Source organism: Primulina eburnea, chromosome 11, assembly GCF_022965805.1.
Source record: "Primulina eburnea isolate SZY01 chromosome 11, ASM2296580v1, whole genome shotgun sequence".
Lineage (NCBI taxonomy): Eukaryota > Viridiplantae > Streptophyta > Magnoliopsida > Lamiales > Gesneriaceae > Primulina > Primulina eburnea.
In genome coordinates, this window is record NC_133111.1 from 4588203 (window position 1) to 4660291 (window position 72089).

Genomic DNA, 72089 nt, shown 5'->3' on the forward strand with positions numbered 1-72089 from the left:
GATTGGTGTTGTCTCAATCTTTGCTTTTTGCATATTAAACCTTGTAAGGACTTTACCTATATGTGCTTGGTGTGTGATGTGTAAATGAGCCAGAGATCTATCTCTTCTTATATCCACACCTAATATTCTTGATGCTTGGCCCATATGTTTCATTTCAAACTTCGTACCCAGTAGCTGATTTAGTCTCTTGATTTCATTGCTTGCAATGAGTATATCATTCACGTATAATATGAATATCAAGTACAAGCTGTTGTCATTCTCCAGTTTCCCAGCATGGTTGCTCCTCTGATATCCATTGTTGACCATGTATCCATCAAACCTTAAGTATAACTGAGGGATGACTGTTTCAAACCATATAATGATCTCGTTAAAAGACAAACTTTGTGTTCCTCGCCGGCTGAGACACACTCTTCTGGTTAAGCCATATAAATGGTCTCCTCCAACTCTCCACGTAAGAAGGTCGTCTTGACATCCATTTGCTCTAATTACATATCATAATGTGTCACCAATGAAAATAGTATTCTAATGGATGAGTGTTTTACTACTGGTGAAAAAACCACTATATAATATATTCCCTTGTGTTGAGAGACCCTTTGCCACTAGCCTTGCTTAATATTTTGCTTCCATAACCCCCGGGACTCCATCCTTGAACTTATATATCCATTTTAAGCCTATAATCCTTTGTTTTCCAGGATTATCTACTAGTATCCATGTGTGGTTCTTGTTTACTCCTCTTCACCGCGTTGGGGGTGCATGTCTTACATGAAATACCGGGAGCACTACCCACCTCGATAGCTTATCAAAGATTTTTACTGGGGGCCCTCACCTCCTTCGTTTAAGCATCAAATGATTCCACCCACATGACTCGATCTAGACGACGACTCTGATACCACTTGTTGATCCGTGATGAGTTCTCGAGGTGGGTGATGCTCTTGGTATTTTATGTAAAGCGTGCGTCACAATGCATTGAAGAGAAGGAACCTCAATTGGAGGACAAATTGAATTCAGAGAAGGCCTGAACTATGAGAATAATGGTGAAACTTTGTTTGAGGGGAGGATTGATGGAAATGCAACCAAAGTCCTATATTGGAATATCAAGAGAAAGATCATGATTTAATAAGATGAAATGATTTCTCCATTGGTATGACGCATTTTGGATAAAGTCTGAAAACAAATCAATGAGGGTTTACACCCAAAGTGGACGATATCGTATCATTGTGGATATAAGTAACTTCCATTGTACAACATGTAATGCTGAAAGCTTCTATTATTATTTAAGGGTGTCGAATTGCATTCTGAGCTCAAAGTGAAAAGGCTAATGGTTTTTGTTTTAATAGTCTTGTTTTTCTGATTTTATTCCTATTGAATCTGCAGATTTTTGGGCACTAACTGACGCATGTCTGAAGGACTTCAGATCTTTTATGGGTTTGCGAGCTTGGTAGAGTTTTTTAACTGTGTTATTTTAGTACCTTTCTGCACTTCAGTTCTTGAATTTGTCATGCTGTGAAGTGTCAGAATGGTTCTAAGGATTTAGTCTTAGGTTTTTAGCACACTGTTTCCATGCTTCTTTGAGAGCATAATCTCTTTCGCTCGGTGTAGTGTCAGAATAGTTCTAAGGATTTCATCTTAGGAATGCCATTTCCATGCTGCTCTCAGAGCATCATTGCTGTGTGTATCACTTGGATATTTTATTATGCTGGGCAGAAGCAGCATTTCAAGTTCTCCTATAAACAATGAAATGTGACGTTAATCCTCTAGAACATGAAGATCGTGGTATAGATTCTGCAAGGAGGTAAATGTTGAAAAGATAGAAATTCTACCAGGTCAGCCTTTGCTACAATTCTTTTTAGAGTATTCAGATTCATAAAAAATGGGATGTGTTGCATCAAGAATGGATCGGGAAGAGCGGGTGAGGATTTGTAGGGAGAGGAAGAGGCTTATGAAACAGTTGTTGGGATGCAGAAAAGAATTTGCTGATGCTCTGTTGGTGTACTTAAGATCACTAAAAAATACTGGAGCGACCCTTAGACAGTTTACCGAATCTGAATCACTGGAACTTGAGGAAAACACTTCTGATTTTGCATTTCCTCCTTCGCCTCCAGTCCCCCCTCCTCCTCCTCCTCCTTTGCCGCCTTCATCCCCCCACCAACTTCATTCAGCCCTGATTCAAGGAAGCTTAAGAATAAACACGCTCATTCTGCTGTGGAAGAAGAAATAGAAATTGATGAGGATAACAATCGCACTCCACCACCTCCACCTACCGGTTTTTCTTGGGATTATTGGGACCCTTTTGGTTCTTCATCACCCCAGTGTGATAGACAAAGTGAAACAATGGAACAAGAGGAGGAGAATTGGGCTGAGACAAATACTGAATTTATAGATGAAGATGAGGAAGCAGCCATTGATGCTACTAAAGAAATTGATCAGATTCCCATGAATCAGCAGAGGCTTGAACTCGCTGATGACAATTCCTCAGTGATGAGCTGGCATGCTAAAGACATAGCTGATATGGGTATGGTGGTTTGGAGGAATAACAAGACCTTGAGCAGTATTGTTAAGGATTTGGATGAATATTTCCTCAAAGCATCTGGCACTGTGAAGAATATAGCTGTTGTTATAGATGTCAATACGGGCGATTCTTTCCATTATAATGGCATAAAAGAGAACAAGAGTAACTACTTTTTCCCTCTATATCGAAGCAAACTGTTTGGTTTTTCCCTTCATGGTTTATGATATCTCTTAAACTAGACATACAGAGCAAATTTGTTTGTCATGGTGTTATTTCCTCTATGCTTTTGTCGAATTCCATCTTATATGTTTTTATGTCCATCCAACTTTCCGAGGAATTCATTTTTTCAAATGCACGAATTCCTTTTTTTGGTGTATTGTGTTCAGCCTGATGATATTGAAATTCCCTGGGTTATGTGAAGGAAAGCATTTCTGATGCTAATTTGTAATGGAACATCATTCTTCTAATCTAAGTTTTAACTAATTATGGCAAGCTGTTTATTCTCTTGGAACCAAATAGGCAAGACATTTTTGGGGCTTACACCATCTATATTTGCAGGGAAGAGGAGCAACTCAACAAAAGTTTTTCGTGCTCTGACTTGGAGTTGGTCCCTTAAATCACTTCACTCCTCGAGAGAAGCTGAACTTTTCTCTGAATCTAGTGAACCCTGTAAACCTGGAACTCATGGTATCACTCTCCAAAAGCTCTATTCTGAGGAGAAGAAGCTCCATAAGGATGTTAAGGTAATGGGTTGAAAATAAAGTATAAGTACATTACCAAAGAATAGCATTGTACTCTTTGTTGTAAGGATATACGATTTAGAAACAAAATCATAGAGATTCAGCTGATAAAATGGATTCCCGTGTTTGTCTAAACCTTGATAAAGTGGCAAGTGTATTATTATGTCTATAAGCAAATTTAATGGCAAGCTTGCTTTTATATATTTTGAAGGAGGAGGTGAATGCGAAGGTGGAGTATGGGAGAAAATCTTTGCTGCTGCAGAGACAAGAGGAAGACCATGATTGGACCAAGGCAGAGAAAACTCGGCTAACTGTTGAAAGTTTGGAATCGTATATTTTATCTATACAAGAATCGATAAATGGGTCTTATTCAACTATATCAAAACTTATAAACGAGGAGCTACACCCTCAGATTGTTGTGCTGGCTTCAGGGTAAACTCGCAAGTTATTGAACTTTAGTGTGTTGGATGTATTTAGTTGCTAGCTGGGACGACAACCTTTGAAAGTGCGTAGGCCTAAATAAATATTGGAAGAATTTGTTTATACCGAGTGTCAAATTGTTTTCTTGTATGGTCAGAAAGATCAAATGAAGGGGAAAGAGCTTATATCAGCTGACTGATTTAAATAAAATTGAAGCCTCTTTTGTTTTCCCCTTAGTCGATCTCTTATGATATAGTCTAATTTTCATACTTCATTGCGCATGGGGGGGATGTATTGAAGTATAAAAATTATTGTTGTGTCATCTTCCATGTGGTTGAGTTTTTCAAATTAATCTCCAATTCAGATGTCCCAGGATAGCCAATTTTCAGATTTTGAATCTCACTAGATACTTGCTTCCGGTCTTTTGACTTATACCCCACTAAGTTCAAACCATCACTGTGTTTCTTATGCAGATTGATGCATATGTGGCAGACAATGCACAAGTGTCATCAAGTCCAGAGCCATCTATCTCAGCAGCTGATCCATCTAGCAGATCAGCAACACATCGAACCTACTTCTGAATACCATCTACAGGCTGCAGCTCAGCTCCATTACAGAGGTCACTTCTTGGTACAGTAGCTTCTGCAAACTCATAAAATTTCAGCGAGAATATGTAGGTACCCTCAGAAAATGGACCGAACTTACCTGTTGCCTTGCAACTATCGGTGGCACTCAACAGAGTGATAACTCTTTAAAATTGGATGCCCTTCTCGGAGAATGGCTCCACCAACTCAATAATTTACAGGATAAGGTAACTTGTTTGATTAAATCTTGAAGCACCGGTTAAGTTTCTAACTTGGTTCAATTTTTTCCCATTATTCATCTGCAGATGGTGTCTGAAGCTATCAAGGGCCTGGTATCTGCTGTTGAAACCATAGTCTTACAGCAGCAAGAAGAATACAACATGCGCAAGAGATCTGAAAAACTGGGGCGGAAACTGGAAAGAGAACTCAATTCCCTTTCAGAAGTCGAGTTTAAGTTTGAGGGAAGTTTTACTCTTGAAGAAGCAAACTCTGTGACCACGTCCAAGCATCCTTTGTTGATTAGGCGTGCCAAAGTTGAGGCTCTCAGAACATTAGTGGATGATGAGAAAGCCAAGTATATAAATTGTGTCAAAGCCACTCAAGTCATGATTCTGAACCATCTACAGACGAGGCTACCAAATGTATTTGGTGCACTAATGGACTATTCAAAAGCTTGTGTTCATAGCTTTGAGGCAATTCTTGATGGCCTCATTGCATCAGAGCAGTAAGGGTGAATTGAACATGATGTTCTGTGGATGTGCACAACTTATGGAAAACAGGCATTTGTTGATTGATGTTTTAACCGATGTTCAAGACTAGTTGAGTTGTAGATTAACTGCTTAAGTTCAGGTCCATATACGTTATCCTATCAAAGCATGTCAGCTTTTAACGATCATGTTGAATGTTTGATTAAATCTTGAATAGCCCAGTGAACTGTCTTTTTTATTCCACGGTAAAAATCCAATTATATAAAAGAAAATGAAATAACGATATCCTATTAACCTATTCTCCACCATTAACGATGACTGGTATTGCAACATCATACAAATTACATCAATAATCTAACGAGCCGAGTGGATCAATATGCACATAACATTAAACATAACGAGATAAAGCATCTCTGCGAAGCAAACACAATTTAGATGGCACCGATGTTTTTGAGACCAAGTACAACCCCAACTCCGATAATGTGGCCTACTGTTCCACACGCCAATGTATCAGCCAACGTGAACCCCGCAGGATCGCCAGTCTGCAGACCGGATTCCCTCACCTCCAGCTTCAACCCCGCAGTCGCCTTACGGTTCGCTGATGGAGCCAACCCAAACCGACCCGCAAACAACATTAAACTAGTTGCTGTCACCATTATCTGCATTTTGATTAGAAACAAAAAAATATCTCAGCTAATACAAGGACAACAAAGTTATCGACTTTCTTGAATTCCCAGAAAGATTAAATAGTATGTTAACAAGTTTTACCAAGTTAGTAGGTGATCCAATGAAGTCACAGCGAGCTCCTAAAGCTCCCTGCCCTCTGCGCTTAATGGGTTGAAGTGCTACCTGGAAAACCAACAAAAACATATGTTTCAACTCTTGGAATACAATCCCAGATCAAATTTCCGAATCTTGAGGGATATTTGACTTACCAAGCTCTTCACATGAGAAACTACAGGTGCTGTTTGAGGCCTGAGCCCATTGAATTGTGGCAGAGAAGTCATCATCACTGTAGAAGCCATTTCCCTGCTGAAGAGATCGGTCAGATTATCTGATTAAATGCAATAATCTTAAACTCAAATAATCAAGATCTCGTGAAGCTCATTGTTATATGTTTGTGAATGGAATGAAACAAAGCCACAGAAATAGCTCGTGGCCTTAGTGTGGCAGAAATGGATACACTGAAATATTTGCCGCTGAGATGGCAATGATGTATTGGTCGATCCTAGTTGGATAAGATAGCTTGTTATAGGTGAGGGCTTACTGGATCAAGTTGCTTTACAGTAGATATTTGCACTTGGGCCAGATTTTCCCATGCGATCGCCCAAGTTAACCTATTAAGGTTACCCAGTTGAGCTTTCGGACCCTGTTTTTTCTTCCGTAGGAGGACCCAAAGCATCCTAGTAAGTGTCGAGTAGTGACGATAAATCCATGCTGCTCGAGCGTCTCTGTGGTTCGTGTTCCGTTATCATGGAGGAGTTGGGAGGTCGGGGTTCGAACTTATCCTACTCGGCTTGCCTCGAGAACTTTGAGATCGGGTACGAGTACTACTGTTCGGGTCGTATGTACGCTATAAGTACTCAGGTTCTTGAAGATGTTGAAACTATTTTGTGAACTCACATAATTTAATTAATTATATATGAACAATATATACAATAAAAGATCAGATAAAGTGATATAATTAATCATATATTTCCAAAGTATCAAATAAATTGTTATGATTCACCTTATTAAGTCTTTTATGATGTGTCGAATACTGCTAAAGTTACATAAAATTATGGCCCAGATACACATAGAATAACACACAATATATATATGATATATATATTTTAAATATCTCTCTATCATATGAGACAATAATAAAATGGTCGATTCTTTTTTGTCTCAGTTAGCTATTTGAGTTGTTCTTAGAATTTAATATCATGCCGACTCGATTCATAATAGAGCAAGTTTTTTCCCTACCTATTTTGGTGACTCATCCAAATTTATTTTTAAAAATATTATTAAAGGTTCCTCTTTTATTAAATTCTATTTTGGGACGACTTAGATTCATATTTACAAGACTGATTCAAACTACTTCTCTAACCAAACAAATCAAGAGTGAGTCTCATGTGAGACCGTCTCACGGATCATAATCTGTGAGACGGGTCAACCCTACCCATATTCACAATAAAAAGTAATACTCTTAGGATAAAAAGTGATACTTTTTCATGGGTGACCCAAATAAGAGATCCGTCTCACAAATAAGATCCGTGAGACCGTCTCACACAAGTTTTTGCCACAAATCAATTAATAATTTGGCAGATTATTTAATCACTTGACTAAACATTGTAATAATAATGTCATCTTTCCTTGTCATTGGGAACTGCTGATCTCCTTTTCAATTGGACCAAAATATTAAAGAATCATACTTGAATAAAATGCTAGGTTTTTTTTTTTTTACTACGAATAACAAAATTAAAAATTAAGAAGAAACACAGAAAGACTTGCAGAAATCATCGACCAAATCTAACGAATTGGATAAACAAACATATTACAATTTTGTGCCATCTTTCGAGGAAACATTGAAACAATGCAAATTGTTTTGGAGTTGTTTTTTTTTGTTAATAAATAATAGTATCCAGAATTATTAATTCATTCTATTCTTGAGTTCCTTCTCGTTTGGTGATTATGTTGCCAATCATAATTAAATACAAAACTTAACAATTTGGTTATTTATTTTTTTTAACCTTGGGAACTCTAAAACACAAACGTCATCCCAAAATATCAATGTAATAACCTGTAAATCACGGCGATCAAATAAACTATATTGAACGAATCAAATATGTCATTAGGGGTGATATATTGTATCAATACCGTATCGAAAATTATTTACCGTATAACTTACCGAAAATTGTTGTATAAGCAAATGTATATCGATGTCGTACTGAAAATTTCGATACGTATACTTAACATATCGATTATATCGAAATTGTACGGTGCACCGAGATTTCGATACAATATCGATATATACAATTTTTATAATGAAAAAACCTTGCATTTTTTAATATTTTATAATTTTTTTAAAAAAAATATTATATATTTTTAATTTTTTTATATAATTTTCGGTATTCCAATATATATCGAAATTTTCAAATTTCATATTATTCTCGTACCAAAAAAATTTAATCTTATTGTCATATCGTATCGAAATCTTCGATATACTAAAAATAGATAAATTCGATATTTTTCAATAAAATGGTCTCGATATATTTTTATTTTGCATGTGCTATAGTGTTTGTGTGTTGTCGATGTGACAACATATTTTGTCCTCTTGTCTCCTTGTCAAAACAGAGGGAATATTGGTATTGTGTTTTCTCTCTTAATTTATAAAATAATATAATATAATTGATATAAATAAATGTGAAAAAGACTACGTAATAAAGTCAACAAACATCTCATCAATGACGTATTAAAATCTTAATCACGTTGATTTAATTACTCCTAAATCGATCTTATGAAATGATAAAGAGAAACATTAAAAGATGGTAAATCTTGAAAAGAGAAGACCGATCCCGCAAAAATCTCCATCCCAAGATTACCAAACAATAACCTCAATTATCCACATTTGTACCTATTTTGTTCTTCATTGACAATATTAATTAATGTACATTTTAGTAATCCCACGTCGTATGTTTGGCCAATTTGGTGTTAGTTCATTGAACATGAAATTAGTTACCGACTAAAGGCTTTTTAACCGTTTATAGCACATTTTTTAATACTTTAATAAAATAAAGTAGAAAAAAAAAATTTTTGACAAACTAATGTGTCACGTCTCTTGACAGTTTAGAATTCATATAAATGATAAAAATTTGTGTGATATGGTCTCATACGTGTCGTTTTTTGTGAGACAGATATATTATTTTGGTCATCCATGAAAAAAATATTATTTTTTATGCTAAGAGTATTACTTTTATTGTGAATATCGGTAGGATTGACTCGTCTCACAGATAAAGACTCGTGAAACCGTCTCACAAGAAACAGCTACTCTTCGTAAATCTGTTGGTCACTGTATCGTCCCAATTATATAAATTTGTTTTCCATACAGATCAAAAATTCGTAGAAAATATCAATTATACAAACAAATTTTCTATTTTACCATTTATTTGTATGATACGTGTTTATATGTTTGGGATTTTTTAAAAAAACAAAAACAAAAACAAACGTGATCTATGACGAAAAAATTTTATTTTCCGTTTTCGAAATAGAGTAATTGAATAATTATAAACGTTATTTATTTATTTATGATTATGATTGAATATGCGTTAATTATTTTTGTTATTATTACATTTGTGAGCACTGGGTCCATTTTGGTTCACGAAATTACAAAAATGTACGACCAAATCTGACCAAATCAAACGGCAACGACGCCATAGCCGAGATGGGCAATCTCGACATTCTAAGTCTTCCTGGTCTCCGCGTGTCACTCCAAAAACCCGTACGTGCGAAGATGCATGCATCTGTCATTCTGTCGCACCTAAGCATAGCTCTTGCCGGGAAATTATTATATTATATAATAATTATAGATGACATGGTCACATAAATATATATGAGTAACGATACCCGAAGATGAGTTCGACTCACTTTCGATATCTTAGGTGGATTTGGGTTGAGTATTTAGAAAATTTCGAAAGGTCATCTTCATAACAAATTTCGTCAAAAGATCATCTCATTCACACGAAACTTGATAGAAGGTTTTTCGAGAGATCATCTCGACCGACCTCTCATACGTCCATAATCTCGTCAATCATGAGGTGGCCGACCTCCCCTCATATGGTATAGTGTTGATTGGGAGTGTTTCAGCCGAGCTCCCACAATATCGAGATTGTAGACGAGCTCCTGCTTATGAGAGCTCATAATCAGACATTAACGAGTAGCCACATAAATAAAGCCCAAGAAGGTAAAGTCCGCAAAGATTTAATATAATATCGTCCAAGATTCTGATAATCTAGACCTACCAAATCAGGACTTTACTCTTCTATTATAAATATCAGCAGGGACGTAGCCAGGAAATAATTTGAGGCTGGGCTGAATGCTAGTTGCGACGGAGACTAAGCGTCCCTACTAGCGACGGCTTTTCCAAATACCGTCGCCGATTTCGATAGGCGACGGTTTTGATTAAACCGTCGTTAATCGGCGACGTTTTATACTCAACCGTCGTAATTTTAGCGACGGATTTAGTAAAACCGTCGCGAATCCATCCGTTTTTTTTTTGTAGTATGGACTATGGGCTAAATTTTTTAATAAATTCAAAAATTTTAGCGACGGATGTAGTAAACCGTCGCTAATCTATCTATATTTTTTACTAGGCCCAAAAATCTAGCCTGGGCTGGAGCCCACCCCAGCCTTTGGGGTGGCTCCGTCCCTGAATATCAGGTTCAATTCATTGTTTATATATTTATATACATTCACTCACTCTATACACATAATATACTCTCGGTTTTCTATTCTTTGACTTCGTCCTTGTAATAGCCATGCAAATAGTAACATGTACTTGAAAAAAGAGGAAACAATCTTGGTGTGTTTTGTTGATAAAAAAATATATTTATTTTAATGTAGCAAACTTAAATCTAAGTTATTATGAGTCATCTTAGTAATCAATCAATATTATTGATGAGAATAAAATAACGAGTTTATTAATGAACAATTATTGTCGCATCCAGTTCATTAATATTTTTTTTGAAAACATAAAATAAAATAATATATAATATAATACATACAAATTATAACTGCTTGTGAATTGAAACTAGGTAGCTAGTACTGTCCATTATTTATGGTTGCAGTTCAAAATTTTAAATATTTTAAACGAGAGGTGCTGTACTTTAATATTATATTATATTAAATAAATGCACAAAGAAACATGACAAAAAGGAAGACAGACTTGAATTATTCCATTTCAATTTTACCACAGTTATTAGAAATAGTAGTTTTTTTTTTTTTTAAACAGTCTGAATATATTTTGTAAGAATAGTTAATTCGATTCATATTTAAAATAAATAATAATAATAATATGTTTTTATATATAGAATTGGACTGGAGATTTAGTGAACCTTAAATAACCCTCAACGGCCGATTTTTTTTTTTTTTAAATATCAGAATTGAAGCTTTCTTATTAATGTCTTCTGTACGGAAACCCTACTTTGCTGTTTAAGGCTGCTGCTCTTATTTAATACCCATCTATACTTTCTTTAAATTAAAGGGCTCTCCGTATTTGGATTGAGGATTTGGCTCTAGCGTGAATTGTTGACTTTGCGATCTCTTCCTGTGGTGGTGTTGATTGATTTTTTCTGATTTTTTTATATATAAATTAGCGTCTAGCTCTGATATTTCTTGGTATATGATTTCGAATCGGAGAGGAAAATTAAATCAACACTCCTAATTCCTAAAGCATTCGTCACATTAAATGATCCATCGTTCCTTTTTTAAAAAAAACTTTTGACTGGATGATGATTGTTCGACTTTCTTGGTGAAAAAATTTCCTTTACCGTGCATGCAAACGCGCGCAGAATGGTAGACTCACGGAGGAATTTGGATGAGATGATTTTTGCACGAGGATTTTACTCCAGCAAAAGCTCCAGGAGCAGTGACACTACGATAAGCCATCGCACCAGCTTCAGCCGGCTTTCTTTCGAGCTTCCGACTAGCTCGCCGGAGAATCAGGCGGCGATGACGCCGCACCGTTCGTCGGGCTCGTCATTCCAAGCAATTGGTTCGAAAACGGGGTTGAGTTTCCGGGACTTCAGCCTTGTCCGGCAAATCGGCAGTGGAGACATCGGTAGAGTTTATCTCTGCCGCCTCCGCGGCGGGGATGAGCGGCGGCTCTACGCCATGAAAGTGGTGGACAATGAAGTGCTGGTCATGAAGAAGAAAACCCAAAGAGCTGAGACTGAAAGGAAGATCATGAGATTATTAGACCACCCTTTTTTGCCCACTCTGAAGGCCGAATTCGAGGCCTCCAATTTTTCTTGCGTGGTGATGGAGTATTGTTCCGGCGGGGATTTGCATTCTTTGAGGCACAAACAGCCGCAGAAACGTTTCTCTATCAGCTCGGCGAGGTAAATTAATAATAAATTATTATTTCTAATTCTCTTCTATTTTGTCAGCTTGTATACATCCAAATATATTTCAAAATTCAAAGGGTGATCATCTATTTGAGAAAAGCTGAGGCTTGTGTCATCATAATGTAGAATATAACTCTGTTATACATCTGTGTTTTTGTTTGATTATGCTATATAAGACCGTTCATTCAAGTTCTTTTCTTAAACATGTACTGTGCCTGTCTCATTTCTTGCAAAAAATAAAGAACTCCGCAGTTAGCTGTATTGAAATTTGTTCAAGAAACCTGAAAAAAAAAGGAAAACAAGAAAATTTTAATTCTCATGCATTAACTTTATCCCGGATAAGGATCCCTGTTCTTTAATATTTTCCAAATCCGGGTTTTCTTGTTTAGTCACTTCCTTTAAATCTGAAACCAGAATTTACCACATCGGATTCTTCACTTTATCGTCTCCACCAAGCAATCAGAAACAGTTGTTTTTAATTTTTTTCACCCACCCCTTAAAAAATGTAATTCTTTTCACTAAACAATTCAATATTTTTTTTCCCAGGTTTTATGCAGCTGAAGTTTTGGTAGCACTAGAGTATCTTCATATGTTGGGTATAATATACAGAGATCTGAAGCCCGAAAATGTGCTCGTCAGATCCGACGGTCACATTATGCTCACCGACTTTGATCTTTCCCTATGCGCCGACGCAATCCCCGCCGTCGAATACCCTGACTCCTCACCCGAATCAGCATCTTCATCTGCAGCAGAACAGAGCTCCCGCTACCTCACTCTATTCTCATGCATCTCGAACCGGCTCTTCCGGTCTAAAAAGATCCAGACTTTAGCCACGAACCGGATATTCGTGGCCGAGCCAGTCAACGCACGGTCAAGCTCCTTCGTGGGGACCCATGAGTACGTGGCGCCAGAGGTGGCATCCGGTAGGGCCCACGGTAACGCCGTTGATTGGTGGGCTTTTGGTGTTTTCATGTACGAAATGATTTATGGGCGGACCCCATTTGGTGGCGCAAATAACGAAGCAACGCTGCGTAACATAACTAAACAACCGCTGGCGTTCCCCAACGAGTGGCGCTGCGGCTCGAGCGAAGCCCACGCCAGAGGACTGATAACCGGGTTGCTGAACAAGGATCCAGGTCGGAGGCTCGGGTCGAAGCGGGGGGCAGCGGAGGTGAAGACCCACCCGTTTTTCAAGGGGTTGAATTTTGCCCTGATACGGTCCGTGATGCCACCCAGTGTACCGGGAATCAGGAGACAGAAGACGGTTACGTCGCGTTGCCAAACGGCGCCGTTCAGTCTGTTCTGAATCATTTTTTTATTGTTAATGATGACTGGCGGTGTCGGAGATTTTGGTTAGGAGGAAGCCACAGTTTATTTAATTAAAACATATTTATTATTATATGAAGATGGTTTTCTTTTAAAAAATTGTACAGGGAAATACATAGGTAAATTTTGAGATATATATATTCATGAGATTGGATCAATTTGTTTTATATTTTAAATCAAAAATAATATTTTTTAAATAAGAAAATAAAGCAAAAATTTGTATAAGACGGTCTCACAAGGTCGTATTTTATGAAACAGATATTTTATTTGAGTCATCCATGAAAAAATATTACTTTTTATGCTAAGAGTATTACTTTTTATTGTGAATATCGATAGGGTTGACCCGTCTCACAGATAAAAATTCGTGAGACCGTCTCACAAAAGACCTACTCAAAAAATAATTCATATTCATAGATCATGTCGGATAAGATATTCATGGAACAAAATTATTTCATGAAATAATCTCATATAAATTTTTGTATTACTGAATAATCCACCTGAGAGTGAAAAATTGTTAGTCATATATTTTATTATAGAAAAAGATTTGTAATGTTGAGTTATTGCACTTATCCAACCATGAAAGTAACGCATTGTTTTCACTTAAAAAAAACTCTTTATAACAACAATATTCCCAAGTCGTCTTTTGTTTTGTTAGAAAAGAACTCCAAAAGGTGTATCATGAAACCATTACAACGTAGAAAACGAGAAATTTCAAGACCTAAAGAAAGTATTCAGACGAGAAGTTACCGAGTTGTCTTAATTTGTTGTTGATTAATCATTAAAGTTATAATTTCATAATTATTTTAAAGCAGAGATATTTATATAGAATTACCAATTAATATACACACACCAAAAAGTGTAGAGGGGAGATTCCTCTTGTCTTAAGTAGTACATAAATCTTGCCGAAATCAAGTACCCTTTTGTTCAAACTAATGGTAATTATGTCATTCTTGTAGAGAGCTGCCTAGTACCCCACATAGCCTCAACTTTGGGGTCCAATTTCCAAATAAAATATTTTTTAAATAATTTTTTTTTAAAAAAATGAAAAATATGGGCACAAATCATTCCAAAATGTTGTTGCCAAGAGTTTGGTAGATCAAAATTCTTGCTTGGATGCATGGTAACAACACATATGGGGAACCAGTGGGCATCCGAATCACGTGGAGCGTTTTTAATCATGTTGGGATTATTGTTTGTATAGCGGGACATACATCGTCTTTACCGTTTATTTGGATTGAGTAATTTGAAATCGAACTCTTTGTTATTTTGATCGAGGAAGATTTTAAGTTCAGTATCTTTCAATTCACGATATACATGTATTAACTATCATGTGTTTCGAAAGCATTATAATCATGGATGCCTTATTTAGACGCACACTTGTACATAAAAAAAATGTGTACTTTAGAATCGGAATATTATAAGAAGCGATTGCGAGAAAAAAAGACTTGAAGATTAATTTTGTGGAGAAGATCTGGAACATGCCGGCGGCATCGAAGTATCTAAGCGAGTGATGCCTCGTTTTAATGTGATGCCATTAGCTAGTACGAAATAAAGACGTTTGCATATCATGTATGATAGTATTTGGCTTCACAGATTTCAAATTATTATTTAAGATAAATAATATCATTAGCTTCAAATACATCTCCTGTAAAATGTTTGTTTCATATTTTCAGACTATTGCAGTCGGATGGTCATAAAAAACATTAAAATTTGTGTAAGAGAGTTTCATGGTGTAAGAGCAACATTGCAGTATTTTTTTACATGTTATATTTTCTTCTACGTAGACTCAAATATAGACCTCAAATGAAAATTTAATTTTTTTTTTCATTTCTTCGTATAATTAAAAATAGGAAAAGGCAAATACCCGTGTGGTTGCATTTAAGACATTAACTTTTTCAATTAATTTAATAATATTCACAAAATCAAGAAGATCAAAATCACATTTGACATATTCTTTTAGCTTCTCAAACATTTGTTAGAACTCTTGTTGTGTAACTAAAAAAAATGCACATTTTATATATTATTATTATTATTATTATTATTATTATTATTATTATTATTATTATATTTTCGCTTGAAATATATGGCCACGTGACGCATTAATCATTGAAAATCAATAAAAGTATTTGATAATTTAATTATTCATGGTGGCCGTTGATGTTTGACTACACATGGAATGTCTATGGTCCCACCCTGTCCACCGATCATCAGCCCACCCTTTCGTGTCCAGTTATAAGCCCAGTTCAATCCAGCAATTACTGGCCCATTGGGCCCAAGTTCCTACCAATATGGGACCCATGTTATGTTGCTAATTTCAGGCTTGGACACCTTTTAAAAAATTGTAAATCTTTAATTATTCTATATTATTGTAATAATATTATAATAAGAAAGTGCTATAATAAATTAATAACTTTTTTTAATTAATTTGATGAAGCTTTGAGCACATTAAAATCATAACCTTTTTTATTTATTTATTTTCACCCTGAATTGAAGAGCTTTTTTCCGACTTTAATCACAATATCTAAATACTCTTTCAAAGTATGCAAGTGAGTCAAACTACTCGTAAGTAAGTCGTGAGCGATTCTGTCAAAACTTGACTTAAGCTTGATTTGATTAAGCTCAATCCGAGTTCGAGCAGCTTGATTCTTTAATCGAGTTAAGTTTGAGTTTTATTTGTTTCTATTCGAATAAGTTGTGTAAATATATATTAGTTATTATTATTATTTATAAAAGATAATCAATTTAAGGGTATTTTTATGCATATACGTATATATTTAAATCTTAAAATTATGGTACTAACATTTTGTTAGCTTTTTTAACTCAAATAACTCAATATTTTTATGAATCGAACGGAGATTGTATTTAATACTCGATAGTTGGAGTCAAGCTCAAAGTTGATAAAATTAAAAGCAAGTACCAGACTGGATTTGTGTGCATTTCTAAGATGGAGACGAGAAAAGGGTATTTTAATTTTTAATATCGGTCAACTATTTTTTTAAGAAAATGATATCCTGAAAATTATTTAAATAATCTTGAGGAGGTCGTTTTCTTAAAAAAAAATAATTGATCGAGATTATTTAACCAATTTTTCCGAGGAAGAATGATCCAAATTCTTATTAATTAATAAATGATTGAATTTATCAGACTACCCAAAAGATCAAAACTGAAAGATAAATTCAAAAATTTCAATTAATAGTTGATTAAAAAGATATAAAAACCAATGTTACAAGATAGAATATTTATTATTATTTAACCTTAAACAGTAAAAGGCGACATAAGTATGCATTGGTACTTGTGCCTAGATAATAGCACACTAGTCTCTCCAAGACTTCAGAATTCACTATAAAAAATGATCGAATAAAAAAATTAATCGTGTTTTTTTTTATGGTAAATTTTCAAACTCGTCTCAAATTAGAATTTTTTAATTGTCTAGTACTTGGATTATAATTTGTAACTTTAGATATATTTATTTATTTACAAATCTCCAAAGAAAATATGATATGTAAAAAAAATGGCCATGATTTAATAAAAATAATAAAATTGAATAATTGTGGGTGAGAAGTTATATTTAAATGAAAAAAATTATTTGTGAAAGTTAATAAAGTGTATGACCATGAAACCACGATAGTTTTTTTTATTAACATTCAAGTTTAAATAAATACTTTTTATAAGAACTCGAGTTTAATTAAATAGTTTTTCGGCATGTGAAACATTGCATAAGAGTAAGTTTTTTGTGAGACGGTATCACAAATTTTTATCTGTGAGACGGGTCAACCCTATCGATATTCACAATAAAAAGTAATACAATTAGCATAAAAAATAATATTTTTTCATAGATGACCCAAATAAGAGGTTCGACCTACGAAATTGATCCGTGAGATCGCCTCACAATAGTTTTGTGATTGCATAGTTATTATCAACCAACTGAAGGACACACAAAACACATGGCACAACTTGCACATCATACAAAATATTAAATTTCTAGATTCATGTATTTTCACCTTTTTAGCATATTTCCATGAATTTTACTTATTTTTCACTCCAGATTTCAGAAAGTTTTATTGAAAAATTCATAATTATGGATTTCTAGTGATCTATGAAATTAAAATCATGTTGAGAGTTTGTTTTCGTCAATTTCTATTGTCGTTTTCATCAATTGTTTTATGTTGATAGATATTAACTTAGATATAATAACTAACTCTCGAATAAAAAATTCACAATAGTTTTTTTTTTTTAAATTTCATTTTCATTATTTTCACTCACTCGGGTAACCGTAATATTTGCACCTCATATTCCATTCGTTATAAGGTACACAAGCATTAAGGAGTTTTAACTTGACCAGTGGATTACTTCGATCGGTTTGTTTCATCATGCCCGTGCGGTTTGTTTCATTCTGTCCGTACAGGCACTGCCTCCACGGACAATGAACGGCCCGGATCACTCCACATGAGTGATCCGGGCCCACTTCTCTGTAAAAAAAAATTGACTCGAAAAAATCTGAGCCGTTGGATCGACCCCTGCGGGCACTGCTCGCAGAGATAGGGTCGACCGAACCTGCTTCGCTCATGTTTTAGTACGAGGAGTTGGTTCACTGTAGCTAAATTTTTTTATATTACTTGGCTCGTGTGTGTGTATATATAATTTTTAAATGATTATATAATTTCTTATATAAAAAAGTTATCATAAGAAAACATTAAATTAAAAATAAATAAAAAAATTAATACAAAAAGTCGCATGAATTTTCAACTTCGGAATTTTATTCCAACCATGTACTTAAAATATCTATGTAGAACCCATTAAAAAGAAAAAAAAAATCTGTGTAGAACAAGTTCTAAGATACTGCACTAAAAAAATATAAAGTAATAATTAAAAAAAACAATGAAATACTACCGAATTCCTAATGCATGAAAATTTTCACTCATTATTAATACTTGTACCCAATATTCGTTATTTTTTATATATATAGAAACCACTCCACAATTTTATGCCTTACGAGTGACGATTGTAGCCGTAGGCAACAAAATTTTGACTCTCATTTTCACTAATAAAATTTGAGTTTTTAAAAGTACTTAAAAATATTAATGAGATGTTGCATTTACTTGGATTGATGAAATTTAATATGATAACTAATACTGTGATTATTAAAATATTTAAATTGAATGTGGAATAATGATTGATAAATAATAATATTTACTTTTTGATTGATTTAATTACGGATAAAGCAATAAACTATGATTTTACATTTATTAATAATTAATGAAAATTAATAAGAATATATAAAAGATAATATTGTAATTTTCTTTACATTGAAGTAGAATAAAAACTAATATATAGATTAATAATGATTTCGAGTAAACATTTGATGGGATTACATGGGAAAGTAAACAACACACCTTGTCATATTAAATAGCAACCAACATTGTTTTTCTTTAAGAAACATCCATGCATGTTTCGACTAGTGCTATGCTATGTTTACTCATAATAACAGTATTTGACGTTTATGTAGATTCGAGCCAAGGAAAAATACAATTCAATGTTCCGGTGTTTTCTGAAATAAACGAAGCAAGGTAATGAATCCAACCTGATAATTATCCAAGATTTTGCAACTTATGACCGGCAATGGAATTAAGAATCCATGAATTGCTTGCCGCCGTTGCTCCAGTTGAACTGGCTAAAGCTTCTGCATCGCTAAGTCTACGCTTCAAGATCAAGTTATGTTCAGATGATTTGCAGTTCTCAGGAAGTTCTTGGTTGTAAACAATGTACGTATTTGCAGAGCATTTCCAAGGTGGGATGGAATGGTCTTCCACAACAGGCTTTCTGTGGAGTACTTTCCCTCCAGCTGAGATAGCAAGGTCGTGAAGATATCCTTTGTACGAAGGTGCGAAATCACCGGTGAAATAAAATTTGAATCCATTAAATAGCTTTGGTTGCTGCAAGGCGTAGAAAACTTGTAATTGAACTTTCCTTTAGTTTTGTAAATGGACTTCAGAATGGAAGAAAATGTCTGATCGTACTGGTTAATGTGAAGAAAATATGTGATAACCTACAAACATTAGGGTGTTGATGCAAATGCTACAAAATACAGTGTAATTTACAGGGAAGTGCAATCCCTTTTGTGCATTATATCACCCAAAAATTGTATAAGAAAGTTCCCTACTTTCATGGACAAAAAAACAACCTTGTTCAGAAGTCTTAATCTTCCAAGTCTGGGGCCATCCCTGATTCCATGAATGTCACATGTAATCTCGTACTGCTGCTCTTGGACAAATTCTTTGGCTTTCAAGCAAGCTTTAATCCCTGATTGAGAAAAATAATAACGACATTAAGAAATGAAACATAATAGATTACCAACCGCATTGAAGATATGAGTGTGCCACAGTAGTGGTTGATTTATTACTAATCTCTACAAAGATCATATAAATACTTGAGCTAAAGTAGAACTCATCAACATTCAGGGATCAACACAGTAAGCTTAAAATCCACTTTCCTTAAATTCAGGGATCAACATTTTTTCCAGCTTGGTTTCTGAATAACCATTAAAAGAAGGGATACCGATGATAATTAGTACTTACACTCTAAGCTTAAAATCCACTTTCCTTCTAACATGCCCATCAAAACTTTGAGGGTTCTTCTGCACGCCCCATTCTCATCTGTAGATGCAATGACATGGGTGACACTTAGGTCCCAGTTCTTTAGGACTGTCACTCCAGACAACTTTTGAAATTCAAAAATTATTCCCTGCATTCACAATGTAGCGTATCGCATCAGATGAATAAAGATATTTCGAGTTTATGCATAATGAGCTACGAGTTTGTTTACCTTCTCTACGTTGGTTATTGCTGAACAGCATAGAACAAGGTTTTTGAGCCTTTTCTCAAACTTCCATTGTATAATCGTGCTACTTTCACATTTAGAAGTGATGTTTGGTTGATGGACATTAGATAGACTGTAAAAAAATATTAAAAACAAGTTCAAGTGTATAGTGATTTTAAAATGATCTGGAGAGTATAAAAGTTTAAAACCTAACCAAAGCAAAGGTCTGAAATCTGAATACCACTGCTGGAAACAATTACTGACCTGTTGTTATAAATTTTTCTTCTCGGCTTAGTTTGAGATTCAAGTTCCTCATTTGGCAGCTGATGGGACGCATGAAGAGGGCACAACATGACGAAGTTTTCCTAGGATAAGTAGAAGACAATAGAAGGTTGTAAATTGTTTTGCATTGTTTTGAGACTAAGTTTTAGTTAAGCCACACTTACATTATCCCATCTACTTAAGCCACACTTACATTATCCCATCTACACTCCGGAGTTAGTCTCGCACAAGGAATATGAAAGCTCCTCCGGCAAATCTTATCATAGCATCCAAGGGCAGCACCCTTAATTCCACAGCAACAGCATCTAATTCTATGACTTCTAGATAATTCAGCTTCAAGGTTGATGACATTGTCTCCTTCAAAGTACACATTAGGTGCCCTGTATAAACACATTTGATTGATAAATATTAGTTGCTTACCAAAAAAATAGTACTTAAATTTTGTGTAACACAAAAAAACCATCAGCCTAAATGACCTACACCTTAATTGATGCATCCCTAGAATTGATGCAATTTAGATTCAACACACAAAGATTTCACGAAGTTCTCTAAAAATCAAAATTACAATAATTTAACATTGTTTTTAAGCCCATTCCTCATAAAAAAAAAGAAGTATCTCAAGGCAAATTAAAGCAGGAAATGACAATCACAGAGTTCTGCTATATGCCAAACTTATTCTAGTGACATGCAAAACAAACCATATACAAAAAATTTCGAAGGAAAATACATAAAAATGTTACCAAAAGAAATTGTACCATTCTGTGCAGTTTTTGTGCACATGTATGATTTTCGAACTTGCAGTCTGACTGTCTGTAACTAGTTTCCCATTGTAGTATTTAACCATGGCCCCTGAAGCCTAAATTTTTATTTTGCATTCAAGAAATTGAAAATTTAGTTAGATAACCAATTATAATTATCAGAACGATAGAGGAAATATCGCAATTTCTTATTTTTGACAAAAAAAATATGTACCTCAGAATCTTCAGATGATTGACAGAACGAACAATGAATTATAGCAGAGAGCATCTTGCATTTTTTCAATGGTGTCCTATTTGGAGTGGGCAGTGTTTTAGAGATTTCTGGAACGACTTCCATTCCTCGTTGATAGGAATTACAATTATTTTCTTGGAAATATCGACCTCTCATTGCAGACATTTCATGAAGACTTTCAGAGGTGATGCTACTACTGCTATTGGATTTGCCTTCCAAAAATTTCACCATCTTTGAAGATTTCAAAGTTTCGTTACAACTTTCTTCACAATTCATGTTTGGCATTCCCTGGCCTGCAAATTCCTTTTTGTCGCAAAATCGTGAGAAATTAACATCTGTATTAGAAATCAACACCTCATTGCATGGACCTTCCTCTTTGACATTGTTGCCAGTTTCAACCTTCTGAGTACTAATTCTACCACCTAATTTTTGCAGCTGACCAGATGTCTTGCTAATTTTATTACCTTTGACGCTTTTCAACTTACTGTTTCGTTGGTGATATTTTGAAACTAAAGAATCATCAAATGCAGTTTTACGTTTCTTTTGCAGAGGTCCCGTCTCGTTTAGGAGGGTTGAAACTTTGTCTGCCACCTCTTGTACAATGACATCAGAGCAGACAACTTTTTTATTTTTACGTGATATTCCCCTAGTATTCAGGGAGTAGTCCATTTCGCCAGATTTCAGCATGCTTTCATAATTCACTTTGTTTGACTCGAAACAAGTTGCCTCTACTTCATGCACAGTTTTCTTCTTTCTCCTGCTTCCTTCGGTCCCAGTTAACTTATTAACTGTCATATTAGCCGTTCCACTTTTATTCTGAACTACTTTTCCACTTTTCTTTGTTTTGTCCAAACCTTTTCTTCTCTTCGTACGTATCTTAGAACCTGAAGTTGTTGTATCAGTATAGGAAGCCTCGATCTCTTCTTGGCATCTAGGGTTCTCCATATTATCTTCAATCTACATAAACATGTTTGGTTAAAAGTTAGCGTTGAGTGAAAACTAAAATCTTCATGTGAAAATATCAAATATTAAGTACCTTCATAATGGCAGGGCTTGAGCAAAGTTCAGGAGAGCAAGGCCTCTGTGTCCAATCAAACATCTCACTGTCAATTAAATCTCCCCTATTACAGTTGCCTCTCTGTACAAATTGCAAAGGAATATCACATAAATTTTCAAAGCAACAAAAATGTTTTTCGCCAAAGAGATTATGCAAATGAAATCAGCCGATGGCATCACTTTCAGAAAACCAAAACTAGCTTGTGGACTTCTTTAACAAATTACCTCATCATCTGAGTCCTTGATGTCACTGAAGCAAGGAGCATCTAGGGGTGTTCCAATGAGTTCATCCTCATAAGACTGCTGGGTTGGTTTCTCAATATCCTCTTCCTCTCTTAGCCAGAAGAATGGAGTAAATACAGGTTGACCCTTTTCGCAGACAACGGGAGTGTTTCTTCCTGTGAGAGGGTATCCTTCAGGATTATTTTTGACAGTTTCCCCAATTCTTTCTTCCAGGATTCCAGGCTGTCTATGCATATCTGTAGTAGATGGAACCTGAACCCTTTTCTTGGTAGGAAATGAAGGTTTTCCAAAAGCTGTGGCAAAATCTCCTTGATTACTCGTTGCTGGCCATTTTGATCTTTTATTTAGACGTAGTTCCTGATTTTTGCAATATAAAGGTTCCAAATGTGATTCGCCTTTATCTTGGATCACACGGGTGTTAGCACCAGTTTGGTTGTTTTCGGCTGCGCCTAAGAGAACAAAGACAAAAGCAGTAAATTAGCATATTCAATTGCTAAACTGCAGGATAAAATTCATTAAAAGAGAGAATTTTGCTAAAGATGACCTTTTAATAAAATTCATGTGTCGAGAATTAGAATAGGAAGTAGATGTTCGTAAGACATAATTGCCTGAGATTCAACCAGAGTAGCAGAAATCCATCAAATCTTTTTATCATCAGGCAAGAAATTGTTCATTGTCATAGTGCAAACTTTGCTATTTACTCGCTAAGTGAAAGATGTCTAAACATGCATTTCACATATTCTTCAATTTACAAAACTTAAGGTTGTGCTTTCATGATGGATTTGATTTGGATATTGAGATTTGATTTGAAAGATATAATGGGTGATTTGAAAAATCCATCACAATTACTACAATTAATAAATTTGACATAGAGTGAATTTGAAATTCACTTGAATTTTGGCAATCGAAACAGGTCAAGGAATTTGAAATTCCATGAGTCCAATCACAATCTATTAGCTCTCTGGTTTGTTCATTATTGATGATAAGTTCAAAACAAGCTCTTCAGTTGTTTTTGTTCTTTCTTCTTTCGAAGTAGTGTTGCCGGAATTGCTTGAGGTAATTGAGGCTGCTTAACATGTAGTAGCAGCGATCTGTAGTTGAGGTAGATCAGTATTAAGCAATCTAGTAACATTATAACTGCACGTGACACTTGCTCCAGCAAGAGAATATAATGATATTTATTCGGTGTGGCAATGAAATATAATTGCTCAATCCTTGTTCATCTTTACTAAGAACTAATTCTTCAGATTGAGAACATAGTCAACAGACAGCACTGACAATGACAAATCATTACCAGATAATTTTGTTGAAGCAGCAGTTTGAGTGACGAAAATGTTGACCCCCATTGCAACTTCCATATTCCTATAAACACTGACCAAGTTATCCATGTGAGGTGCAGGTCGAATTTCTGTCGCAAGAACAGGCAACAAATTAGTCGAGCTATTAAAATGCCCAAAATAAACAAGATTGAAGGCATATCAAACCAAAAGAATGGCAGAAATTTAGGAAGAAGCAGCAAGCTTGCTCTGTAATTTCAATAATGAAGTGCGCGACGCCATTGCGGTTTAGGCAGACTCACCACTTCTATCGTTCAGAAAATAATTATCCAAGTTCTGTGTTGAACATCACCGACAATGATGCATTTTCATATATTGAAAGATCTAATATATGCACAAAAGTTGAAGCAAGGATGGTTCATGATTTCTGTATAAATGGTTCATCGACTCTTTTAAAACCTTTTTCTCCATGATTTCCAGCTCCTTCAGAATGTTCACAGGATTTAGTAACAATTCCAGATTGAGGAGTGAGCATGCTTTCATCAAGCATATCCAACTAAACTCGTTTTCTTTGGTCCAATCATGCAATAATCGTGACAACAAATATATACAGAAGCACATCCTATCGTAGACAACCATACAGTTTCAGAAGCTAAAAAAAAGCGCAAATACCTCTACGCCTATATGGAACCTTACAGACTGGACAATTGGATGCCGATTTCATGGATTTCTCGATACATGAACTGCATCACACAATCAACAGAGCTCATCAAAGTAATCCCGAGGTACAGAATTAAGTAGAGACCAAAATAGAAAACACAAGTACAAGAGATCTCACTTGCAAAATACATGATTACAGTAGAGCGAAACCGCAGAACTCAGGAGACTCAAGCTGTGGAGAACATAAAGCATAACAACTTGGGCTACGAATAAAATAGCCCCAATTTATGTTTCACAAACGGAGAGATGAAGAAACAGGCAAAAATGTTTACCAGATGGGGCAGTTGAGCTCCCTTCCCATTCTTTCTAGATGCGATGCGTCTGCCATTTTTGGGGAATTGAACGGCGCCTCTCCAGTACATATATACTTCATTTAAAATTTTCGTTTCGTACGATTTCCCTCGGAAATTCTTGTCGTGTTTCACAAGTTTTGCGTTTTAATTCTCGCATTCCATGTAACGCGATTTTCATTTCTTTTCTTTTTTTACCATTGAAAAGTAATAATAAGCGCTTAAAAAACGTGGACAAAGTGGCGTAAATATTGTTCAGGTCGTTCTCTCGTGTAAGCAGGGTTGTGCAAATTCTCATTTAAGTCGAGAAAACCGATCAAAATCAGAATTTCTGTTCGTTCAATCATTTTTTTAAAATAAAAATCGGTTTAATCGATCAATAGTATTCGAACAATATGATATTTTACATCAGGTGAATCCTTAACCCGTTCCCCCCTTACTAAGACTGAAGAATGTTCTTGTATATTAAGATACCGGATATATAAGCAGTGATTTCAAATCCACATGTTAATCGTACTCGGACAACTTTACGTAGAACAGAGTTTGGTTTCAAAGAGTGCAACCGAAGAAAAAACATCAATAACATAAAACCCACAAGACAAGTAAAGACACACCACTACATACAAATTTTCTAGCAATTACAATAAACTATTTATATATATATAATAATAATTATAAAAACAGTATCACTCAAAAAAAAAAATTTCACAAAATATGAATCAGAATTCACAGGGTAGAACCCGATCTTGAGACATGAGATAGAGCATCTTCAAACTGATCTTCATCAGCTTTATCAGAGCTTAAACTTGCTGGAATGAATGACCTGAAAACAAGTTCCATGTTTAATGTTTCTTTCACCTCGTGGCAGGCGACTTCGAGTGCCGGATGCTGGAAAGATCCGTAGTATTTTTTCCCACAAATGTACGCAAAGATGAGAGAGAGAATCAGGAGAGGGATTAGGAGGGGTGCATAGTAGAATTTCTTTACTCCAAAATAACCAAACATCGTGAGTTGGAACAAACACAAGGCTGCTACGATTCGATTGTGAATGTGTGGCCACATTCTTCCGTAGCTCTCGTACGAAGGGACGTAAACTTTGAGTACCTGTTGACAACAAGAGACGAGAGAAGAATATGGTTTAATATCGAGAGGATGCAACTTGTAGTTGTACAAATATTATGCGTAAAACTTCGATTTTTCCCCCCTGATCATTGCGATTGCTTCTTAATATGACGAGAAATCGAGAGATAACCTGTATAGAATCCCCATATGTTTTTTACTAGGTGTGTGTTTTAATAGGTCAGGAATTCGAGTGATCGCGTGTATGTATTCAACCATATGATGTCTCTAAATAGGCCAAGAATTCGATAGATAGATGATTCAAGTAAATTGTGTAGAGTAAGAGAATGTCACCTGATTACGAAAAACGAGCCATGATAAGCCAAAGTACACCACACCAAATGGAATTATAATAGGTGCTATGACGGAATAGCAGAGAACGATAGTAGCGATCAGCAGGTCACCCGGAACTCTAGTGATGTATCCAAGATCTCCGGGAGCCCAAGCTTCTCTCACCTCTGCTTCAGTTTTACAGAGATACTTCCGCTTTAGGTGGAATATTATCAAGGGAACAATTCGTGATAACTCGAGCCCATATCCAACAAAGAACCTGAATGAGAAGGCAAACACAATAAAAATTTGCACTGTCTGAACATAAAAGGGGATGAACAGGGATAAAAATCTTACCTCAAGGCCACAAAGGTCAAGAAGAACGTAGCACTGCCAGGGAGGTTGGTTGCTAGTATATCAATGATAGAACGTGGCTTCTTCTCAATGGTCTTAAGTTCGGTGAAAAGAGACGAACTGATAGTAAAACCGATGAATACATTTAGAACAGAAAAGTAGAAATATTTTCCTGAAGCAGCCCTTTGGGCGTGACTCTCTGAAGGGATACCCTCGGCCTTGGATAGAAACAACAGAAATTTCGGCAGCAAAGCCAGAAATATTATCAGTGCGAGCTGAGGCAAGAACGCCTCAAGTACTGTATTTAGTGCGGGCTGATCAACTATTACTTTTAGAAATGGGAGAACCTTCCTCAAGTTAGGAAGAGTAGTTAATGCGGAAACGAACCCAATCGGGATCATGTAAAAGAATATGGTCAAAAACACGAGGAAGTAGATGAGGTATTGTCGAAGCTGCCTGCCATAAAATTTTTTGGGAAGATTAGTCCATATTAGCTGCCGGGGTTCTGGAGCATCAAGTACCATCCAAGTGTTGACCATAGTGGCGTGTAGACTTTGTGAGGCAGCAGCTGCAGTTTTGCGGTCGTTAAAGAAGATGAGAGCTGAACGTAGCTGTTTGTCTTTCAGCGTGAGCTTTTGCTCTGCTTCTAGTTTCGGGATCAATTCTTGAATCTTTTCATCGTAGTATTCTAATGCATCAACCTTTTTACCAAAAAGACCAAGGAAGCCAGTTTTAGTAGTTGGTCTAGTTCCTTCTGGATTACCCGTTTGCTTCGACTCTGCATATATGACTTCTGCTCGTGCGAACTTCTTTCTATATCCTTCCAACTCTCCATAAATTTTATTCACCTGGTAATGTAAAAAAATGTCAAGATGCAAAGAATTCCTAGCTTCACCGAATAAGTATTATTAAAATAAAAAGCTGTTCATCTTGAGTCTAGTGTTTTCAGAAGGACGTCCTAAGTTCAAAACCCCTGGTACGCAATCAATCACCCTTATATTTGATGAAGTGGAACTTGTGTTTCTAGTAATTTACTTTCACTTGGTAATCTCGATAGTTAGCTTAATCACATGTTGATCGGGCTTGCTGCCGATAACTTTTTAGGAAAAGTGAATCCCAATTAGTGTTATCAAACATTGCAGACAAACACACACTGCGATCAGGAGCACGAAAGATGCATAACTAACAGATGAAAACACTAGAATTCGATGCAACGAATTCGAAGTACCTTCTTATTATCTGTGACCACCATTGACCTATAAAACGTCTCTGGATAGATGGTCTTAAAATATGAGTCGACTTGTTCCTTCCTAGTTTGACCCACCGGAACGGGAGGTATGTCTCGGACAAGTATAGCGAACTGCTCGTTCTTCACCTCAGGCGACAAAAGAGCCGTTGCTCTCATATCGGATACGTGCCTATACGCCTTCCACAGGAGGTAGTATGCAACAAACGAGATCCAATAGGTAGCGGCCAAAAACGCCCACAACCGCGGGCTCTTTTCCTGTAATCAACACGAAAATGAACCAAAGTGAGCCAATATGCTGAGCGAACAACTATTCTCGCAAAGATTATTGATGACGTCCTAATATATATGCATTGTGGCAGAAAAAAAGAAGAGAGAAGATGGAATTATAACTGGAATATGCCCCATAGCTAACTTGTCAAGGTCATTAAAAGATCCTTTACTGGTCGAATTGTTGACCTTAACAGCGCCGCGAGCAGTTGCCGCGATTGGCAACAGTACAGGCAGAAGCACGATTCCGCCCAAAACGAAAATTCCTAACACTGCGTGAAAGATCGCCATTGTTAAGTTGTGAGAAAAATAAACAAAATGGGAGTTTTACATTGTCGTGTAGCACAAAGCAAACAATTCGCAGCTTCGCAGTGTTAAGATTTTCACATTGATTTTCATGTTAATTTCATCATTCAAAAAAACCTCCAGTGAAATGCATGACGCTTCTTTCTTGAAAGGAGAACCCCCAAAAAAAAAAAAAAAAAAACTGACCATGGGTAAGTTGTCGTGATATTTCTATAGGCAACAATGATGTTTCCATAAGAGAATACTGATTTCCAGGCTGGGTTCGACAATCTTTGGAGGTGACCGAACAATATTTTTTGGTTTCACATATACGTGGCAAACACACAACCATACACAAAAAACATCAAACCAATCTACGAATTTTTCAAGAAAAAATTGGATATCAAAATTGATTTTTCTTCGAAGCTTACACGGATTTGAAACAAAAAAAAAAAACATAAATTTTGTATAAACCAAAATCAAAAGAAGAATCACTTTCCAAGAAACCAGAAGATAGAACTAAAAACCACGCACATATCACTTCTGTATAAACATGAAAGTAAATACCGGTTGTTAGGAAAACGAAGTAAACAGCAGAATCAACCCCCGACATTCTGATGACATCAGATTCAGTGGAGGAGAAGGCCTCCCTGATCCAATCAAATGGGTTGCGTGTGACCCGAATGCTCTCGTACGGATCCAAGCCCTTGAGTATCCGATTCGGGTAGTATATCACATTGTTTCCAGGTCGGCGAGACAGCAAAGTGAACAAACACATCAACACCAAGAATATCACAAAAGACGTCCCCAAAGACGTCAAGAACGCACTGAAATCCATCTCTGATCCTCAGTCTTGAAATCCTCTCCCCTCTTCTTTTCTCTTCCTCCGTTAAATATCTGGATATTAGCCTAAGATATATATAGACAGTAAGACTCGTTAAGAAGCCAACGGCATTTGAAGAAAAGGTCAAGTAACCGTTGAGAGGAGACGGAAGGTACAGAAGAGAGAATAGGCAGTTAAAGATTTTGATTTGATTTCAGAGTTTGATTGATTGTTTGGGTTGGGTTGTAGGGTTACAGATTTTGGGTTTTTATACACAGATCTTGGTGGGTTGTAGGATTAGAGGAAGTGTGTCGAAGGAGTGTGTGCGCCGTGTTCTTTTTCGGATTTGTAATAATGCATGACAGAGTGACACTGAAGCAGAGTGGATTAGGATGGGAGAGAATGATGGGGCCTTCCTTCTCTTGATTTTTACCAAAATAAATGACTCGTGTAATTTATTACGAGGCTAACCGAGATAGAGACATCTTTTGTGAAAGAGTGAGTCTCATGTGAGACCGTCTCACGCAGGGCCGTGCCTATGTAGAGGCATAAGAGTCCATTGACTCATGCCCATTTATTTTATGGGGCCTATAATTTTTTGAAAATTTTATTATATATTAGTATATGTTTTTCCAACATAAATATATTATTTTGGGTTTTTTCATAACAAAGTCATCGTCTTCCTGTCAAATATTCAATATTTCTTGCAATTATATTATTAAAAATATGAATATTATAATAACTACTTTTGGTAGGTTGATATCTCCATATTTTTATTATAAAAATAACAATTATTCTTTTTGTTAATTTCAATTTAATATTTCATGTATCTATTCTATTTTATTAAAGTTGAGGACATGACAGTCACTTAGGAAGGACACCAACTTTTTCTTCCAACTTTGTTTTTATATGATAATAATATTACATTTTAGTTTTTTTAAAAAAAAAAATTTCAACACACACTTTTATTTTTATTTTTTTTTATTTCAACAATTCGAATATCAATTTAATCCCTGCATAATTTGTCAAATTTCACTTTAGTACATCGATAATGATAAAAAAGACTGTACACACACATCGCGTGTGCAGAGTAACTAGTATTTCTTAACTCTTAACCCGCATAAAAGAAAAAAATTGCTCTGCCTACTCAATGTTTAATTAGTGGACAAAAATATTTTTGACTCTATCTTTTAGCTCGCGCAATTCTTATGCCCAAACACTACTAGTTCGTATGAAATATTTGACTATAGAGAACCTATTTTTTATTCGTTTATTTTTTTTATTAATTTAATATATTGATTTAATTCAAAAAATTTGTTATGGAACTAAAAAATATGAACACATGATGAGAGAATTTTTAAAAAAAGTTAGACTCGGGCCCAAAAATTGCTAGGATCGGCCTTGGTCTCACGGATCTTAATCTGTGAGACGGGTCAACCCTACCCATATTCACAATAAAAAGTAATATTCTTAGCATAAAAAATAATACTTTTTCGTGGATGACCCAAATAAGAGATCCGTCTCACAACTACGACCCGTGAGACCGTCTCACGCAAGTTTTTGTCTTTGTGAAATGGTCTCACGAATTTTTATTTATGAGATAGATCAACTATATCGATATTCACAATAAAAAATAATATTCTTAGCACAAAAAATATTATTTTTTCATGGATGACCCAAATAAAATATTTGTCTCACAAAATACGACTTGTAAGAGACCGTCTTATACAAGTTTTTGACACGGAGAAATTTAGAAAAAATGAACATGATGAATCATTTTTAAAAAAATAAAATTAAGTGTATTTGAAATATGAGTAGGTCTATGAGACGGTCTCACGAGTCTTTATGTGTGATACGAGTCAACCCTGATATTCACAATAAAAATTAATATTTTTAACATAAAAAGTAATATTTTTTCATGGATGGCCCAAAAATAGATCCGTCTCACAAAATACGATCCGTGACATCGTCTCACAAGTTTTTTGTCTTGAAACATATAGCATGATGTTATTTTTTAAAAATAACTATTGATTAAGATTAGATAACAAATACCTCTTGACTCATGTCTCGTGAATGTTCACCGTTTGGATTTGGTGCAACATCTTCGCTTCCTTGCTTTTGGTTGTTCTTCGTCGGAGTAGTATGGATGTTACAAAGATAAATATTGATATAATATCGGAAAATGCTTACGTGTCCGACACTCCGCCCATTATTAGACTCAAATAATCAGATATTAAGATCTAGCGTATCAAGATCAAAGTTTAAGAAATTAATTGACTAAAATTCAAACGTTAGCATACCCAAAAAATTATTTTCACTTGTTTGGAATTATAATCCACTGTTATTAGCATAAAAAATAATATTTTTTCATGAATAACTCAAATAAGAGATCCGTCTCATAAATACAATCAATGAGACCATCTTACACACGTTTTTGTCATAGTGATATTATATATGTGCTTGAACAAATGCGTTAAAAAGAAAGTAGGAGACGAATTGGTTAATATTAAGTGATTTTTAATTTCTTTTAACTTTCTCGTTGACTGGGGAAATGAATTGGTTTATGGAATTCATTAAAATTGCATTTATTGAAGTTTTGGCCAGTGAAATTTGATATTTAAGAGACTGCAAAAGATAATAAAAACATTTATATTTAATAAATGCACTTTTTCTCAGATTTATTTAACAAAATAATTAATATAAATTTGAAGAAATTTTTTGAATATATTTAAAGTGAGAGCTGAGAAATGAGAGCCGTTGGTCAGTGATATATCTCACCTTTTACTTTAAGATAATTATTATCAAAAGTGATGTCCACTTTTACTTTTACATAATTATTATGATTATGAAATTAAATCCTTGTTTTAAGATATTGTAAAATAAAGAAATCCTTCTCCATTCCACGAATACTTTCTTAGTGAGTTTTAAAAAAGTACTAAATATCTCGACCGATCAAATTTATTTCTAAACTTGTCTCTAACAATTTATTCATGACAACAAAATAATGTGATATCGTATTACAAATCAATTTTCGAAACAGATCTATAATTCAATCTGATTTATGAAAAATATTATTTTTTTTTACATATATGAATCATATTAACTTATTTTATTGATAAAGATATGTCAAAAAATTTTATTTAAAAAAAACATACTTTTTATTTATTTGCTTTAACCTGTCGGCCCGAGTAGTTTGCTCATTCCTTTTCTTTCTCGAAATTAAGATTATGCCTAAAGCAGGTGCGCACCAACCCGTGTGCGATGCGTTGGAATTTTACTTTCCAATAAACTTCTTTATATATATATATATTCTTTTAACTCAGATTTAGAATAATTAATTATAAATAATAATTTATAATATAAAAAAAATGAAATCTACGACCAAAACTGAAGATGAAATCATAAATTCCTTAGTAGTTATGGTATCGAGTATCGACAGATTGATAGTTTAATTGTTTAATATAATCTAACTTGATAAATTTAAATAAATTAAGATTTAAATTTTATTGCTATTTACGTTCTATGGCAGAGAAGGAAAAGTGATATATTTTGTAGTATAATTAATTTATGAGATATAAGATATAATTGATATTGGCAAAAACTTGTGTGAAAAGGTATCATGGGTAGTAATTTGTGAAACGGATTTCCTACTTGGGTCATCCATGAAAAAATATTATTTTTTATGCTAAGAGTTACTTTTTATTGTGATTATCGGTAGAGTTGACACGTCTAACAGATAAAGATTCGTGAGACCATATCACAAAAGACCTATTCTTTGATATTTTGAGATATATATGACTAGCACAACCACTATTTTTCTCTTATTATCCTTTAAATCTTTTTATTTATCGAAATCGTGGTCCACTGAACCAAAAATATCTGTTTTTGAAATTTATGTTGTCAATTGTTCATGATAAAAACCAATAATACCATAAACAAAAAATTATATTTAATAAAAAAAAAGATTCGTTTGATTTTCTTTAGAATTTATTTATTTTTAAAAAAATCGATATTGGATTTTCTGATCATAGAGTTTTTGAATATAGTAAATAATCAGGTTGAAATTCATGTACTAATATAATAATGACAACTAGTGGATGTTGCACATATTAAAGTAGCTAATTATGTGTATAAGTTATAGCATGATGTTTAAGCATCCCAATGTAAAAAGAAAATATTATTTAATAAAATAATGTTTTTATAATAATAATAAAATGTAAAGAGACTGAGAATATAATCCGATTTGAGTTAAATAATTGACAACATAATCTTAAGCGACCTTGTCAAAAAATATTTATCTAACAATTTAGCTGAATAACGTGTTGCAGACTATGCCTTAGTCATCAGAGTGTTTACCCATTGCATAATGTAGAATGAGAGAGTCATATGGGAGATCGTTTCACAGATCTTAATTTGTGAGACGGGTCAACCTTATCGATATTTACAATAAAAAATAGTACTCTTAACATAAAAATTAATATTTTTTTATGGATGACCCAAATAAAAGATCTGTCTCACAAATACGACCCGTGAGACTGTCTCACACAAGTTTTTGCCACGTGGACTAACAACCACAAATTTTCAGCTCATAAAAAAGTAAAATCAACCTTGTGATCATAATCAATATTTATATATAATTTTCAGCTCGAGGTTATTGAACATTCTGTTTTATAGTTTTAGTATGATATTTATTAGAAATAAAAAAAACAAACTTATTTTTCTTGATAAAAAGATTTTTTTATATCCTTATATTTTAAAAAATCAAAGACAATTGTCCATTTGAAAGAGATGTTGTGTCTTATTATTGTTAGAAACAATGTCCTAAAATATCACCAATCTAATGTAATAACTTACTTTATAATTCTGAATATATAAATTTGTTTATTTTTTCACACAAATTTAAAAAATTATTAAAAAACAAAATTTATAAATAAATTTTTTATATTTTTTTCTTTTAATTTATCAAAAAAGGGTTATATTTCTAAAGGGTTAGATGTAAAAGTGAGATTATATATTTATGACAATCGGAAACAAAAAATCAGCGATATTTATTTATATTTATTTATTACTATTGTCCATATTTATGTTTTCAGACAAAAATAAATTTGTCCAGCTCTGTATAAAGGACAGGTGTCGGTAATGGCGACACGCACATCGGATTGGAAGCTTGTGATTGATTAGATAAAGGGATAAGGGGCCCAATTGTCATTTCACTCTCTTAGAAAAGTAAACGTTAAACTGTCGGCAGTTATTATTTTATTTAAAAAATAAATAGTATCTCTTCCCCATTTCCTGGCCAAACCACGTGTGATCTTCGTCCCCACCATCTCCACCTTTTTCCTCCTCCGTTTTTCTCGAAGCCTAAAAAAGACGGTTGTCGCTGCTCATACAACGGATTAGCAATCCGACGCTTGAAGCCTACCTCAATACAATTTTGTTTTTTGTTTTATTCAACGTTTCCCGATACACATTTTAGCCACGTACACTCGTTTATGTTTTGCGATTTCTTCGTCTCACGAACATATATCAATGAGACGTATTTAAATAAATAATACTAAAAAACGTGTTCTTTTGCAAATTTACAAGAAAATTGTAAGAAATTATTTTTTTTGTCAGAATATGTATCTTGTGAAACCGTCTCGTGAACTTATTATATCCATGATACGAGTTGACTCGATTCAAATCTAAAATGAAAAATTGATATTTTTAGTATTAAAAACTAATAATTTTTCGTGAGTTGTGATGGGTTGGGTTGAATATTTATATCGCAAAATTGACACGTAAAAAATTCTTATAATTTTTTTAGTTGAAAGTTGAAATTTGGCTTCAATTTCCTCGATGGCTATTGGCTATTAGATGTGTGGGCCCATTAATCATGTATTGGGACAAGGTAACAATTAGGCCCATATATCATGAAAGACTTCAGATAGGGTGAATATGAGAAAATATCATATATTTATTTGGAAATAATGAGAGACGTATAAAAAGATCTATTAAAATAATGAGAGATTTTGAATAGTTGTACACTGATTTTAGAATTTTCATTTTGAAATAGACAAAAATTTGTATAAGACGGTTTCCCCGGTCGTATTTTGTGAGATACATATCTTATTTGAGTCATCTATGAAAAAATATCGTTTTTTATCCTAAGAGTATTACTTTTTACTATGAAAATCGCTATGATTGACCCGTCTCACAAATAAAGATTCGTAAGACCGTCTCACAAGAGACATACTCTTTGAAATATTAGAAATGAAGATATAATAGATATTTTGAATGAGTCTATCTATATGTGGAAGAAGTTTATCAATAAGAAAATACTATATTTTTAAGATATACGTGATAGTTTGATCGTTATATTTGAAATAATTATACCAATGAATTGGTATACGAAAATACTATTAAAATATTAAGATGTAGACTAGGAAACTAAACATTTTTTTTTATAAACTTGGAGAGCATGTTTTTGATTTAGAACATATTATGTTATAATATATAAAAATATATTGGACAAGATTATCATAACGGAGGCGACCACAACTAGGGGCGGATCTAGGATTTTGACACTGGGGGGCCGCTTACAAAAGACAAACAAAAATTTAGAAGGGAAAAGACAAAAATTCTACGGGTTATATTGAACAAAACATCAACCGTACGCTTCTTAACAAGAGTATAACAACTACCTGATATGGACGAAATCGTTTAAGGAAATGTTCGACAAAGGCGGTATATATTGAAAAATAGCGACGGTTTTCTTAAGAACCGTCTCTATATAGCGACAGTCAAGCATGTTACCGTCGCTATATAGCGACGGTAAAGTATAATACCGTCGCTATATAGCGACAGTGATGAGAAGCCCGTCGCAATATAGCGACGGTTTTTGCAAACCCGTCGCTATATTGCGACGGATTTAACCTAACCGTCGCTATATCGCTATATACTAAAATTTTTTTTATAATTTTTTGGGGGGGTCGTGGCCCCCGTTCGCCCTACACTAAATCCGCCCCTGACCACAACGTATATTATGAAAAAAGTAGCTTTTTATTCACTATTTGAGACAAGATGGTGATTTACCGGAGAGAGAGCAATCCACGTTTTTAAATGATTTCAGGTGAAAAAATCTGAAAACGAGTGATACTCACTGAACAAACATCTAATAATATTATTTAAAATCAAGGCATCAAGGTCAGAGGTAAACCCGTGCATTTTCAAGAACCGTAGTACTAATATCAAAACTAAAATATTTTTTTGGTTTAGTTTCCAAAATCAGAACCAGAATCTTGAACGTATGATCCGGTTTCCGTCCCCGAAAATAAGGAACACGAACCACAAGAAACATGAACCATGATTGTAAATTAATTTAAAATTTTAAGATCTCATAATATATAAAAGTAAAAGTATAATTGTTAAACAATTAGTTTAATTGTCTCAAATTGCTATTTTTATATTTAAATATAACGAATAAATTTCAAACGGTTCGAAACTATTAGAAATCAGAATCGGAACCATACCCAAGTGATTTGGTTTTGGTTTCATATTTAACTAAAATTGGAAGCATCAGCCTTCGAATTGTGTTCAAGCCTATCGAGAGGGAGTTTCAAATTGTAAAAGTTCAATAGATGTATGTAATAATATTTTTCTTAATGGATTGTTGAATAGTTTTGTGTAGCCTCATGGTCTAGGATGCACCATATCCCCACTATCTATGACTCATCCCTAGCCTAAATGGAAGACGAGCTCATCAAGGGTTCATGTATTCTCCTATAAATAACAGGTTTGAATATTCAGTTGATTCATTCACTATATTGTTTTTCAGCAGCACCCTTAGCTACTCTCCACTTATATCCTCAGTCCCTGACTTGAGCGTCGAAGGGGATACGTCAGGATACCCTACTGGCCCTCTTCTAACGGTCTTATTCGTGATTTCAGGCTCGAGACAATTTTGAAACCTGCATCTGGACTAGTGACACTTGCTGGAATCAGACCCTAAATTTCCCGTGAATATCAAACTCATGATTATTAGCTCGTTGTATTTTAAAATCTTGAGTACGCATATCTCTAAAACGCATACAGAAAAAGATGCACATTTTCACGATTTGAGAACATATCGAGTTAATAAATATTTTTCTTCATGGGTTTTTTTTAACAATCTTGTTATTGTTGTGAAAAAGTAAAATTTATGGTAAAAAGTAAAAATCTCAAACTCTCAAAATTTACCAAACTACACACTTTATAATATTTTTCTCTCTACTCAATTGTGATTTTCTTCACAAATGAGAGATCTATTTATAGAGTTTCATTACACATAATCCAAAAGATAAAACACATCATTACCTACATCATCACACACAAATTTCTAATTTTACAACTCTTATTTTCAACATTCAAATATTAAACTATTATTTTTCAATATTCAAATCATTTATTTTCAACACTCCCCCTTGTGATGATGATCATGATACGATGATGTCTTCATTACGTGTTTTGTGCTGCCTCGTTAAAAACCTTACTTGGAAAACCCATTGGGATAAAAACCACAGTAAGGGAAAAAGAGTGCAGTCACGTAAACTCCCCCTGATGTTGACATGAACAATTCTTCACAAATTTCGTAGATTGCGCATCCCAATATTATATATGTGTTTTCTGAATATTGACGTATGAAGTGCCTTTGTGAAGAGATCTGATGAGTTTTCACTTGATTGAATGTGACGAACATCAATACATTTATTCTTCTCAAGCTCCTTGGTGAATGCGAAGAACTTAGGAGGAATATGTTTAGTTCTGTCGCTTTTTATGTATCATTCTTTCATTTGAGCAACACATGCAGCATTATCTTTGTAAGGACCGTGTATCGTATTATCGTAAATCTCATATGATTATCGATAATTAATGAACTTGTCATGTGATTATACATTTGATGTATATTATGACAATGAAATTGGAAAATGAATATTGAATATGAATTGATGTTGTACGAATTGATTTGAGAGGCCGGACGCCAATTTAGTACAAACTTAAAATTTGTACAGAACATGTGGCGCCCGGGCGGTAGAAAATGACCGCCCGAGCGCCAGGGAATGAAAACTTGATATTCGGGCAAAACACCTCGCGCCCGAGCGGTAATTTTTGACCGCTCGAGCGCGGTGTAAGTTGAAACCGGGGGCAGAACTTCTCGCGCTCGAGCGCGAGAATTCCACCGCCCGAGCGCGACTAAGATGAGGATAAGAATTGAAATTTCTTTCTTTCTTTCGTCAATTGTTTTCAGAGAGTTCGAGAAGGAACGAGAGATTCCGATTTTCTTTCTTCCAAATCGACTTCGAAACGCAGTCTAAACGCGAAACAAATTATATATTTGTTATCTGCGCGTTGAGGGCTTCTGACTGAGGTAATTTTCTTCCAGTTCCATCAGCTTTAAATATCAAGGTGCTGGAATATTATGTATTTGAAGTTGAATTTCTGATATGTAGTAGAATATCCGACAATAAACTCGTATCCGAAGTCGGAATTGAATTATGATATGATTATGATTTGATATGAATTTTTGAAGTTTCAAATGATATTTGAAACTCATATTAATGATTTTGGAGTATGTTATTGATTGAAATGAGTATGTAATTGATGTAGATAAAGTGTATCTTTCAGCTACATCAATTGGAACGAAGAATTGAGGTATGTTGCGACCGGGTAACATACGACAGGTATCTGTATTATATGATATATGATTGGATTGATTTGATTGGATTGGATTGGAATACGTGTCTATGTGCCTATTTGATGATTTGATGTGGCATACATGACATTGAGATTGGAGTATCGATGTATAAAATAAATGTTTTGTTAACACACATCATTTTATGCATACATCGATGCATGACATGCATGTTGAGCTATGATCCTTGGATACCCTGATATGATTTGATTGGATTCCGGGGTTTGTGAACACAATCGCTATGCCGGTATTATATGACCCGTAAAGCATAGACAATTGTGGCCCCATATGATTGGATATGAGATGTGGGATTGACGACGCTTCGTCGACGTTGTCATATGTGTATTCCCATATCGGCCGGTGTGCCAGCTCGAGCATTGATTTGATTTGATAGCGATTCGATTGATTCCGACATGTGCTCAGTGGATGGGCATTTGACCTGATACCTCCACGACATACATGCATTGCATACCATATATCATTGTTTAGATACTTGTGGTATATATTGTGGTTGTTCCATACGGAGCTTTGCTCACCCCCAAGGGGGGCTGTTGTTGTCTTTGTGTGTGGACAATGGCAGGTACTCCAGGATATCAGGAGACCGGAGAGGGTACTTCTGATGGGAGCCACAGCTTGGGCTGAGGTTTTATGTTTATGTCTGATTCCCAGTATATATGTATATGTACCTATATACCGGGGCATGTCCCGAGGATATGAGATGTTTGTATGTGATTGATTACGTGTGGGCGTGTTTATGATTTGAGATTAAATACTATTTTTAGTATTATAAATCTAGAAGAGATGTTTTGGGCTCGTCGTAAAAGAAATTTAAACCCGTTTTCCGCTGTGATTACTTAACCCTAATCAAATTGTGTTATAATAACGATTAGGAGCTAAGGGCCCCACAATCTTCATATAGTATCACAGGATTCTCATCGAATGATAATCCGCATGAAATTTGGATATGTTGGGTCATTGATTTTAACCACACACATTCACGACTTGCTTCATGTAGTGCAATAATCTCGGCATGATTTGATGAAGTTGTTACGAGCGTTTGTTTCTGTGAACGCCAAGATATTGCAGTGCCTCCACGAGTAAATACATATCCAGTTTGAGAACGTGTCTTGTGTGGATCAGATAAGTATCTAGCATCAGCATAACCAATTATACTTGGATTAGCATCTTTTGAATACAGAAGTCCCAAGTCTGTCGTTCCTCGTAGATAACGGAATATATGTTTAATTCCGTTCCAGTGTCTCTTTGTTGGATATGTGCTAAATCTTGCCAACAGATTCACGGCAAAAGATATATCAGGCCTTGTACAATTTGTAAGGTACATAAGGGCACCGATGACACTTAGATATGGTACTTCTGGACCAAGAATATCTTCATCATCTTCACATGGACGGAATGGATCCTTTTCTATGTTTAATGATCTAACAACCATTGGAGTACTTAAAGGATTTGCTTTATCCATATTAAAACGTTTAAGGATCTTTTCTGTATAATTTGTCTGGTGAACAAACATTCCACATTCTTTTTGTTCAATTTGTAAACCCACACAATACTTGGTTTTTCCAAGATACTTCATTTCAAATTCTTCCTTCAAGTATGACACAACTTTTTGAATTTCCTTATTCGTTCCAATGATGTTTAAATCATCAACATATACAGCAATAATTACGCATCCGGATGTTGTTTTCTTAATGAAAACACAAGGGCATATTGAATTATTTACATATCCCTTTTTCATCAAGTGATCACTTAGTCGATTATACCACATTCGACCTGATTGCTTTAACCCATATAATGATCTTTGTAATTTCACAGAATTACATTCCCTGGGTTTTGAACTTTGTGTTTCAGGCATCTTAAATCCTTCAGGGATTTTCATATATATATATTACTATCAAGTGATCCATATAAGTAAGCTGTAACAACATCCATAAGACGCATTTCTAAATTTTCAGATACCGTCAAGCTAATCAAATACCGAATCGTAATTGCATCCATCACAGGAGAATACGTTTCTTCATAATCAATTTCAGGCCTTTGAGAAAAACCTTGTGCAACAAGTCGAGCTTTATATCTTACTATTTCATTTTTCTCATTTCGCTTTCGAATAAAAACCCATTTGTATCCAACAGGTTTTACACCTTCAGGTGTAAGGACTATAGGTCCAAAAACATTACGTTTATTTAGCGAATCTAATTCAACATGGATGACATCTTTCCATTTTATCCAATCCTGCCGATTTTTACATTCACCAAAAGATTTTGATTCATGATCTTCGTTATCATTTATGATGTCGATTGCCACATTATAAGAAAATATATCATCAATTTCATCTATATCTTTTCGGTTCCATATTTTTCCAGTATTAATGTAATTGATAGAGATTTCATGATTCTCGTCAGTTTGTGGTTCTGACAGAACATTTTCATCATCATGTGTTTCTTCAGGAACACCATTCTCTATTTTGTGATCATCATGTGTTTCTTCAGAAACATCATTCTTTATTTTGTGATCATCGTGTTTCTCTATGAATTTTCTTTTTCGAGGATTTTTATCTTTGGAACCGAATGGCCTTCCATGCTTCAGGCGTTTAATGACATCATGAGTATCTTCAATTTTTTTCTTTGGAATTTCAATTCGAGCAGGGGCATTTGCAGCATGTATATATGATTTAGTTACCTCTTTTGTGTCTGAAAATGCATCTGGTATTTGATTTTCTATTCTTTGCAAGTGTACAATTTGTTGTACATCTTTTTCACATTGTTTTGTTCTTGGATCCAGATGTAACAATGATGATATATACCATGTAATTTTCTTTTCGGTATGTTTCTATTCTCCCCCTAACATTGGGAAGATTTCCTCATTAAAATGACAATCAGCAAAACGTGTTGTGAACACGTCGCCTGTCTGAGGTTCAAGATATCGAATGATTGATGGACTATCATAACCGATATAAATTACAACCTTTCTTTGAGGTCCCATTTTCTTTCGTTGTGGTGGTGCAATAGGCACATACACCATACATCCAAAAATTCTCAGATGAGAAATGTCTAGTTCTTTACCAAATGCAAGCTGTAATGGGGAGCATTTATGATATGCACTTGGTCTGATGCGAATTAATGAAGCATCATGTAAAATTGCATGTCCCCATATAGAAATAGGGAGCTTTGTTTTCATAATCATTGGTCTAGCAATCAACGTTTAATCAATGATTCAGCCAATCCAATCTGTGTATGTACATGAGCAACATGATGCTCAACAATGATTCCCATAGACATACAATAATCATTGAAAGTCTGGGAAGTAAATTCACCAGCATGATCAAGTCTAATTTTCTTGATTGTATAATCGGGAAACTGATTCCTCAATTTTATTATTTGAGCAAGTAATCTTGCAAATGCAACATTTCGAGTTGACAATAAACATACATGTGACCATCTGCTGGAGGCATCAATCAATACCATAAAGTATCTGAATGGTCCACATGGTGGATGGATTGGTCCACAAATATCACCCTGAATACGTTCAAGAAACATTGGTGATTCAGTTTGGATTTTGACTGGTGATGGTCTTATAATAAGTTTTCCAAGAGAACATGTTTTACATTGAAACTTATTATTCTGAAAGATCTTCTGGTCTTTCAGTGGATGACCATGTGTATTTTCTATAATTTTTCGCATCATTGTTGAACCAGGATGTCCCAATCGATCATGCCAATTGGTTAATATCGAAGAATTATCAACTACCATGTTTGATTCAATGGGACTTATATGTATATAATGCAATCCAGTAGGGAGCATTGGTAGTTTTTCAATCACATATTTCTTTCCTGATTTATATGTGATAAGACACATATATTTCTCATTCCCTTCGTTCATTGTTTGAGTATCATACCCATGGGAATATATATCATTAAAACTCAACAAATTTCTTTTCGATTGTGGTGAATATAAAGCATCATTGATAAAAAATTTTGTACCATTAGGTAACAAAAATTGTGCTTTACCACATCCTTTAATCAAGTCTACAGGACCTGATATTGTATTCACCGTTGTTTTTGTTGGTTTTAGTTCCAAGAAATATCTTTTATCTCGGAGGATAGTGTGCGTTGTACCACTATCGGGTATGCAAACTTCAGCTTTGCTCATAGCATTTTCCATATTTGAACTTCAAAAAAATATGCAATGAAATAAATTACTGGCAATATATATTTAAATATAACACACATCATAATTATACAATAAAACATTATTCTATGAATACATGAAAAATAAATTATTGTACATTTATATTCTACCATTGTATTGTTCATTTTCAGATAAATCATTCATAAAATCACCAGCATCAAAATGAGTTGAATCACTCAAACGGTCACTGCGTTCAGTGAAGTTGGTCTCCTTTTCTTTCCCCTTTAATGATTCTTTATAAAGTTTACAAAGGTGCTCAGGGGCTCGACAAACTTTGGACCAATGTCCTGGAGTATCATATCTGTAACAAGAACTTTCATATCTTTTTGAGTGATTCTCATTAACACTTGTATTCTCATGATGCCTTTTCAGTGGATGGTTTGGGACGCTCTTTTGAGATGAGTTATAAAAATAACCATCTCTATTATTTTCAAAACCACGGCCGCGTCCACGACCATGATCACGTCCACGTCCACGTCCACGACCTCGACCAAAACCTTGTCTTTGAAATTGATTTTGGTTTCCAGGTTTAAATTCATTTTTACTTACAGCATTTACTTCTAGAAATGCTGTTGATCCAGTGGGTCGAGACTGATGATTTCTCATTAATAGCTCGTTGTTTTTTTCCGCCACAAGAAGACAGGCGATGAGTTCAGAATATCTCGCGAATCCACGTACTCTATATTGTTGCTGTAGAGTAATATTTGATGCATGAAACGTGGAAAATATTTTTTCAAGCATCTCAGATTCTATGACATCGTGTCCACAAAATTTTAATTGCGAGATTATTCTATGCATCGCCGAATTGTAATCACTGACTTTCTTAAAGTCTTGGAATCTCAATGTATTCCATTCATCTCGGGCGGTCGGAAGTATAACTTCTCTTATATGTTCGAATCTTTCTTTTAATCCCTTCCACAAAGCCATGGGATTTTTTTCAGTCAGATATTTACATTTCAATCCATCGTCGAGATGCCGACGCAAAAATATCATGGCTCTTGCCTTTTCTTGTGACGTGCATATGCCATTTTCTTTAATGGTCTCGCTTAGACCCAATGACTCAAGATGCATTTCTACATCTAGAGTCCATGGCATATAATTCTTTCCCGTGATGTCCAGCGCAACAAATTCGAGCTTTGTTAAATTTGACATGGTGGTACTAAAAAAATTACGATGCATTTTATTAGTTAATAAATATTGCAATACAAAGTAACGGATAAACAACAAGTACAAATATTTGTAAAAATAAAAAAAACGCACGAAGAGGATATTCTCCGTTAAATACAAGACTCGTGAGTATGATAACCAAAATAATTAAAAATATCCTTGAGAAAGCCATCTTCTTTTTTTCTTCGAAAAATTTGATGATGAATAATTTTTAGAGAAGAAGAGAAAGTTGGAGTGATTGAATGTGTTTGTGAGATCATATTTATAGGGCAAAAACTAGCCGTTTTTTTTACCATTTATGACCGTTGGTGTACAAAAAAATGAAGGTATGTATTTGTATAATTTTATGGTAATAATATGGTATATATAATATTAGACATGTTTAAATAATTATGTATATCATATCATAATATTATAATGAGTGTCATAATTTATTTTGTTTAAAAACCTTATAGGCTTTTATACTTGTCGTATCCCTTACCGGGAGGGTGGGATGTCGTCTTAACATCCTCCCAAGATTTATAACAAGTTTATGAAAAATTTATTTTTATTATTTCTAATAATAATATTATATTGTATATTAAATAAATACACAATAAATAAATAACAGTAAAACAAATATTATTACTTTTGTTACCTTTTTCTTCTGTTTGGAGTTTGGAAAAGTATGTAGGACTTTTAGAGCTTCGTGCTGATAACGTGTTGTGAAAAAGTAATAATTATGTTAAAAAGTAAAAATCTCAAACTCTCAAAATTTACCAAATTACACACTTTATAATATTTTTCTCTCTACTCAATTGTGATTTTCTTCACAAATGAGAGATCTATTTATAGAGTTTCATTACACATAATCCAAAAAATAAAATACATCATTACCTACATCATCACACACAAATTTCTAATTTTACAACTCTTATTTTCAACATTCAAATATTCAACTATTACTTTTCAACATTCAAATATTCAACTATTACTTTTCAACATTCAAAAATATTACTTTTTTTATTTTAAGTATAAGTATGGACGATCCATCTCATGAATAAAGTTACGTGAATCCGTCTCATAAGAGACTTACTCGACAGATATTAATAAAAAAGTGGGTCTCATGTGAGACTGTCTCACAGATCTTAATATGTGATACGTGTAAACTCTATGGATATTCACAATAAAAATTAATACTCTTAGCATAAAAAGTAATACTTTTTTTTGAATGACCCAAATAAAAGATCCGTCTCACAAATAAGATCCGTGAGACCGTCTCACATAAGTTTTTGTCTTAATAAAATATATGGTCTCATTTTCTTCGTATGGATAAGATATATATGATCGTCCTCTCATATTTAATCGATGAATTTGAAGAGTCCATTGCTATTAGGACTACGTAGATTCAATCATACGACTATGATAAATGAGAATTTTAACAACTCAAATTGCGGACGTCTAAATCATTTTGGATCTTGAATTTAGATAAAGATTCGTGAGACCGTCTCACAGATAAAAATTCGTGAGACCGTCTCAAAAAAAACCTACTCATCTTACTCTATTTATACTAGTAGTATCGGTACATGCGTGATACCCCATGGATGGACCCACTCCCACTAGGCCCAAACCATATTTGGGAGACCTGGCCCATCTTCAACCAAGGTGGAAGGCCAATGACAGACCCATGTATTCTCCTATAAATACCAGGTTTGAGTGTATGATTCATTCACGATATTATTTTCAGCAGCACCCTTAGTTGTTCTCCACTTATATCCTCAGTCTCTGACTTGAGCGTCAGAGGGGCTACGCCGGGACACCCTCCTGACCCCCTTCTAACGGTCTTATTCGTGATTTCAGGTTCAGGACCATTTCGAAACCTGCATATGGATTAGTGACACTTGCTGGAATCAGACCCTAAATTTTTCGCGAGTATCAATACAATGCGCATGGTTAAAAATTAATTAATTAGTCAAAAATATTTTTTCGATTAGCATGGGTAGACTAGTTTATCAATCTTTTAAGTTTTATGTGGATTAAGATATACATGGAATAAATTGTAAATTACTTAAAAATAAGAGTTGTTTTTGTGACAAGTAAGTAGACAAACTAACGTACCAAAAATAATTTACTATAATAGCCACATTTTTGTAGAGAACATAATAATCACATTTTTAATAATATAATAAGAGAGAACTTTTGATAAGAATACATGAAATAATAGTATTCAATTACGATTTGGTAAATTTTAGATAGTTCCATGAAATTTTTATATTCAAACCATGAATTTTGTTTTGATTCAATTTGGGCTAATTTATATTACTACTTTCAAGTCATGAGTTTTATAATAAATTACAACATGAGATATTACAATTTTAAAAAATGACAATTTGACACTTGATAAAAGCTAAAAGAATATTTTATTTGATCGTAAGTAAAGACTTGTATTACTTATAAATGTTACAAAATTTTACAACTCATAAAAAAATTTAAATTTTTAGGGTTACAGTTATGTTTATTTATACTAAACTACAATAAATAAATTATCAATGTAATCAATAATAATAATAAAAACTAAAAATAAAAAAAAAATACACATGACATATATCCATGAAGAAAAAACAAAAACTTGTATAAGACGGTCTCAAGTGTTGTATTTTGTGAGACAAATCTCTTATTTGGGTCATCCATGAAAAAATATTACTTTTTATGTTAAAAACATTACTTTTTATTGTGAATATCGGTAAGATTGACCCGCCTCACAAGAGACCTATTCTTAATAAAAATCATACTAAATTAGCAACATTTATTCATGATTTTTTTTATATTAATATAATCAATTTAGTTTGATTTATTTTTATCCAAAACTTAAATCATATTAATTTTTACAGTTTGTTTGATTTTACCAATCCAACTCGTGATTGATTGAAGACAAAAATTTGTGTGAGACGATCTCACGGATTGTATTTCTGAGACGGATCTATTATTTGGATTATCCATGAAAAATTATTACTTTTTATACTAAGAGTATTACTTTTTATTGTGAATATGAATAGAATTGACCTGTCTCACAGATTATGATCCGTGAGACGGTCTCACATGAGAGTCACTCTTGACTGAAAATCAATCCAAATCAAACGTTTTGGTTTGGGTTTACGGTATACATCGGTTTGGATTCAATTTCAAAACATCCCTAGAATGAAATATAAAACGCAAACCAAGTACAAACAAATATAGTGAAAAGAGTGACATCAATGTCAAATTATTCAATTACTTTGTATGCTAATAAGGCAGCTCGAAAGGCGAAAGGTTTCACAAAGAAACGAGGATCACAAAAATATAAGAAAAGCACAGTCCACACTGAAAACTAGTCGTGCCAAACACCAAGATCAAGACTTCAAGATACCTGCGCACCTGAAATAAGTAAAGATCAAACTTCTAATGAGTTTACATGTTTGGAAAAAAGGTGAGAGCCTACAGGATGGACCAGACTTTAAACACGCCCCCTCTAAGTTCATCATCGTACATGAGGCGAATTACATCTCGTAAAATGAGCTGCTCATATGCATAACCAAAACAAAACGCAATTCGTATGAAAGAACTAACCCTCATTCGCCTCTTCTTTTATTTCACTGGTCGTCTTCCACACGATATCTTTCAAGCCAGTTGACAGGTTCTTATAAAACTGCACTTGAAAAGAAATAAGATGTTTACCCTCATAACTATATATGTTGCGATAATTTGTTCTTTGAAGTTAAATAAGAACTTGGCAATTGTAGTGGCACCTTGTGAAATTCCAATGTATCTCCTCCAGTCTTGCGAAGCTCAACCATGTGAAGTGAAGGTGCCACTTCAAGAATCTGCACGAGCATTAGTAGAAGATCAGGCCAACAAACAACAATAATACTATTGCTTTCACATCGACTCCCGGGGACTTTATTCAAGGATCTTTATACAGTACATACCTCTGTAGCAACTGATAGATGACCCTTGCGTCCCGACTTCTCCCCATGAAGTTTCATCTAAAAACGATAAAACATTGAAAAGTAGTTAACAGATGGAATATTTGCTCAGAATGTTTTTGACAGTACAATAACAAGTTTGTTGTGAAGATCAAATCACCTTGTAGTTGTTTTTCTTGACATCAAAACCCATCGGCGCAGCAGCTTGCTCGATTTTCGAGATAATCTCATTAGCAGGACACTTGGATGCAAATCTCGTTTCTCGTTTAACAAGCCCCTATAAAATCAAAGAATATATCAGACATCTAATTGATATTTTCATAATGGGGCGATTCAATGCTTCTTTGTCAAAACAAATGTAGTAAAGTAAACCTAACCATTTGTTTTTCAAAGAGTGAACTGAGATTAAGACCCTGGGACGTAGATATAAGCTCAAAGGCGTTCATGGTTACAGGTGTTGAAGGTCGTTCCTCCCGCCTCTCAACGACAAGGTTAGGAGAGTCCTGAATGTAAATTTGCGTACTTATAGAAAATCATTACATAATATTAAAACTGGTGCAAAACGTGCATAGGAGAAATGTGTCAATACTTACAGTTGCTGCATTAAAAATAGCATCGATATCATCAAGATTAACATCTTCGCGTTCAAAAACAGGAAGCTTATATCCTTTCTTAAACCAATCATTCTCAAGAATCTCAGCAATTGTTATGCGCTGGTTCAAATGGCAAAACACACGATCATATAGCAATTATATAATCAAAATATTTAGAGCACATTGGCTGAAATAGCCATTAAAAAATTGATTTCTTCGATTGAAAGAGTTAAGAGTCTCGGATAACTTTTTTCTCATTTTAAATTTCGAATCCTGCTTGGGTCGGTGGGTTTTAGTGACAAGCCTAGAAAAAGCGAACATACAGTCAACGGATTGGGATCCAAAATTCTTTTGATCAATTTCTTTGCACCAGAGGAAAACCATGGAGGAGTGGAGAAGTCCGCCTTAAATATCTGCAGTCAATCAAATAGAAAATTACTTTAAGTTTGTATTTAGAAGACAAACAACACAAATGATCTCAGCCACCAGAATCCGCAAGAAATGCCAAACATAGGCAGAAAACAGGAAAAACATTTTTCTTCATGGAGTCCCTGGCCAACTAGAATTATTAACAAGATGATAATCAATGACCAGTAACCTTCTTGTACAAGGTCACGAGGTTTGATTCTTCAAAGGGTAAATAACCAGCCATAAGAACAAAAAGAATAACACCACATGACCAAAGATCTGCCTTAGCTCCATCATAACCCTTATCGTTTATAACCTAAACGATACCAAAATGAGATGATCAAAGAATAGTTCAGAAAACAAAAAATATGCTGTCTTGAACAACTAATTATTAATTGCAAACCTCTGGAGCAACATAGTTGGGTGTACCGCATGTAGTGTGAAGTAACCCATCTTCCTATCAACAAGATCGAGAATTTGGACTTGAGAATCATTTTGTCCATCTAATTCTAGAGTTTACTATATAAACAAAACATTGTACAGAGAAGAGAGACGGAAGATTCAAACTAACCCGAACTTGCTGAGGTAGTGCACTCAGTCCGAAGTCAGAAACTTTAAGAACTCCTTTAGCATCAAGCAGCAAATTCTCCGGCTATAAATCAAGAAAAAATAATGAAATGACACCCAATTTGTATTTGATAAATTATCGGTAAACTACAGATAAATGAAAAAATGGCAAATTTGCCTTAAGGTCCCGATGATAAACGCCTCTGCTATGGCAGTAATCGACAGCATTAATGAGCTGGTGAAAATAGGCTCTTGCCTCATCTTCTTTCAGCCTCCCTCTGGTAGCCTGGACTCACAGAGAACATCATAATATGCACTTGATTTATATAGAATATAATCGGATTGCCACTATCACATGTAAGCAAAAAGTCTGTGGGACATACAATTTTGTCAAAGAGTTCACCACCGTTGACGAACTCCATAACAATGTATATCTTGGTCTTGCTGGCCATAACCTACAGGAGAAGATCTTTGTTTGTTTAACAAATAAATACCAATTTCAAATGCTGTAGACAAAATCTAAGAAAAATCAAGGGTTCCAAAAATCTTTTGTCTGATCAAATTTCTACCCACCTCGTACATCCGAATGACATTTGGATGCCTTATTAATTTCATGGTTGAAATTTCACGCTTAATCTGCAAATGGGATAGAAGATAAAATTTAACAGCTGATAAAATTAAAGAAAAAAAAAGTGCATTCTCATCCCACGAGCAACTTCAATCACCAGCAAGTTGATGAGATAATCAAATCAGGAAAAAAGGAACCAATAAATTCCACTTATGATAAGGCAAAAAATATCAATCAGAAACAATTTACTCCATCTTCAACAAAAACTATATATAAGATTTTCATTATTTTTTCGTTTGATCCAATCCAAATTTTTACACAATCAAAATCACTAACGAGATGAAAAAGACATCAAATCCAAACAGACTAGCAAAGACGCCAATCGTCTAACAAAAGAGTCCAAAAGAAAAAAAGGAAGAGAGTAAAATCACAATTCAAGAATCTGGAAAGATCCCACCAAAAATCAAGAAAAACAACAGCACCTGACCGATCATCTTGTGCTTGAGAACCTTCTCCTTATCAAGAACCTTGATAGCCACATTCTCACCCGTCTCCAAATTCTTTGCAAATTTCACTTTCGCAAAAGTCCCTTCCCCAAGAGTTCTTCCCAGTTCATATCTCCCCACCCGAGTCCTCCCAGTCGAACTCCCAATCCCTCCAACACCACTTGATTTAGATGCCATCACCATCTGGAAAAAATCTCTATATCTGTCTCTATACGTCTATGTAAAGATTCGACCAAAATAAATTTCGTTCTTTCCACAAATCCCACGATTTCCTTTTGACACACTACCCAGATTTCCAGATACAAATCCCATCCATTTATCCCCCTTTAACGCTCCTCTATCAACGGATAAGGGTCCCTTTCTATGGGTTTTCTTGAATACTCTACCCTAAAGCCTCTTCTTTTTGCAAGGTTGCCACACCTGAGACTTCGCAACACTCATCTTTTGTTTCCTGAAATATAAATTCTCTCACAAAGATATAAAGGGAACAAGAAACCGATAAAGGGTATTCAGATCACAAACTTTTCAAGATTTCCGCTCCTAACCCGGGAAAATTTTCCAAACCAGAAAATTGTAGCGCAGAGGCCATTAATAATCATCGGGCGGAATAGTTTCACATATACTTGGACAACAACAGAAAAGATACGTGAATGATTGGATTTGAGGTGGGATTCGGGTGTCTCGGATTGTGTCGGGAGTCCTGAAGTTTCTAAGAACCGGAAAATTCACAACAATGAATTGCTAAAAACAAAAACTTTGGTTAATGTTCGCTTATGAAAGATTAATTTTTTTGAACATACTTAAGAAAGATTAATATAGGATTTATGTGAGAAAAACACACACCATATATATAGACACATACAAATGTTTTAGATTGAATTTGTTGCCTTTCGTTTGTACATATTTAATTAATCTATGGAGATTTTTTAAACAACTATTATTAAAAAAATAATATAATCATAGGAGTCTACCAAAATAAGATCATTTTAGTGACGAATGTAGCAGTGAAAATATGTACAGTATACTTCCTCAGCTTTAGTGCACAACACTAATTAAAACAAAAAAACAAAAAGAATCTACTTAAATGGTATCTTTAGTTTTGTACATGATTTATTGGGGATCGATATAGAATTTAGTGGGGAATAATAAACTCTTTTTTTTCTTGATATTTTTTGCAAATGGTGCTAGAATTTGTTAGAGATTGTAGCTAATCTTGTTCGAATGTAAGTCCAGCAGATCACAATAATAAGTGCGAAAACGATCTGATGAAGTAAGGTGAAAATAATAAAACAGTAGTAAGTAGACAATGGTTGTTTATGGAAGTTCGAAGATGAAATCTTCTACGTCTCCCCTCATTCTGTTTCCAGAAGGTATCTTCTAGCTCAACTTACAGAAAAGCAGTACACAGCTTCATAATATACATATGATCCTCTGAGATCATTTTGTACTGCTGTTTCTTCAGCTCTTCAAGCTAAATACTTTACTATATCTTTAAGAATAGTTTGTAATTTGGAAAATAGATTTTCCGGAACGTTGTTGTATTGTACTGTAAAATACAAAGTCTTTTAATGATACCTTCTGGAAACAGAAGAACGGGAGACGTAGAAAATTTCATCTTCGAACTTCCATAAACAACTATTGTCTACTGCCTACTGTTTTACTATTTTCACCTTAATCCATCATATCATTTCCGTACTTATTATTATGATCTGCTGGACTTAAATTCGAACAAGATTAGCTACAATCTCTAACATGATTTTAGCACTCTTTGCAGAAACTATCAGTAAAGGAAATAGTTTATTCACCCCCTCTAAAGTCTATATCGATCCCCAACAAGATTGTCTCTTTTTATTTAACAAAATTAAAATTAAAGAACATTTATTTTTCTTTTTTCCTTTACAAAAGAGCTTGTGTGATATGATATAAACTCAATAGAGGTATCATCTCAAAAATATGTCTATTGAATGTTGTAATTTTTTCGAGTTTATAAATAATTCTTTATTAGTTTGATATATCAATGTGATATATTTATAACATTTCTGATCTCTTGAGAAGCCGATGTCTACGCCAACCACTCTACCGACAAAAAAACTAGAAATTTCATTAAATCAATAATTTTTTTGATATTATATTCAGTGAATGAAGAATCATTTTGAGTAAATTTTAATTGATTGTTGTTTATTTAATTCATTCAGACTTTATATTTAAATGTTATAGCAATAAATCACATAAAAATAATATATTATATGTTACAATATATATATATATATATATATATATATATATATATTATTAATTTAAATAATTGTACCAAAATCGAATTAATCGAACCGTTTTGACAGTAAATCGAACCGAAGGAAAATAGTTTGGATATCGGATTTTATATTTTTAACAAAAAAAACGAAATAAAAACTTGAAATCAAATCAAACCAACCAAATGAACATCCTACTTCAAATATCACAAATTAAATTGGAACATATTTTTGTTGTTGATGTTTTGCTTTAAATTTCTTTCAAAATTGAAATAAACTTTTAACATGATGTGAATAGTAAATAATACAGAGAAGAGTTTATGACTTTGAATGTTTTATTCGTTATTGGATACTTTTATCTATATGGTACATTTACAGAGTTAGAATACTCGATAACATGAAAAAATAAAAATCTTATCTCAGTAATCATCTACAACACTTTATCTATAATCTAACGACTAGGCTGCTATTATTTTTAAAAATAATACTTCAAAATTGCATGTTAAATCTTACCTTTTTAAGCTACTTAATTTAATATTCACACTCAAATACTTAATCTATGCCAACATGGACCGAACAAGACTCGAACGTAAGTAAATGTGTAATGTTATTTCAACATTAATTTTTACATCCTTAGGCGAAAATATTGTGTCCGATCAAATTAAATATGCATGCTCCATTTATTTTCCACTGTGCACTAATCACATTGGGGGAAGCCTATACTTACTAGTAGTATCCGTGTTGGTTTTCATTAATAATTATTGTTGAAGTTAATTTAATATTTATATTAAGATAAATTTGTATTTAAAATATTTATATTTAATTGTTATAATTTGTAAATTACTATAGGATAATGGTAATTTTTCACAAAAATTCACGTGAGACTGTATCACAAATCAATTTTGTGAAGCGGATTTCAACACAACCCGAATCACGAAAAGTATAAATTTTTATTGTAAAAACATTATTTTTTAGTTATGTAATGAAAAAAATATTTAGTAAAATGTTGATTTGAGTAAAAAAAAATTATTTTTTATGAATATGACAAAATTCTCCATTATATCTCATGTTCCAAATTTTGTTATACTTTACTCACACAAGTCTTTTTGAACGAAATAGTATAAATTAAAGCACTAAACACAATGTATAAATAAAATACAATTAATCAGAAACAAAACATTTTATTCATCTTCGTTTTAAAAATAAATCGAAAATAAATTGTATCTCAGGTACGATAAATGATTAAAATAATATCATGATGATTTTTAAAACTAAAAAAATAAAAGAGTTAATGTTTGTCTCTGATTTATTGTATTTTTGTTTACATAGTGTTTAATACGATTGTTTTTAATAATTCATTCAAATGAAATTAATATAATTGCTCGTGCGTAGAGGTCAACTCCATTAATTAAATTATCAATGCATGACCGATTGTTAACCTTTTATTTTATTTAATTATTACATTATCGAGTTCCTTATATATATATTATCATACATTAGATTTGTTGTCTTTATCCAGGCTTGGTGATAATCTAATGTTCTACTTCGATTGATGATTTCAAATTCATCGATTTTAAATGTATTCAAATATAATTTTATAGTTTTACATCGGAAACTTCAAATTTATCTCTTATATATTTATACAGTAGTTTTTATGTTAATTATGATGGATTTCATGTTCACTAAATAATATAAAAATTTATTTGACTTTGTGTAACTGATGTACCACCGTCAACGATTTGAGTAGATCTCCTGTGAGACGGTCGCACGAATCTTTATCTGTGAGACATGTAAACTCTACCAATTTTCACAATAAAAAGTAGTACTTAGCATAAAAAGTTATATTTTTTCATGGATGATCCAAATAAGATATCCGTCTTACAAAATACGACTAATGAGATCGTCTCACTCAAGTTTTTGTCCAACGATTTTCATGATTCATTTGTACGTTGTACGACACACATAGATTGCATAGTGATTCCAAAATAGGAAATAGATAGAAAGGGAATCAAATGGCATTTAAAAATTCTTTTCGTTGATCATCTTTGTCAATTCATTTTTTAAATAAATTTTTTTATGTTTTATAGATATACTTTCCAAATCGAAGTTTTATTTAGTATTTTAGACTATATGAACCATGGTTGACTTAGCTTTGTTGCCAAAAATGGGATGAGATAATATTTTAGTCAATAGTACACGCAAACACACAATGCATATACTTATTATATATAAATTCGTCTGATTTTATTATTTAAATTTAGAAATTCATCGAAGAGACAATCAGGACGAAAACGACCAGATTTGTATTTAGAAATATTTAATGATAATTATATAAAATAAGTCGTACGTTGACAAAAAAAAGAAAGAAATTCTACAAATGAAAATGTATATAATAAGTTGTATCTGGAGATTCATATTTTGTTCGAACTGTAATTTGTTCGATTAGGAGTCCGTGGCGATTATCATTTTGAGTACGCGTTGAGTCAACCTTTGCGCTTAACACATTAGCATGCAAACATTGTTCTTATTGTTCGGCCGAGAAAATATTGGTATGAGGAATCGAATTCGTGACCGTTTGATCTTGCATTCACGCAGAGGCGGAGCTAGAATTTTGATTCAGTGTAGGCTTCTACATTCAAAACAAAAGAAAAGTAAAAAAAATATATAAAATAAAAAAACCGAAAAACTGAACAAATTTGGACATATAAACAAAATTATTTCATATTTCATGGCAATATTTAATTCAAAATTTCAATTTGAAACGTAATATCTTATCGCAAACAAAATTATTTGCCTAAATCTATTTTAAATACCTAAGTAAGAAGCTCAATCTATAATGAAATTAGAAAAGTGACGAGCATGGTGACTGGACTGATATTTTTTCGGCCGTAAGCGTCATGAAGAAATGATTTGTGAATTGTGTAATTAGTCGAATTGCAAACAAAGTTAAAGAAAATGATTAAGGTAAGGACTTCTGTAGCAGATTATTTATAAAATTATTTTTTTGGCCCACTTATATATACTATTTTTTTTTGGCACAACAGCCCACACTGGGCCTGAATAAGATCCGTCCATGCATTCATGTACTCCACCAATTTAGACACCGTATGTATGTAGCTATGTTATAATATTATATGATATTTATTTAACATTAAGTACGTTATATACTTTTAATCCTAGCCCGACCAAGACCAGCAAGGCATACGGGATGACAATTTCAAATAATATATCGGAGCAATGATATCAAACAAATGGGTTTGATTTAAGCTGTAAATGGTAAAGGCAAACCGATAGCGCTGTAAGTTGATCAATCTATTGCATTAACACCAAATTTTGATTCTTTAAAAAAATTAAAATATCTCTGGACCAAAGGCATCATCCGACTGTTTGAAGATTGCACGACCACGAACTCGTGCCCGGGTTCGCACATGCGAGTGTGTTGTGCAACTCGCAAGCCGGATCCATGCGACCTTATGCACACTACATGCATGGAGGTGTCCGGCTATGACCACCAGTACTCTGTATACTTAAAATTTGCATACACAATCTTACACCGTGGCATGTCCACCGTTGCTACCATGGTTTGCTGTCAGCGGTCGCTGGAGATCGGAACGGATGCTACCGTTCTAGTTACAATGAAATTTCGCGGAACGGGTATTTTTAAAAAATATTATAAATATATAAAAATTTAAAATTTTGGAAAATATTTAGAAATATGAAAATTAAAATAAATATCATTTAAATAGATTATTTGATGTAAATAAGAAATTAAAATATTTTTAAAATTTTATTATCAATTTATTGAACACAATTTATATCGTCATTATATTTAAAATATTTCCAATCATATCAAAAATTAAATATACTATTTTTATTCTTGTTGCAGCTATACAAATCCTTTCCGTTCCGTGCCGTTCGCGTGTCCCGTTCCGTTCCGCCGTTAAATCCCCGTTTTCGGTATATGAAACGTCGATACAAGCCATAGACCTACACACCCCGGAACCTCGTCAAGGTTGCTTGCGTTCCAGCTCCGGAACGCCCGTTCCGGCCGTTCCATTCCCGTTTCGTCCAACCATGAGTTCAATCATCTTCTTCTCCATCAACAAAAACAAAATTCATGTCCATGTGAAAGTTGAAAATTCGGATTTCACGTTTCGCAAGGTCGTTCCGTTCCGCATCGTCGTTAAATCTCCGCTAAAAAGCCGAAGAACGACGCTACAAAACACTCACCGATTTGCCTTGGAACTTTGGAACGGCGGTCATCGTTCCAGTTCCGACACTGCCGTTCCGGCGAACCATTGCTACTGGGAACACACATATTAAATGGAAACTCTAACCTTGTAAGAATACAGAAAGCTAATACATATATTATATCCATGTTATGTTCACAGCTTCTTAGTTAATACCAGGATCACAGTGCACGTGTTGTATGTCTATACGATCTTTTTTTTTGTTGGTTTCGTCGAATTTTGTAATTACTTCTTGGAATATTATAGATTTGTAATTTATCGTGAAAGATAATAGTATTACCATTTATATTGGACACTCTAATTTAACAATCGACCAGAACCACATGACAAATTATCAATAATTATAGCTTTTCAAGGCTTATTGTACCCAAATTCAAAATTCCAAAAAGTAAGAATCCGATATTGAGATAATTATGGTATGAACTTGAACCAAACAAATGAGCAAATATTAGAATAAAAGTTTACGAGATTAAACGCATTCAACCTCAAGCCAGCGAGTTCAGATTGGATATCAAAGCCAGAGGGCTCCCGCGTCTTTGAGTGGAGGAACAAGTGCGCCACTGACATGCTGAGCCAAAATCGCTTCGATGCCGCCCAAGAATTTGCCTCCGACAAATACCACCAGGAAAGCAGGGGTGGAGCTATGTACTTATATATTCGGGCTTTAGCCCGGGTGGGTTTGGTCGACGCTGGGTGTGGGGGCACTGCCCCCACACCCAATCAATGGTCCAGATCATTTCATGGGGGGGGGGGAATTTTTTTAAAAAAAAAAAAAACCAAGGGCCAGAAAAATTCTGGCCCTTGGATCTGCCCCTGCAGGCACTGCCTGCAGGGGCAGGGTCGAATTTTCCGCCCGGGTGGCTCAAATTTTTTTTTAAAAAAATTTATATGTAAATTTTGTATAATTTTGGAATAATATGATACTAGCCCGGGTAGATCAATTTAAAAAATTAAAAGATTCTAGAGTTAAAATTCTAACCCGGACAGAGCTATATTTCTGGCTCCGCCCCTGCAGGAAAGGCTGATAATTACGGCGGAATCCGACACGGCCGGGATTTCGAAGATGGCGGGTGCAACACCGAGTCCAAAGAGCAGCTGCTTCACCACATGACATGTAACGATCATGGGTCATTAGGCTGAACCAAAATGGTCCTCGGCTCATACCCACGCACAACTACCGGACCATCCTAACAACCCATGACCAGTAGTGGTGCGTGGGTATAGACCGAGGCCCATGTTGGTTCAGCCTAATGGCTCATGATCGTTACATGACAAATGCAACACCCCGACGTTGAACACAATCACGGCATTGCCAGAAACCAACTCGCTGGTCACCCTCTCGTACGCGGCCGTGACGCTGACACTCCTGTGGAAAGTGGACGGCATATCCTTTGCCGATCGTATGCTTTGTATTAAATATTGGAGAACGGGGCCGATGGCAGAGATATGCAATACTCATGCAAATTGTTGTGCAGATATGGCCCAAAACTAGAAATTAATTAAATGCCGCAAAAACAGACATGTTATAGATATGGGGTCTTTTATCAAATTATAGCACATTTTATTATCATTTAACAATCTATCGTACTTTTTAAAAATTTATTAAAATATTGTTAAAAAATTTTTTTTTTTTTAAAAATAAAACTTGTACTCACCCGCCCATCCAAATGGAGGAGGAGCAAATTATTTTAAATTATTTCACCTCCCCCGCCTGTAGGGGGGGGGGGGGGGCGGAATTTAAATTCTCCCCCGCTTGTACGATAGGCGGGGGAGAGTTTTTTTAAAAATTTCCAAATGCCCGCCTATTGCAGTGGCTGGGCAAATTTAAATATTTTTAAAATAAAATTCTTCTATATATATATATACACGAGACTTCCATTTTTTCTTCAAAGATTTGTCACTTTTGTGTTCACGAAGTTCAATTCCATTTAGTATTCAAAGGTTTGTCACTTATATTGTGTTAAAACATTTGTCCGTGGATTTGATTTTTTTTTTCGTTTCAAATTTTTTTAATAAAATTTTGAATTTTAATAATTTTATAGCTTTCTATCTCTTCATTTATTTCAAGAAGTGTTGATATTGATATTATCGTGCTTATCTTATTAAAAGGTAATAATATTTCTGAGTGTTCTTAAAATTATTTGTATTCAATTAATTTATTTGATGGTTGTATTATATTAATTTGAATTTATGTTTAAAATTTTTTAATCTTAATTCGTTAAAATTATTATCTTAATTTTTGGTATGATATATTTATTTGTTAATTTGTTATCATAAATATTATTGAAGTGTTTTTATTTATTATGTTTACGTAAAAATGATATATTTGTTTATGGGATTTTAAAATGACCTTCTACACATGTATGTTTATGATCAAATTTAACTTTAAGTTAGTTTTTAAAACTAGCATTTAATTAAATTAAATTCCAATTATATCCTTTGAATCATTTTCATAATGACAGAGAACATGTTAAATTAAGTCAAATAAGAGGGATTATTTCCTATTATTATCATAATTAAATTTGGTATTAGATTAAATAACTAATCAAACTAACATATTAATTATGTTAATTGCTAAATATGTTAATTAGCTTTTTACATTGTTTTTATGAATACGGACGTTGTTAATATAAATAATCATTTTCACAACAAAAATTGATATATCATATTTGAAAAATTAGCGATATACCTCAATCAGGACTGATTGATGCCGAATATTTCTTCACTCCTTCAATTCACCGACGGAACAATAACTCGAGAAAGAATACTTATTATCAGATGCAAAACAAGAAAAATAACTTCAGACATATATAGAGAAACAATACATGAATTCTTTATTGCCTATATTTAAAAAAAATTAAAGACAACTCGTGATTCAAATAAATACAAAAACATTAATTATTCGACACAAATTGATGCGACATTGAAAGATATGATAAGATCCATCTTTTTGTACAGTAACGTTAAATCATTTTTTAGATAAAATAAAATATATTAATTTCGTCATTTTTCATTATCCACCAATAATTACACAAAAAAACAAAATTATAATATTTAAAACATAAACGAACACATCATAAAAAACAAAAGAACAGGCGCGGGAGGTGAAATATTTTGCTCCCCCCCCATTTGGAAGGGCGGGGGAGTAAAAGTTTTATTTTTTTAAAAAAAATTTTTTTTTACAATATTTTAAAAAATTTTAGAAAAGTACAGTAGATTGGTGATAGAATATTAAAAGTACTATAATTTGATAAAAGATCCTATAGATATGGGAACCGAAAAGGACAGGCAGATTCGAGTAATTTTAAATTTCCAAGAAAATTAAAAAGGTTGGAACTTACAATGTTTTGGGAGTGAAGCTGGTAATTTGTGTATGTCTCATTGTTCTTGAGCTCGTCGTCTTTTCTGCTGAAGCTATAGTTTTTTCTTGCATCATTTTGATGTTTAAAAAACTAATTCAATTTCTTTTTATATGTGATTTTCTTTAATATTAAACATTTTTTTTAATAGTGTGTATTCAATTTTAAAAATCAGACAATTCATGAAATTGGACTGACACGAAAACTGTTTAGCTATACTATGTAATTGAAATTTTCGAAGCTGGGCCTGTTTAATTACCTCCCTTCGACTTGGATTTCACCATTGAACCTTATTGATTAATTATTTCGGGGGGCCTTACCACATTTGAAGTTGCAATATTTCCTAACAACGTACTACCCCACGAACAAAGAGATTTCATCCCAATCAGGGAAAATTTATTATAATAACATTTCTTACTGATAAAAATAGAAAATGTTTCAAATTTTAAAAGATCTCAGCAATAACTATTTTTACACCAAAACGTCTCCTTATTATGAAAACAAGATAATAAACGTACCGTTTAAATTACGGATTTGGATTCTCTACTGTGTTGAAAACACAACATTTAGTGCTGTATTTTTTTTACACGAGATGATACACATGATCATCTTGTGGACATCACACCACACGAGGTAAATTTATAAAAAAAAAAGTTGTAAAATTAAACAAGATGATCATGTGATCATCTCGTGTAAAAAATGCACATCAATTGGTGATGTGTTTTCAACACAGTAGATTATCCAAATCCTTAAATTACATGATACAAATAATCCAACAACCAATAAAGAAAAAAAAAAACAAAATAAATAATTTTTATCTTTAAAAATCACTTCTTTAAAAACTTAATGAGATTTTTTTCCCAGAATACCGAAAATAGAACATTGTTTGACCATTTCATGTCCAATATAATCGATTAGAAGCTATGTTTATTAGTGCACATTTAATTGAGGGAGAGCTCCAATCAACCAAATTCAAGACTTTATTTAATAGATGGCGAGATGAAATTAATATATAGTTAGAAACATCAAGCATTATTAATTGTGGACCAAATTAGTATATAGGCAAAAACTTGTGTGAGACGCTCTCACGGATCATATTTTGTGAGACAGATCTTTATTTGGGTCATCCATAAAAAATATTACTTTTTATGCTAAGAATATTACTTTTTATTGTTAATATCGATAGGGTTGACCCGTTTTATAGATTATGATCCGTAAGACGGTCTCACATAAGACCCACTCTTGTATATATCACAATAGATATGAATTTTATTGGCATTGATTTATAAAGATTCTGCAATTCAATTTTTTCACTCCTCAATTATCCGCATTGGGAAAATTTACTATAAATTTCTAGGACAATGTTAGTAATTTCAGACAAAAAATTGACTAAAACTAAAAAAAATCAAACAAAAATTTAAAATACGTAACATATTCCTCCTCTTTCCACATTCTTATAGAAAACTCTCCTCTAGATTAGGATTTCCCCCGGCTAAGAGAAAGGGCTTAGAAAGCTATATGATTCATCATGCTATTGCTATGTGTTTACATACAACTACATTGATCTTAGTAAAAGGTGCTTTAGATGCACGCGATTTCAAGTTAATACCAGATAAAAAAGATTTTGGTTATAGTTTTCCATGCGATGGCCCAGGGACGAAGGGGTACTTACTTGATTTGCCAACTTTGAGTTTTAGTTAATAGAGCGATCAAAATATATATTTAGATCTCGTGCAATTTAAAAGTTTGTTATCCTATAATTGTATCCAACTAGCAAATTAATTATCCGTTATTGGGAGAAGTATATAATGAATAAACCAAAAAAATGGGCGAAAAGAAACCCATTTAATCACACTAAAGCCAGCCAGATGCCATTGCTCAAACAAAACTTTACAAAATGATCTGTGTGGCTTATTAATTTATTTGGTAATTTGATGAAGATCAAGACACACAAACTACACCCTTGGAAGCTAGCACTGTTCCCGTACAAGAAGGTAAATGGAAAATAAGCACATACCGCGCTCGCGCGACGACTGGAGATCGATCAGAGCCAGAGGGCCCCCGCGTCTTTAAGTAGAGGAACGAGTGCTCCTCTGATATGGTGAGCCAACACCGCTTCGATGCCACCCAAGAATTTGCCTCCGACAAAAACCACCGGGAAACGATTACTATTGTCGGTGCCCCCACGTATACTGCGGAAAATGGCAGCGTTGATATCTTTGTCCGACGTATCGTTGGCGAGTTCGACTATGGCAGGTCCGACACCTAGTCCAAAGAGCAGCTGCTTCACCGCGTGACAGATGCAACACCCCCTGACGGTGAACACTACCACCGCATTGCCGGAAACCAACTCGCTCACCCTCTCGGACGCCGCACCAGATTGTCCGTGACCAATGCTCATGTTGAACGTGGATGGTTGCATGCTACGTATCCAATGAAAAATACCTCCAAGGGCATTAATAATGCAAACTTGCAAATATGTGGACCAAAACTCGAAATTAAATGGCACAAGAAAATGTGGGTGGTGGAAAATAGAAACTAAAAGAACAGGCAACGTTCGTCGTCGGAACCTAATTGTTTCTAAAAAAACGTTTTGATTGTTTTGATGATATTTTTTCCTAAATACTGACATTGAAGAATTACATAAAAATAAATAAAAAGACTAATCATATAATACCTTTTGAATAATGATATCCCGGGATGTCCCGAGCCATGCATAGTGACCGGGCCATGGATAAATCCAGGCCAAGAGAGCGAAGATCTGCACAGAAGCCCGGATCTCAAGCAACCCGGGACATTGAGGGGATAGCTCAAGGACATGGAGAATCTATGGAGATAGTTCATCAGAAGGCCGGGCCAGTGAACGTCCGGGACACCTTTTCCCCAAGCTCTCGTACAAGTTCCCGGTAACTTTCTACCCAGGCCACCTCGATATGAGCACCGCACTCGAGTATACTAGCAGAATAGGATGTGGACGACTGTCCCATCTCTGACACCATATCGATGAGTTGACAAAATCAGATGGGCTGGATGTGACCAGTATGAGATTTGACATGTTAGAATATAGTGTGTGCTCAGCCGTCCTGCTATAATTAGTAGGTAGCACGGAGAACGATCTCATCATTACTTCTCCTACTATAAATATCAGGTTCTCTCTTTATATTTAGATTCATTCACACAAATATCACAACCATCACTTGGTTACATTGGTTTCTAGCTTGAGTCCATCACTGACTTAAGCATCGAAGTGGCCACACCGGACACCCCTCCGGCGCCCATTCACATGGTTATCTCCTTGAGTGCAGGGCATCTTATTCGTCCAGGAAATCAGCTTCTGGTTGGGATACACCTTGCTCAGTTTCCTTCATCATCTTGATAGCAGATCCGATTGAGCACCCGACCCGGCTCTTCCATTTCACCCGGATCGCATCAAATAATATTATAGTTTAACACAAATATAGTACATCATATAATTAATTTGTTTACCCATATTTAATATGGAGGATGCTCGATCGGATAAATGAGATAAGCGATAGGGTAATTTACCGAGCAGAGTAATACTCCTTACTTGCGAGTGCTAGCGGCCTGGTGGAGGGAGCCCGTGCTTGATGATCTTCTCACTTGAAAAACAAATAACGTTAGTGGAGTGTCTGAAGAGTTTCCCATATGACCACTCAGATACTCAAGTCAGTCAATTATTCACGCAAATGAAATGTGAGTGTTATATAGTGAGTGTTTGCGAGTAATGAAAAGTAAACTCCCTGATTTTACCTCGACTGGAGGTATTTGTAGTGTAACACCTTTGTCACAAATCTTAAAAATTAAAGATTTAAAATGAGTTTATAATAGGTTTACAATGGACTTCTATAGCAACTTGAGTTAATCATTTTCGTAAAACGAGGACGAATACAAAGTAGTTACTATAGGAGCACATTGTTCAGTCACATAGTCACAGGCCCGATCACATAGCGTGACATGTAGAGTACTAGAATGGTTGACCACTCCGAAATGCTCATATAGTGGCCATGATGTGAGGACATGACTCACATTTTGACTTCAGCATGATCTGATAACGTAAAGAGGAACAAACCCCTTGATTATTAATGGATAGGGTCCACGATTCAGTGACTTGGTCTTCCTGTGTCATCCGGTTGATGTTATAGGCTCGGGCTTGTATAAGTTGGTAGTTGTCTGACAAGCTTATTGAGTTGGTGCATATTCAAGATTATTCAAAAAACATAGTAAGTAGTTAATATCCATTATTTATTTATTATGGTGATTGATTTTAAAAATTAATTTTTAAGCTAAAAATAATAAGCATGACATAACATATAAAAAAGAAGAATTTAAAATCACTAGATTTTGAAAAAAAAAATTAGAAAAAAAAAATTTAAACAAAAATAACTATTAATTTTTCAGTGTCTCTGTTCTATTTATGGGAAATATAAATTTATTTATTATATTTTACTAATTAAGTTCTAAAAGACAGTGATATTTACACTTTATATTTTATTAGGAGTGCGTCTCACGTGAGATCATATCACGGATCTTAAATCTTTGAGACGGGTCAGCACTACCGATATTCACAATAAAAAGTAATACTCTTAGCATAAAAATTAATACTTTTTCATGGATGACCCAAATAAGATATATGTCTCACAAATACGACCCGTGAGACCGTCTAACGCAAATTTTTGTTTTTTATCAGTCACACTCCACTATTATTATTTTTACTCTACAAGTTGACAAAAGTACCCCTTAGTTATTTAAATTATTAGAATACTAATAGTATATATTTTGCTAGATAATTAAAATCAGGTACTAACTTGTTTTAAATAATTTTGTTGTTGAAATAGAATACATAATTGATAAATTTTACAAAATATCTGAGATATTAAAAATATAAAAAATAAAAATGGATTGTGAATAGTAAAAATGTAAAATGTGAAGTGTAAATATCTGTCAAGTTCTAAATAACTTATTTTAAGCGGTCGAAATTAAAACTACCAGATAACTTATTACGGAAAAAAGAGCAAAGGGGTACAATTGTCAAAATATATTAGAAAAAATAAAAGCGCTGATGCATTTAACTTAAATTGTACTGTAAATATAATTTCTTATAGAGACGAATCTACAACTTTGGTGAATTATTCGATACACAAGAACCACAACGGACAAATGCTAATGCATGGAGAGATGTTATAGCAAATCAAATGTGGAGCGATGTTGATCATATTGTCAATATAAGTTAGATTTTATTTCATAAACTATTGTTGAAATTTTATCAAATTGTCATACTATTTTGATTTTTTAATTTAATATTCACAAAAATAAATTGTTATATATTCTAAATTTTTTGATTAATTAATAATTTATGTTGAATTGGTTAGGATCGAGAAGTTCAATTTTGAGTTCTAAATTGACTAGTGATTCATTATTTGTTTTCACAAATAAAATCTATTTACATTTTAAATAAATTTTATTTACATTAATAATAATAATAATATTTCAAATGAAGAGTCTAGATTGAATATACCCCCATAAAAATATTACAAGAGTCATGGATTTTCATATGAAAAAGTTAACAGAAGTCTACAAAAGTCTTGCAAAAAGTCTACAGGAGTCTATGGAATTCTGTTTAGAAATCTGTGAGATTCTACAAATGTCTGTCAAATCCACAAAAGTCTCTTATTAAAAAAAGTCATTAAAAGTCGTTAAATCTCTAGGTTGAATACACCCATGTACAAATTTGATATATGGATTAAAAAAATATAAAAAAGAAAATAAGATGCAGGAATTGAACATATGACTTGATGAGAAACAAAGACTTTATCTGCTAAGTTATGGATAACTTGCATTAAATTTTTAATAGTTCATTAATATATATAATTATTAGACCAAACGAAGACACTAAAAGTATTTATTCTAAGTTTCTCAAACTTAATGATATATAATATATTTTAAATATATAAAATACTATTTTATTAAAGTCCAGTTCTATTATAACTAACTTGGAAATTTTATTTAAAATTCAAGTTATGTCCTCATTGCAACTTTGTTAAGATATGAAATTTTGGTGTATGAAGTTGTAATCAACCGCTTATTCTTTAGATTACAGCGAGAATGAACCGGTTCATTTCAGAGACTCACTTATGGCTAAACGACATTCTCTGACCGGATTGAATGCATTCAAATTCTCGAAGTCAACGATCTCACATCAATTCCAAGGAAGATGTGCATTTATCTCTCCTTCCCAGAAAGGACGTTCAGAGACAGTTTTCATGACCTGATGCTATAAGCACAGTTGCCTAAAGGAGTAAACCTCAAATAAAGAGCTTCAAATTTATGTCAAGCAAAAGGAAGATTAAATGCGAACATTTATTGCTCATAAATAAGAAAGTGACTTATCTGATTCAGAAGCTCAGGTTTACGCTAACTGTACTTTCTGACCGTTAAATCATACGGCTATATCATCTGGGAGGAATGCAAGTTAAACTCAAGCAAGGCACATAACTCATACATCTATTGAGAAAGTTTCTCAGCTTGCCTTCACAGAGATCTCAGAGCGCTTTCATAGTCTACATTTGTATCATCGCTCATTTGCACGCAGCTCCACAGACACAAATTTGATCATTCAAGGATCTTTTCGTGCTACCAAAAACAATCTACTATTTTATCAATAACCTGTGGTTATTTGATTAAAGATTGGAAGTCTGGTGAACTGAGGGTTCTTAAAATTCCAGAAGTATAAAGTGATCACTAGGAGTTCCAATGCAGGCAGTGAAATAAGTCCTGGTTGGATTGGGCTGTTACAAACAATTTGTAAAGTCAAAGTCTTTTAGTTTCCTTCCTAACAAAGGAAGAAGGAGTGACGTGGGAGTATTCAATCTCCGAACATCTATAAAAAACTCTGTGTCTTTTACTTCGTACAAACTGTCATGTGTTATTCAATCATGTTGCTTAGTTCATCATACCTCTAGGAGTATCTGTCGAAAAATTTGAACTGTTTCCGCACACTTTAGTAGTTCACATCTTTCGACCGTTTGAGAAAGAATTTTTCGAACCGCCTGAAAACGGTTGAAAATATAGTTTTAAATAAGAAAACTTGAAAGAGTTCATTCACCCCTCCCCCCTCTTAACTCTTTCCCGAGCCCTACAAACTTTATCGGTAACAAATTTTCCCTATAAAATAACATCTTTTAAAAATCGTTCCCTACTATTTTCAACCATAAAAGATAGATAGCTAGTAAATTATTGTTGAAATTATGTCATAAATAAATCAACATCTTTTAAAATTATTTTAATTTATTTCTACACTAAAAATAATTTAGATGTACAAAAGAACATTAGTATATATCATATTCCATTATTTTATGATATTTAAAAAATTATTTGAATTTATTTAGTATATAATATATATATTTATAGTTTTGATATTTTGTTCATATCAGTCGTACTTAACTCTGTGTCAATAAGACAATAACTGCTGTAATATTTATTTAATAAATATATAATTTTGATATATTTTATTTAGACGACTTAATTTTTTTTTAAGGTGGGCCCGTTTATAAGCTTTCCGTCGACTAAGGAAATGTTAAATTTCAGCATTTAATCTTATTATTTATTTCGGGGCCCTTACTCAACAACGTAAGAAGCGTTCAGATAACAATAATGAACAAAGAAATTTAAAATTATGCTAAAAAAAGAGGAAATTAAATTATAATACTTCTGACGGATAAAAATATATTTTATTTTTAATTATATATAAAATATTTAATTTAAGCATTATAAATATATGACTGAGGACTTTAATTTATGGAAGCGTCGGCCACTAGTTTGATTTTATTTTCGGAAACCCATTTTTATATTTTAAAAATTATAATCCAAATATTAATATCTCATTTTTCTTTTTTTTTTTTCAAAATATAAATTATGATTTTTTTTTATAATTATAAATCTAAATTATTTCATTTCATTCAACTTGTCTAAACTTGTCGAAATACTAAATATATTATGTTTTAGTAAAACAAATATTTTATAAAACAAATATTTTATTTAGATAATTCATATATAAATATTATTTTTTTATTTAAAATTATATTAGTTTTTATTTAAAACATTTTGGACCATTAGTTTCATCCCCAATAGAATTAATTGCCGTATGTGTTGTGGCCAGCAATCAAACATTTACTCGCAATTTTATCTATTTATTATTTATTTCACATTAATTAAAGGTACATAATCTAAAATCACAATATTATCTTAATTTATTTATATATACAAATTATTGAAAAAGACACAAATACAATTTAATCATTTTATTCCATATATAATCAATCAAACCAAACATATTATTATTTATTCTATTCTATTCTATTACATATCATACTGGAATATCTTAATAATCACAATATTATTAATTTATCTATACTATTCTATCATTTCTCAGCGATCCGACTAAAGAACCCTAAAACTAACCCCCTGATCGGTAGTCGGAAAAGGAACGTCCGACGAAATTTAATTTCGGGATCTGTATTTAGTAGCTATAAATCACTGTTCAATGCACATTCTTAATTTAATTGTGGGAAAGCTCCATTCAACCAAACTGCCTAATCTTTAGCTGTGGACCAAACGGCAAATTCACATGTCGTCCAAATTCCAATCAGTCCGATCTAACTGTACGAGGTGAAAGAGATCGTTTTCGAACACAAATTTTCATGTGCATGTGGTCGATCCACGTTCATGCATGTTACTTAACTTTCTACTAGCATAAGAAAAAAAGAAAACATTAGCTATTCATATATAGATCAAGAAAATACTCTGTTCCCTTTTTCAAAGAAAAAAGGATATGGATATTATATGATCTTATGATCGGTTTAATTCAATGGTCAATTTTAAGAGAGATGACTAATTCGATATGATTTATAAGAAAATATATTTTTTATGCTAAAAACATTACTTTTTCATTTAAGTTTGAATTAGTTTGAATTAGATCGACCTTTCTCACGAAAAAATATCGACGAGACCGTCTCGTAAGATTATGGAACAAATTTTTTTGTCCATTAAATATGATCGTGTCCCTACACACTTTTTACAAGTCAATATCGTGTGTGTGTGTGTGTGTGTTTTGACTTATTGAGCAATGTTTCAAATTTTATTGGCATTGCTTTCGCTAGTCAGAGGGAAAGTACCGTGTAAAACACGAAGTTTACGGAGGTTTGAAAAATCAAATTTTTTTTCACTCCTCGATTCTCCTTGTTGGGAAAAATTTTACTATACATTGATAGAGTAATAATAGAATATCGATGATATCAGAATTTTGTAGCGTCGTAAAATCCTCAAGTTTTTTTTATATTTTCGGTCGATCTAGGTTAGGATGTCTCAGATTTCGTAGGGTTCGATCCGACGAGCGAAAAATCTTCAAGTTCTTGACATTAATTTTTAATTATATCTAGAATCTTTAAGCATTTATGTTCTCTCTATTTTTTATAATGCTTAAAGATTTTAGATATAATTAAAAATTTAAAATATTTTTATCCGTCAGAAGTATTATAATTTAAGTTCCTTTTTTTCAGCATAATTTTCTGTTTTAGATTAAATTTATTTGTTCACTATACAATATTGTTATAGGCATGCTTCTTAGGTTGTTAAGGGCCCCGAAATAAATAATAATATTAAATGCTGAAATTTAAAATTTCCTTGAGCGACGGAAAGCTTCTAAATAGGCACACCTTCAAAAAAATCTGAGTTCATAAAACCTAACAATTTTCATCCTCAGACGTAATAAAACATATAAAAATTATATATTTATTAAATGAATATTATCTCAATTATAGTTTTTATAATGCTTAAAGATTTATATATATAAAATACAAAATAAATAAATTTAAATAGTTTTTTAAATATCATAAAATAATGAACAGTTGTGAAGGCACCGTTTTTCCTCCCCGTGGGTAAGACGGTCTAATGATTCATTTGATTATTATATAGTTAAATGTAGATAGTCAACGAGATCAGTAAATACGATAGAATAAATGAAAATTCGAAAGAAAAATCTTTTTATTGTTGTGAAAAAGTTAAAATTTATGGTAAAAAGTAAAAATCTCAAACTCTCGAAATTTATCAAACTACACACTTTATAATATTTTTCTATCTACTCAATTGTGTTTTTCTTAACAAATGAGAGATCTATTTATAGGAAATCTGTATAAATAGTCCAAAAATAAAATACATCATTACCTACATCATCACACACTAATTTTCAATATTTACAACTCTTATTTTCAACATTCAAATATTCAACACACATATTTTAAATATTATTTTTCAACACTCACCCTTGTGATGATGATCATAATGATTGTCTTCATTACGTGTTTTTATACTGTCTCGTTAAAAACCTTACTAGGAAAAACCCATTGGGATAAAAATCATAGCAAGGGAAAAAGAGTGCAGTCACGTAAACTCCCCCTCATGTTGACACGAACAATTCTTCACAAATTTCGTAGATTGCGCATCCCAATATTATGTGCTTTCTGAATATTGACGTAGGAAGTGCCTTTGTGAAGAGATCTGATGAGTTTTCACTTGATTGAATGTGACGAACATCAATATATTTATTCTTCTCAAGCTCCTTGGTGAATGCGAAGAACTTAGGAGGAATATGTTTAGTTCTGTCGCTTTTTATGTATCCTTCTTTCATTTGAGCAACACATGCAACATTATCTTCATATAGTATCACAGGCTTCTCGTCGAATGATAATCCGCATGAGATTTGGATATGTTGGGTCATTGATTTTAACCACACACATTCACGACTTGGTTCATGTAGTGCCATAATCTCGGCATGATTTGATGAAGTTGTTACGAGCGTTTGTTTCTGTGAACGCCAAGAAATTGCAGTGCCTCCACGAGTAAAAACATATTCAGTTTGGGAACGTGCCTTATGTGGATCAGATAAGTATCCAGCATCGGCATAACCAATTATACTTGGATTAGCATCTTTTGAATATAAAAGTCCCAAGTCTGTCGTTCCTCGTAGATAACGAAATATATGTTTAATTCCGTTCCAGTGTCTCTTTGTTGGATATGTGCTAAATATTGCCAACAAATTTACGGCAAAAAATATATCAGG

At 33.6% G+C, this 72089-nt stretch overlaps 6 protein-coding genes and 1 pseudogene across 9 annotated transcripts; 2 read left to right on the top strand and 5 right to left on the bottom strand.

The window, feature by feature from the left end:
- The first annotated feature begins 315 nt into the window (after positions 1–315).
- LOC140804225 (protein ALTERED PHOSPHATE STARVATION RESPONSE 1-like) lies at positions 316–5725 on the top strand (annotated as a pseudogene).
- On the bottom strand, positions 5246–6143 carry LOC140804226 (photosystem I reaction center subunit psaK, chloroplastic). The gene is made up of 3 exons (XM_073160085.1): positions 5896–6143; positions 5729–5809; positions 5246–5619 (listed from the first exon to the last, which is right to left on the bottom strand). The coding sequence occupies exons 1-3, from the start codon at positions 5983–5985 to the stop codon at positions 5392–5394; spliced, it is 399 nt and encodes a 132-aa protein (XP_073016186.1). The 5' UTR covers positions 5986–6143; the 3' UTR covers positions 5246–5391.
- A 5068-nt stretch (positions 6144–11211) lies between these two features.
- LOC140804738 (protein kinase PINOID-like) lies at positions 11212–13487 on the top strand. The gene is made up of 2 exons (XM_073160843.1): positions 11212–12057; positions 12610–13487. Exons 1-2 carry the CDS (start codon positions 11510–11512, stop codon positions 13367–13369), a joined length of 1308 nt encoding a protein of 435 aa, XP_073016944.1. The 5' UTR covers positions 11212–11509; the 3' UTR covers positions 13370–13487.
- A 5275-nt stretch (positions 13488–18762) lies between these two features.
- LOC140804682 (protein BREAST CANCER SUSCEPTIBILITY 1 homolog) lies at positions 18763–25261 on the bottom strand. Of its 3 annotated transcripts, none has more exons than XM_073160773.1 (14): positions 25046–25261; positions 24892–24945; positions 24726–24796; positions 24071–24184; positions 22759–23219; positions 22514–22615; positions 21460–22434; positions 21243–21343; positions 20681–20867; positions 20470–20570; positions 20212–20338; positions 19965–20130; positions 19571–19689; positions 18763–19322 (listed from the first exon to the last, which is right to left on the bottom strand). In XM_073160773.1, the coding sequence occupies exons 1-14, from the start codon at positions 25144–25146 to the stop codon at positions 18978–18980; spliced, it is 3024 nt and encodes a 1007-aa protein (XP_073016874.1). In that variant the 5' UTR covers positions 25147–25261; the 3' UTR covers positions 18763–18977. The 3 variants fall into 3 exon arrangements, with proteins under 3 accessions (XP_073016874.1, XP_073016873.1, XP_073016875.1); XM_073160772.1 differs by having other exon boundaries at positions 22759–23225; XM_073160774.1 differs by having other exon boundaries at positions 22759–23225; positions 24071–24147; positions 25046–25260.
- Positions 25262–25620: 359 nt separating this feature from the next.
- On the bottom strand, positions 25621–29764 carry LOC140804683 (CSC1-like protein ERD4). Its single transcript, XM_073160775.1, has 6 exons — positions 29175–29764; positions 28446–28594; positions 28035–28310; positions 26810–27654; positions 26477–26732; positions 25621–26167 (listed from the first exon to the last, which is right to left on the bottom strand). Exons 1-6 carry the CDS (start codon positions 29443–29445, stop codon positions 25790–25792), a joined length of 2175 nt encoding a protein of 724 aa, XP_073016876.1. The 5' UTR covers positions 29446–29764; the 3' UTR covers positions 25621–25789.
- Positions 29765–47689: 17925 nt separating this feature from the next.
- Positions 47690–51882, bottom strand: LOC140804384 (CBL-interacting serine/threonine-protein kinase 23). Of its 2 annotated transcripts, none has more exons than XM_073160377.1 (15): positions 51071–51882; positions 50594–50656; positions 50404–50475; positions 50199–50306; positions 50025–50105; positions 49857–49910; positions 49644–49769; positions 49369–49458; positions 49046–49165; positions 48830–48955; positions 48613–48729; positions 48456–48512; positions 48276–48350; positions 48097–48175; positions 47690–47896 (listed from the first exon to the last, which is right to left on the bottom strand). In XM_073160377.1, the coding sequence occupies exons 1-15, from the start codon at positions 51275–51277 to the stop codon at positions 47880–47882; spliced, it is 1392 nt and encodes a 463-aa protein (XP_073016478.1). In that variant the 5' UTR covers positions 51278–51882; the 3' UTR covers positions 47690–47879. The 2 variants fall into 2 exon arrangements, with proteins under 2 accessions (XP_073016478.1, XP_073016477.1); XM_073160376.1 differs by having other exon boundaries at positions 47690–47904; positions 51071–51881.
- A 6038-nt stretch (positions 51883–57920) lies between these two features.
- On the bottom strand, positions 57921–59257 carry LOC140804545 (glutaredoxin-C9-like). The gene is made up of 2 exons (XM_073160590.1): positions 58570–59257; positions 57921–58237 (listed from the first exon to the last, which is right to left on the bottom strand). The coding sequence occupies exons 1-2, from the start codon at positions 58719–58721 to the stop codon at positions 58108–58110; spliced, it is 282 nt and encodes a 93-aa protein (XP_073016691.1). The 5' UTR covers positions 58722–59257; the 3' UTR covers positions 57921–58107.
- Between the last annotated feature and the right edge of the window lie 12832 nt (positions 59258–72089).

Excerpts from the sequence above, each read along its gene's own strand:
- LOC140804226 (XM_073160085.1), bottom strand. The coding sequence starts at position 5,985 with ATGGCTTCTACAGTGATGATGACTTCTCTGCCACAATTCAATGGGCTC. Across the intron at positions 5,810-5,895 it reads TTTCTCATGTGAAGAGCTTG|GTAGCACTTCAACCCATTAA; the intron begins GTAAGTCAAATA and ends TTGGTTTTCCAG. Across the intron at positions 5,620-5,728 it reads TTGGATCACCTACTAACTTG|ATAATGGTGACAGCAACTAG; the intron begins GTAAAACTTGTT and ends ATCAAAATGCAG.
- LOC140804738 (XM_073160843.1), top strand. The coding sequence starts at position 11,510 with ATGGTAGACTCACGGAGGAATTTGGATGAGATGATTTTTGCACGAGGA. Across the intron at positions 12,058-12,609 it reads TTCTCTATCAGCTCGGCGAG|GTTTTATGCAGCTGAAGTTT; the intron begins GTAAATTAATAA and ends TTTTTTTCCCAG.
- LOC140804682 (XM_073160772.1), bottom strand. The coding sequence starts at position 25,146 with ATGAAGTATATATGTACTGGAGAGGCGCCGTTCAATTCCCCAAAAATG. Across the intron at positions 24,946-25,045 it reads GAGCTCAACTGCCCCATCTG|CTTGAGTCTCCTGAGTTCTG; the intron begins GTAAACATTTTT and ends TGTTCTCCACAG. Across the intron at positions 20,571-20,680 it reads CGGAGTGTAGATGGGATAAT|GAAAACTTCGTCATGTTGTG; the intron begins GTAAGTGTGGCT and ends TACTTATCCTAG.
- LOC140804683 (XM_073160775.1), bottom strand. The coding sequence starts at position 29,445 with ATGGATTTCAGTGCGTTCTTGACGTCTTTGGGGACGTCTTTTGTGATA. Across the intron at positions 28,595-29,174 it reads CTTCGTTTTCCTAACAACCG|TGTTAGGAATTTTCGTTTTG; the intron begins GTATTTACTTTC and ends TCTTTCACGCAG. Across the intron at positions 27,655-28,034 it reads TGGTCACAGATAATAAGAAG|GTGAATAAAATTTATGGAGA; the intron begins GTACTTCGAATT and ends TTACATTACCAG.
- LOC140804384 (XM_073160377.1), bottom strand. The coding sequence starts at position 51,277 with ATGGTGATGGCATCTAAATCAAGTGGTGTTGGAGGGATTGGGAGTTCG. Across the intron at positions 49,911-50,024 it reads CACTACCTCAGCAAGTTCGG|GAAGATGGGTTACTTCACAC; the intron begins GTTAGTTTGAAT and ends TCTTGTTGATAG. Across the intron at positions 48,176-48,275 it reads ATACATTGGAATTTCACAAG|TTTTATAAGAACCTGTCAAC; the intron begins GTGCCACTACAA and ends TTTCAAGTGCAG.
- LOC140804545 (XM_073160590.1), bottom strand. The coding sequence starts at position 58,721 with ATGATCGTTACATGTCATGTGGTGAAGCAGCTGCTCTTTGGACTCGGT. Across the intron at positions 58,238-58,569 it reads ATAGCTCTGTCCGGGTTAGA|CTCCACCCCTGCTTTCCTGG; the intron begins ATTTTAACTCTA and ends ATAAGTACATAG.